Source organism: Ascaphus truei, chromosome 19 (assembly GCF_040206685.1).
Source record: "Ascaphus truei isolate aAscTru1 chromosome 19, aAscTru1.hap1, whole genome shotgun sequence".
In the NCBI taxonomy this organism is placed as follows: Eukaryota; Metazoa; Chordata; class Amphibia; order Anura; family Ascaphidae; genus Ascaphus; species Ascaphus truei.
In genome coordinates, this window is record NC_134501.1 from 7,682,558 (window position 1) to 7,754,646 (window position 72,089).

The window sequence follows — 72,089 nt, forward strand, 5'->3', positions numbered from 1 at the left end:
ATAATACACAAGCGTTTGTGTATAATAAAAATTAAAAAAAACAATACCATGAAAAACCATTAATGGGTTGTTTACATTTCTAGCAAAAACAAGCAATTCGATATGTGTTTTGGATGAAAATGTGCATTTGCTCTCATGGAAAATTGAAATACTGTGCTGTACATCCAGGGGTTCTTTGTAATACTATAGCAAAGACTAATATCCTTTTTTTTTTTCTTTTTCCTTTACTGAAATTATTATCTGACATGTGGCTGTCGTGCCTGGGTGGTTGGAACAGAGGGACTGTAATGGTAACATGTAATGTTTCCAAATAGTAACATCATGAATTCCGTATTGAAATGCCTGTAATAACCAAAGTCACTGAATAAGCAGATATGACAAGCATAACACTGAACCCTTTCTAAGATGTTGCAATGCTTCACTAAGGCACATTGTTTAATGAATTCAATGCAGCTTTGTGTAAGCACTATTCACTAGAGAGGTTAAGAAGGATGAGCCAGAAGAGTCATCTGCTCAGACAGACTGGCCAGTTAAATTATTGGTCCACAAAAAAGGGCAACCTCAAGCAGGGTAAAAACACAGGAGTTTTATACTTCCAAAGCAATAATTGTACACGTGCAAAAATATGCCGCTTAGACAGATGATAAAGTGAAAAATAAAATAGTCCGTTATCTGGCACTTTCCTCCTTATACTTCCTCCCAAACCTGGCCTTACTACCTCCTTCCACATTACTGTTGGAAATACGATCATTCACCCAGTAGCCCAAGCACGCTGCCTAGGGGTCACACTCGATTCCTCTCTCACATTCAAAACGTTTCTAAAACTTGTCGCTTTTTCCTCCGCAATATCACAAAGATACGCCCTTTCCTCTGTTACTCGACTGCTAAAACTCTGACTCAGGCCCTCATTCTCTCCCGTCTTGATTACTGCAACCTCCTGCTGTCCGCCCTTCCTCCCTCTCACCTGTCTCCCCTACAATCTATCCTAAACGCTGCTGCCAGAATCACTCTGCTCTTTCCTAGATCTGTCTCAGCATCTCCCCTCCTGAAATCCCTCTCCTGGCTTCCGATCAAATCCCGCATCTCACACTCCATTCTCCTCCTCACTTTTAAAGATTTACACTCTTCTGCCCCTCCTTACATCTCAGCCCTAATTTCTCGCTATGCACCACCCCGACTCTTGCGTTCTTCTCAAGGATGTCTTCTTTCTACCCCCTTTGTATCTAAAGCCCTCTCCCGCCTTAAACCTTTCTCACTGACTGCCCCACACCTCTGGAATGCCCTTCCCCTCAATACCCGACTAGCATCCGATCTATCCACCTTTAACACCCACCTTAAGACACATTTGCTTAAAGAAGCGTATGAATAGCACTATGGATAATCCTCGACACGATACATAAAGCTTGGCCTCCTGCAGACGCACTTACTCGAATTTCCACCCAATGTCTCTGTACGTTCTCCCTACCTACCAATTAGATTGTAAGCTCTTCGGAGCAGGGACTCCTCTTCCTTAATGTTACTTTTATGTCTGGAGCACTTATTCCCATGACCTGTTATTTATATATTATTTGTTATTTATATGATTACATGTAGTACTAATGTGGAGCGCTATGTACATTTATGGCGCTATATAAATAAAGACATACAATAAGTCAGTGGAGTCTCACTGATAATACTCCGCGATTTTCCATTAATATGCCAGCTGGAGGGGCCCCACACCACTAAAGGCTCCGGTTTTTGTCCTCAGAAGTTGACATCTCTGCATTTATCTGGTGCCGCGTTTTATAATCACATTCTACAAGTATCTAAGAGAGCAAGAATATCATTAGAGATCAGTGTGTATCCTGTCAGCACATTGAAATGAAGCACCTGTGGTCACAGGCCCGTCCCAAGGTGGTAAGCAGGTAAGGCACCACTAAGGCCGAGTCCATAGAAGTACAGGCCGTGCTGAGCCGTGCGGACGCTCAGCGCTGAGCCCCTGCATCCTCAATGAGGATGCCTTGAGAGGGGGCTCACGCGAGCGTCCGCAGGCGTGCTGACAAGTTGGAGTTTTCAGCCGAGCGCCAAGCTGTTTTTCAGCGCGCTGTTGGCTGAAAACCTCCAATCACAGCACAGCAGTGTCAACATCACGGCACCGTGACGTCGGCGCTGTGACGTCGACGTCAGTGCGTAGCGGGTGATTGGCCCAGCGACGTCACTGCCCCGCCTCCAACCACCACACCCCGGCTCCGATCGCGCCTGCTGGCTCGCCTGTATGGGCATGAAATCGCCCAGATTTCAGCAGGCGAGCCTCAGCGTCAGCGCGGCTCGGATCTCCTCACCCTTCTATGGCCCGGGCCTTAGGGGCAGTAAGAGGGACTTAGTAGCAGCACTGCTGCTTTCCACTTGTTTTTTTTTTTTTAAATAGGATTGAAGCAGGGGGTCTCTGAGCCCTAAGGTTTATTGCTCCCGTTCACTTGGGCCAATAGGAATCTGCATATGTCATGGCTTCCTATTGGCCCAGGTGAGAGGCCAGTCACAACTGGGTAGCAATGCTGTTTTAAGTATTTATTTTCATTTCCTGCAGTCCCTAAACTGGAAAATTCGCCCAGTACAGCAGAACTAGAAACATCCGCAGCGGGTTTAGAAAAATGATTCAGACATTCTTCAGTAATTGTTTTCTGAAATATTAAGCTACCAGAAGAATTGGCCAATTTCAACACTACACAGGTGAGCATCCATCCAACAAAAACAGATTCCCCCCCAACCCCCTCTAGATCATAGCATTTTAATTTGGCAACAAACCTAAGATTATAGAAAGCAGAAAAATACTGCCTGTCAGTAGGATCTTTGGCTAACGCCCCTGGGGTGTGATTATTTCATTTTTAAACCATTTCTTGTGCATAACCAATCCAAGATTAGCTCAAGATAAGATTTGACTGGATTACATTTCCAAACTTCCACCAAGACGTACATCCTTTGGTTGCTTTGGGATTTTTTGACGACAGCCCAGTTCTTGTTGTGCATTATTGCTTTTAAAATTCCCCTAGATTAGAGAACAGCTGATGACTAATAAAATACAGATTTTATCCTAATGCTTCTGGAAAGGACAGCAACACACCTGCACCATCAACAAAAAAAGTGCAATATTTTGCAAGCTGTTTTTAGGTCAGGCTTTTTGGTCTCAGATAAAATAACCATGGCTTAGAACAGTGGTTCCCAATGGGGTGTTCAGCTCAAAAATATGTAATGGCGGTTCCCAAGCAGTATAGTGGGATCCTTAGACCATGTCTGGACTGTGCCCCTAGTAAAGCCACAAACTGCACCTTAGCGTGGGAGGTTTTGCTGACAATTACAGCGGGAGGTTCCACAGTGGCAAGGCATTGTGGGGCGGGACTTCGGAAGCTCCCACTGCAAGTGACAGCTATATCCCTCATTCTGTCTGAACACACTGAAGTGCAGTTTAGGGTACTAGCTCAGGACACTATACAGTTTGTTAGCATTGGTTTGTTGAGTAGGCAATAAGTAATATGGGGTTTGTGGAATAAATATTTTCTAGCAGGGAAAACAATGTAAAAAAAGATTGGGAACCATTGCCTTAATATCAATAGTAGACCAAATATGTAACTACTAAAATATTTCAATTTAAAATGTTAATTACAATATTTGTTATTGCTATGTAGGAATATGGGAGATTATTTTTATGGATCACTACAGCAGCTACTGGCAGAGAACTTATTTAGAACAAGATGTTCTTAAGGACTGGATTTAAGAATCAAACAGGTCAGGTTTTAAGGATATGCCTGCTTCAGCACAGGAGGTTCAGTCAAAATGAGTCACTGATTGAGTCACCTGTGCTGAAGCAGGAATATCCTTAATTCCCAGCATTGTTGGGATTCTTGAGGACTGGAGTTGGAAACCATTGCTTTAGAAAAACGGGTGGTCCAGATAGGTGCACTTTTCAGTCTGTGAGCACTGTGTGCTTATTAAGATGCTGTGATTGCTGGTTATATAAGATATAGGAATACAAAAGGGCCGACTATGGGAACGAGTTCCTGAATAATAAATGCTGAAGAGAAAAAGTGACTGCGTTGCAATAATTCACCCAATGCAGGCTCGTGCAGCAGCCAAAAGGGTTAGGCCAAGTTTCTAGTACTTGCTACGGCAACTGCGACATTGCGCAGCGCCGTAGCAAGTACATGTCTGTTGCGGGTGCCCAATGAGCGTGACGTCAGTCGTCGTATTTTGAAATATCCAGAGATCGTGGGGTGACATCACGGGCACGTGAGTGGATCAGCCAATGAGGGCAAAACGCTCACGGCCACGCACCCTAGTCGCGATCTCTGGTCTCCTGCACCGGAGTGCAGTAATCGCTGTAGGACGGCGATGGCTGATGTCAAGTGGTCACGTCAACCCCTGCTATAAACTCAGCTCTCCTCTACACATACACATGCCGCTATGGAGAATGTGCCGATACAGCTGATACTCTCGTACATTTTTGGAACTCATAAAGTCCTGGTAAACACGAATCCATTGTGTTCAACCCCCTGATCAGGAACCACTCCCTCAAGATGTCTTTTGGGATAACCAAGTAGTACTCCATTCATATGTATTCTCATGTTTAAAGCAAAACAGGGTATCTTGGGGTATTTTGTTTTTTAAATAGATCAGTTCTGTAGTATTAAATAGTAACCTTTATTTTGTTTTTATTCAAATCTTATTGCCATTTTGAATGCATTTTAATATATGGAGCATCCTTTGATTTCTATAGCAGGTTTTACAACACCTCCCCAGCAGTGCAAGATCTTTACAATACTTTCCTGTTAGCGATAATTTGTTGCCAATATTCCCAGCAGTTTGATCTGCAAACTGTAACAATAGATAGTGTTACCTTAGGAATACAATGAAGCATTGTAGCTGCTGAGTAAGGCTGCGTCCATAGAGGGGAGCCGCGCGGATGCTCCGCGATGAGCCCCATCATCCTCAATGAGGATGTCTTGAGAGGGGGCTCCCGCGAGCGTCCGCAGGCGTGCTGAGGCGCTGGAATTTTCACCCGACAGCAGAACCTGTTTCTCAGCGCGATGTCGGCTGAAAACACCCAATCAGCGCGAAGCAGCGTCATGACGTCGACGCTTCGCGGGCTATTGGCTCACCATCGCGCACGCTGGCTCACCTGCCAGTCAGTCCATGGAATCACTCCTGACGAGCCTCAGCGCGGAAGAACGCGGATTCCCCCTTTATGGACTCAGCATTACACTGACTGAAGCAGCCATTATGTTAAATTATGTTAGGCACACAATCAGGATTTTGACCAATTTATAACATGAGCCCCAAACAATTGCCAGATTAGGTAAAAACATAGAATTACACATTGTTGCATGCTTTTCATATACAAAAAGAAAAAAAGAAAAAGTTGGAAAGTAGTATTGCTGCTTTAATCAATTGGTTATTCCTAACATTTCTTGCGGCTGAAGGTCTCTCAGTGAGGGTTGATAATCACAGAGTATGCTGATATTTTTATTCACATAGAAATACTTCAAAATAGCAGCGATATTTACAGACCGAAATGTAAACAAAAAAAAGAAATAATGCTCACTAAATTAATGATGTAGGTGTAATATGGTTGTGCCTTAAACATCTAGTATGACGGTGGGTGCAACTGATGATAATTTTTAATTGTTAATTAATGTTTACAGACCACCTCTAGTGTACCAGAAACCCTTATATGCCTCAAAACAATGCGAAAGACTTTTCTAGACCAAGCATGTTTACTATAGACAGTCACATATAACACAGGAAGTAAGCCACAGAGTAAGTGACACCTTGTAACAGAAGCACTGGTGTACAATTTTTTTTTTTTTAAATAAGACCAAGAACAGCAATCTGAATACACAATTTGACCCATCTGGATCAGCTGGGTAATTAAATTAAGAGATAGATATAACATTATGTCCATTACATGCTCACGCACTTACAATAGCTGTGTCGTTCTTGCTGAAAACAGGATTATGTGCCTATAAATTACAGAACTTCAACTGTGAAGCCACAAGTAGGAGCAAAATGAACTAATAACTGCATTAGGCTTAATTATTTTAAAGCCGATTAAACATATATTAGACAAGTATAGGAAACTAAATTATCCTGAATGTAGTAGATCATGACAATGTTTGTAAACATGGCAAATTGGCATTAAGGGACGTTAACTTCTCATCTCAGACCTGTCTTTTTCTACACCGCTCTAGTTAATTATTTGTATGTAGAGGATGTAAACAAAAATAACAATTATTTTTAAATCAAAAGATATTCTAACATTAGACAAGAAAAAGGCATTGCCTACTCTTCTGCAGTGTAAACACAAGCAATTAAGGAATGCTAAAAACATCTAAATAAATATTTCCCAACAGTAATAGATGCTTTATTAAACAATATTGCAGCCCATGCCAAAATATATATTTTCATCCTGATAAAGGGCAATCCACTTCAGATGGTAAAATCCTTGGATCAGGGACTGCCTCTCGATCGTCTCACTTTGTTCTATATGTACTCTTTGTTATACACGGTTATTGTCCTTCCAACCACATTGTACTGCACAATGTCACCATACAAATATTGTTTTTACAAGTTTTTTTTAACCCCTTTGCGGTCAGCGGGACCGGCAATGCATTTGCTTTCATGTTTTTTGGTTTGGTACATGATGTATATTTGGAATTTTTAAGAAAACAATGTGTTGCACAAATAGGATCATTATTGCTGGTGTAATGTTTTGACTTGAAACAATGAGAAATCTGACAGTTCCTGGGGCTGCAGCATTAGGCCGCGCGCATAGTGCCCATGACGTCACCGCCAGCGAAAGTTGTAGTTCACTTTGCGGTGGCGGCACGGGCGACCAGGGCATTGATTGGTTCGGGGCAGTCACATGAGACGACAGCCCCGGAAAAATCCAATATTCCCGGCTGCAAAAACTCACGTCGCGCTTACTATAAGCGCACGCAGCGGCGACAATGCATTTGTTTTCGGCCGACGTCGCCAGCACTATAAGCGCAGTCTTATACATCACCAGCATTGCAGATAAAGTTCTGAGATATATAGATTTATACACACACCTACGTGTGTGTGTGTGTGTGTGTGTGTGTGTGTGTGTGTGTGTATGTATATATATATATATATATATATATATATATATATATATGTACACACACACATATATACATATATATATGCAAATACAACTGTATGCTCATCTGCATGTCTTAGGCAGGTCTGCAACCCCACCTTTCCCCATTATCATCCAGCATACAGCACTTCCACTGCAGCAAGGGATTCTGGGAAATGACATGCAAATGAGCATATATATATATATATATATATATATATATATATATATATATATATATATATATACACACATATCACACACACACACACACACACACACACACACACACACAGTAAGTGCAGGCTGCGGCTCCCCGGTCTCCCTCCTCGGCTTCCCCGCCTGCACTGTCCCGGCGAGCTCCCCCACCTCGGCCTCCCCTAGCCTGGCTCCCCGCCTCCCCTGTCCCAGCGGGCCGGCTCCCCCTCCTCGGCCTCCCCGTCTGCACTGTCCCGGCTACCCCGCCTCGGCCTCCCCGTCTGCACTGTCCCGACGGGCCGACTACCCCGCCTCGGCCTCCCCTGGGCCGGCGGGTGTGTACACGGGGTGCCCGCCCCGCAGGACTCGGCGCTGAGCTCCCTCACTCCAAACCGCGCGTTTTCAGTTACCGTCTCGGGGTGAGTTCTCGTGGTGTTTTGTTGGGGCGATAATGGCGTCCTTCCTCGCGAGAGCACGCGCGCACATCGGCCTGTTCCTCCGCGATGCCGTCGCCTGGCTGCTGCTCCTGGATACTGCAGCGTCTTCTGCGGCTGCTCGCGCATGCGCAGGCCCCGCTGGCAGGCGCGGCGGCCTGGCAGAGCACGCCCCCTACAGGCAGCGCTGCGCACCTCACACAGGGGGAGAGGAGGAACAAAATGGCGCGCGCGAGACTCTCACACAGCTGCACCTGAGGGGCACAGCATCTCCCAGGGCGGCCATTTTATTTCAAACCGTTATTGATCCGGACATTTCCAGTGCTTTTTTGTGTGTGTGTGTGTGTGTGTGTGTGTGTGTGTGTGTGTGTGTGTGTGTGTGTGTGTGTGTGTGTGTGTGTGTGTGTGTGTGTGTATTTGCGTGTGTGTATTTGCAAGATATATATTATTTTTTTTGCTATATATATACACACACACACACATTTGCATGTAATTTCCCAGAATCCCTTGCTGCAGTGGAAGCACTGTGTGCTGGGTGATAATGGTGAAAGGCAGGCTTGCAGACCTGTCAGACTGAGTCCCCGCTGGCGCTGAGCGCGCTTACTTTAGTCAATGTGGATCGTCACATCCACGCTCACTCTGTGTGCGCGCGCGCTCATGCAAGGGCACACACGCTTGGCGCTTGGGTAAACACATTTTTTTTAACTTTCGAGCGCGCTCAATTTGCCTGCAATGCCCCCCCGCAGGCTGTTAATCAGGAGACAATTCATAATTTATTTTACCAGACAGTGACAAGCTTGCACAACATTTGGGGGGCGGTCCCTTCGTCAGGTTCGCCCCCGAAATGCTTGTCACTGATTGCTAAAATAAATGATGAATTCTTACATTGATTGCTGATGAACAAGTCGGTGCGCAGAGGAGAAATCGTTAATATTGCGACAGCGTTCTCTGCCAGGGAAAAAATCAATTTGCAAAGATGGAAGCAGGCACGGCAGGACTTTGACAAATAAAGTTTATTGCAAAACTATCAATGTTTCGTCTCTACAGCAGGGGTATGCAAACTTTTTTTCTTTGCACCCCCCTGCCTGCTCTCCCCCACTGCTTGCCCCCCCCCCTCTCTTACCTTATCTCCCGCATTGTTGACGTCACAACGTCATGTGACTTCGCGTTGCCATTTGACCCGGTGGCAGCCAGCCGGCTGCGAGCAGGTGAGAGGGAGTTACAGAGACCTCGCGCACTCCCCCGGCATTTAATTTCAAACCATTTAAATGTGGTGGGGAAGAGCGCGGGGCCTCTGTAAGAGCCGCATTCCCCCCCCCCCCCTCCTTACCCCAGAAAATCTCGGGCCCCCCAGTTTGCGTAGCCCCGCTCTACAGGATATGCCGGGGTATTGAGAAATGCTCCTGTAGAGAGCCAAAACTTTGATAGTTCTGCAATAAACTGTATCTTTCTAAGCCAGTGTTTTTCAACCAGGGTTCCTATTAACCCTTGGGTTCCCCGGGCATCCCTAAAGGGTTCCCTGCAATTTTAAGATCATTTTAAAATTGTACCAAATACAGAAGAATTTACAATGCATCTGATCTCAGACACGCTGTAATAGAGAGTTGAGGTTCCTCAGAATTTGACATAGGGTTCCTTAACCCCCAAAAATGTTGTGTGTGTGTGGCCATGTCTCCATCTGCCCCCTCCCCCTCACTATGTTGCTCCGCAGGGGAACTTCACTCCCCAGAATGCCCCAGGAGCTTAGGTCATGTGACACAGTACAGGCAATAGGGCTGCTAGAATCTCCTGAAGGGAGATTGGAACGTTGGGAGCGCTTGAAGTGCAAGCTGACAGTTCAGTTGGAGCCTGGGCCGAGACAGGGAAGATAAGATCTGGGTGGCAATGGCAGTCTCAGTGTGTGAGGCCAGACATCCCCCGTTTATTGTGCCAAATGCGTGCGGTGAGGAGTCCTTGGATACAGCCTGCTTTCTGGCAACCTTCCAATGGTGTTCTGGAGTGGCTCCACAATGCCTGGGACATTTGCAGCGTGAGGACTATTTATCACCATCCAGCAATCTCTGAGTGGGGACTTCCTGTGACCTGGTTACCTGACCCGCTGTATACTCGGTCCCCATGGGCTCGGTCCCCATGTATACTAGTCCCCATGGGCTAGCAAGCGTGAGGCAGACAAAGCAGCACAGTACAGACCAGCTGCAGGAGTCCCAGCACAGAGAAAATAACATCAGTGTAGTCCAAACGTTCCACACGGGTCTGGGAGTCTAGGGGTAGTGAGAGGGTTGTCTCTGCTCCGCTGCTGTACTGTGCTGCTTTGTCTGCCTCACGCTTGCAGTTCTTACTGATGCTGGGCTGCTAGCCCATGGGGGCTGCTAGCCCATGGGGACTTGCTGCTTTACCTGCCTTACTTGTCCTACATTTCAGTGCTCACTGCTACTGGGCTGTCAGCTTAAGGGGACTTCCTCACTGCCTTATTTGCCCTATGCTTTAGTGTCCACTGTTGCTGGGCTGTCAGTTCACATCTCACTACTGTCTGCTACTTACCATCAGCATTAGGCTGTTCCAGCATCTTTCACAGGGTCTTTTGTAAATTTACCCTTGTGGCTTTACCCTCATTATTTATTATTATTATTATTTTTTAAGCCATTTGGGTATTTTCTGCTGCATGTTACACATCTCCCCCAGCAATTATTATTATGTGACTGTTATGTTATTGTGTTATTCTATGCTATATTTGTAATGTCTTTGATATCTGATGCACAGTTTTTTGACTATTTTTTTCTGCGCTCTGGTTTGTCCATTTATATTATCTTTTGAGTTCTCACTTTGATCTGCCGATCTTTGTTACACTACTAGGGGAATTTTCTTTCCCCTGGTTCTGTTATGTTCTGTTGGAACTCTTACTATTTGGTCTTTCCAGGTTAGGGGTTGATTTGTGTTAAGTTATAATTAATTATATTTTGCAGCAGTTTTTCATGTGGTATGTGTTTGAGTTTGTCTCTTGTGTTTTTATGATGCATTGCTAATAAAGTCCATTTTTCAATTTTTCTATTACATACTATTTGAGTGCTCCCTAATTTTGACCCTTCTTTTTTCTTTTTGTGTTTATTAATTTATTTGGGTCGGTAGCACCGCCAGAAGGTTACTTTTACCGTGATATCTGATTTTGTGTATTATTAGGTCTCTCAGAGTTGATTTGACTGCGGCACCATTTCTGTGTTATATATATATATATATATATATATATATATATATATATATATATATATATATATATATATATATATACAGTGTTCGACAAACCTATACATTTGCTCGCCCCGGGCGAGTGGATTTAACCCCCGGGCGAGTAAATATTGGCCCAAGCAGCACACGTTTGGTACTAGGTGGCGAGTAGATTTTTTTGTGTGGCGAGTAGATTTTTTGGTGATTTGTCAACCACTGTGTATATATATATATATATATATATATATATATAATATATATATATATTAAACATTTAACTCTTTGTTTTAGAAAAGCTGTATGAATATTTATTTTTCCTTACAAAGCGCAGCATGATGGCAGATTCTGTGACTGTTGATTGAGTAAATAAATAAACACTTGCATTGGCATCTTCAAAGAACCCAAATCATTTCCATTAGGAGGTTTTTCTGTACCAAAATAACAAATTCCATTAGGAATATCGTTTGAGTCACTCTCTAAATCCTGAATAACACTGGGAATTATTTCCTTTAATATATGTTAAAAAAAAAAGAGGGGGGGGGGGAAATAGGTAGTATGATACCTTTTTTATTAAACCAGGAAAAGTTAGCTATGGACAAGCTATCCAACATCTCAAACAGTGGCAGAACTACCATAGGTGAAGCCAAATCGCCCATCCTCCACGCGGGTTGCGGCAATTATTTTAGCATCTCGAACAGCATTCCTCCATTTCTAAAGACCTCCCTGTCTCCCCACCCTCTATGCGGGCCCTACATGAGGTGCGGTTGCTTTTCCAAGGGGCGACGGAGGGAGCCCATCCAGATGGTCCTACCACAGAAGTTAGGCCCCCCCGCTGGAAGTCAGGCCTAACTCCCGTGATCACTGCCTGTGTGGGCTTCCTGCATTGGCGCTGCGTAAGGCCCCACTCCACAGGTAGAGCCCCAGGGGGAAGTGGGGGGGAGGGGAGGGGGTTAAGGCCTCTCTTTTTAACTTGCACTGGGCCCACGTGAGGAGTTTTGCCGCTGCTCACAGGGTTTCTTTAGGTATGGCAGTTGTACAGCGAGTCAGAGATTCTATACAATTTGTACTGTAATGATTTCCAGTGGGAATAGAGAAAGGATATGCAATATAGGAACATGTTGTTTGTAGTTATGTGTGGGAATTGTCACAGGAGGGATAAGTGACTACTGCCTGTTGTAGTGTAATTAAACTACATCCATTCCTTTAATATATCATGTATCAAAAGACAGAGGTAGCCCAAATCAGATTGGTAAGGCATATACTAGCGAGTGCACACGGAGAATAAAATATAGATATACTTCACACAGAGCCGAGCCACGGAGAAGAAGAGTCGACACAACCAGGTAAGTGATCGATCAAAAAGTGTATTGTACACAACTCGACTCCGAAACCTTCTCCTCCACCTCAACCCTGAGGAAGGTTCCATAGTTGAATCGAAACATTGGAGTTGTAGTTCTGTACAATATACAGTACACCTTTTGATTGATCACTTAGCTGGATGTGCCATCTCTTCTCCATGGTCTGGCTCTTCCGGAAGTATATCTACATTCTTTTAATATATGTTATGGCCACTAGATGTCAGGCTTATGAAATTAAACTAAGCTTTATGAGAACATGGTTATGAGTTTTTTCTTTTATTTACTTTATTGGCAATCTGATTTTAACTGGATGTCCAGTTATAAAACAAAATAACAGAGCTACTGCCAATTTAATTAATAAATGTATTTATTTATATACTTTGCTGCTCATCTGTAAAACTTAGTTACTGCAAAAACACACTTTAGTTTAAATGTTGTGCTTGTTGTTTATTTGGTTCCTGAGTTTCAGGTCATTGCAATGGGTTTTCTCAGCTATCTGTCTCATCCCACAATGAGCAGCCACCTTACCTTTTGGTTCCAGCATTTCCCCGTATTCCCTGTAGATGAGGGGTGGGAAACTCGCTGTCTCCCTGTCTCAGTCCTCCGTTCCAGCCGCAGCATCACGGTCTGTCACTCTCACCTTTATCCAACGCATCTGCACTCCCTAAGGGCTGGACCCGCTGCACCTGGCGCCGCACGAGCGTTCCCCACCAGCAGGGGAATCCTCCCGAGCCGGTCCCAGTCCCCCCTCGCTGCACAGCTCACTACACGCTGTGACGCGTCAGCCACCAGGGGATTCAAGAGAATTGTAATCCCAAGCGGCGACGCGTCACGTGGTGTGGCTGTGAGCCAATGAGGAGGGGAGGCTTCGGGGAGCGGGGAGGAGAGGGAAAGCGGCTGCAGCACCAAGGGAGCCCCCCTGCTCCCTCCCACAGACTCTCTTGGGGGTGTCCCCCTTCCGATTCCCCCCCTGCTCCGATCTCCCGGGCTCCGATTCACCCCTCCCCCCACCCCGTGTGTATTTGTGAGTGCCTGTCTGTATGTGTGTGCCTGAGTGCCTGTCTGTGTGTGAGGAGTTGAGGGGCTGAGGATTTGAGGGGCTGACCGGCTGACGGGTGGTCCCGCCCTCTCACGTCATGGCCGTGCCCCCCCACCTGTTTTGGCCACCCCCTCCCCCCCCCCCCCCCACCCCGCAAAAATGGTCCCTTTGGACTGGAAAAAGCCCCAAGTGCCTCTCCACGCACTGCCTGTCGGCAGTGCGGGCGCGTGGTCTGAGGCAGCGGGGCCTTAGCCTTATACAGGGCTGGCCAACCCCAGTCCTCAAGGGCCATCAACAGGTTTAGGTAGGGTTGCCAGGTTTCCAGTATTGAACCGGACTGTCCTGTATTTGTACACTGTCCAGTGAAAAATGAGAGGTAATACTGGACATGTATGTGTATACCGGTATTACCCCTCTGGACATAGTGACCTGTCCGGCTTGGGAGGCCGCAGGATTTCCCTGAGCAGGAAGAGAACAGGGCTGCTGCTAGGGGGCTGTGCAGCTTCCTCCACCTGATTGGCTGCATTACCCAGCAGCAGCCAATCAGTAGGAGGTATCAAGAGCCTGGGGGTGGGGCCAAAGAGAGGAGGAAACAGCATGGAACGGGGATAGGTGAGAGGAGTGTGTGTGTGTCGAGTGTGTTGTAGCTTTCACCATTGAGTCCAGTGTTTTTGGAGAAAACACCTGGCAACCCTAGTTTCATGATATCACAGCTTCAGGATAGGTGGCTCAGTCAACGACTGAGCAACCTTTGCTGAAGCAGGGATATCCTTAAGACCTAATCCGCTGGGGGCACTTGAGGACTGCAGTTGGCCACCCCGACTCTAGTGTAAGTGTTACGCTCTCAGGAGCAGGACCTCATTACCTTCCGTATCTGTTTGCGCTTGTCTGTCCTTACTTGGTAAGTCCTTCTGTTTATGTAATATTCATCACCCTGTACCCCCGCTGTACCGCGCTGCGGAATATGTTGGCGCTTTACAATAAAAACAGCTCCCGTGAAATGTTCAGAGCAGAGAGCCGCATTATCTGTCATCTGTTGTAAGTTTAGTATTTTCAGCTAATTAGAACAATGACATAAAACACACACACACACACACACACAAACCTCCGCTGCCAGTGGAGGTCTGAAATCCATTATGTTGTGTTTGTACACATTATGTTTCTATCCCTTCTGGCAGAGAAGCAGTTAAAGTAGTTTTGAAAAATTCCATCGCTTATAATTTAGTCTGCATTTTTCCCCCATGAACTCCATGTGATAATCCATTTATTCAATATGTAGTATAACAATATGGTGACATGACACGGAGCCATTATACACACACCCGACAGACTCTAAATAAGAAACTCACATCTGCAGAGCTTTAATATACAAAGCAAAGAAGTCACCATATAAAGGATGAACAGGACTGACTCGGGCTCGTCAAGTCCCCCCCAAGCAGGTCAGGTTTTCAGGATATCCCAGCTTCAGCACAGGCTACACTTCGACTAAGCCTCTGATTGAGCAACCTGGGCAGAAGCAGGGACTGATTGAGCCACCTGTGCTGAAGCTGAGATATCTTGAAAACCTGACCTGTTTGGAGGGTCTTGAGGACTGGAGCTGAGCACCCCTGCTGTACAGTTAACACGGCATTAACATTGACCAAAGTGAATGGAAGTTATTGCAGCTTATACTGCCTAACCACCACATCACATAGGGAGGTGAAAGGATGAAAACGAATACGATAACTGAAAATAGATATATTTAGTACATATCAAAAAGGTTCCAACCTGAGGTCTGGGGTGAGCACAGTGTGCCAACTCAATAGGCATATTAGGGAGGGAAAGTCCTGACATTACCCCTCATATCAGATTGTTTCCTTGGGGACCTGCCACACGCACAACGCAGTCCTGCCGTGCTTCAGTGTTCCAGGTAACTCACAGGACCAGTGATAATACGGGAGATACAAATTAACCATCTGTCCATGCAGCGGTTGCAAGAGCAATGGGCAGATAAGGACTGTCCAGCCCGGTGCGGGGGTGTTTGTTTAAACCTCTTGGCACCGGGTGAGCAGCCTGCACTTTGGTTTGAAGGGTTGGCTTACAGTCCGGTATGAGGGTTCATGCAGCACCCGCATATAAGGGTTGCAACAAAATCACAGGATGAAACAGAGATGGGTCAAACTAAACGGATAAGACAGTAACAAATGTGTATCCAAATATACCCCAAAAAGCCAGATGTACAGTTTTAAGCATAAATGCTTTGTTTCTATTTGACATGTACCTGTGAGACATAGAATATAATAGCTTATATCGCTGGCAGAACATAGGCATTTCAGTTTAATACAGAAATACACCATTTAAACATACTGTAGAATATACTACGTTATCTGTAGAGGGCTTCATGTTTCCCACGGGTGGCCAACTGCAGTCCTCAGGGGCCAGGTATTAAGGATATCCCTGCTTCCGCAAAGATGGCTCAGTCAACAACTGAGCCACCTGTGCTGAAGCAGGGATTTCCTTAAAACGTGACTTGTTGGTGGCCCTTGAGGACAGGAGTTGGCCACCCCTGCTATACTGCTGAATTTAGATATCTCTTTATCCCATGTGCTGAAGATGCAGCAATTAGATTGTAAGCTCTTCGGGGCAGCGACTCCTTTTTCTAAATGTTATTTTTATGTCTGAAGCGCTTCTTCCCATTATGTGTTATTTGTTATTTATATTATTATGCCACATGTATTACTGTTGTGAAGCGCTATGTACATTAATGGCGCTATATAAATAAAGATATACCTACATACTGTGCAAGTGATTGGCAATAACATGGCAATAGCATGCTTACACAGAACAAACTCTGCGTCAACTGAGTAAAGATAATGGATTTGTACATCAGAAATATGGAACCCGCATCATACACAGATTGATAAAGAATAGGGAGGTTGGAAGATTCGCTCTTGCATATTTTATTTCAACATTACAACTTTGTAATCACTACACCACAATTTATTTGGGAGGATCAAAACACAAATAGCTTAAACCATAAAACACAGCTCCTATGTAACACCAGAAAATAAAAAGATTTGTGCATTCATAAATCATTATCTGTTCATCTCTGTCAGGACGTGCTCACCACAAACGAGACGGGACCGCGGTGCTGAGGTGGGATAGGATATAACGCCACCCACAGCCACGAGGGCACGTCTTGAGAGTAGAGTGGTCTGGGAGTCCGGATCGGGGCAGGAGAGATACGGATGGTAGAGGGTGCTGTTTGCTAAATCCGGGGTTAGAGAGAGGGACGTAATCGTTTACCGTTTGCCGAGATCGGGATGCCAGAGGTGCGGAGAGTCGTGTTGCCGTATGCCGAGTTCGGGATGCCAGAGGTGCGGGTAGACGTAGCGGAAGCCGGTTCGGTACACGAGGAAGACTGCAAAACAAGACAGGACAAGACAGGACTAGGGAGGCAGAGAGTGATGAGAACAACTGGTTCTATGCTCAGCCGATGAGTTAATGAAGCTGCAGGGTATATATAGGCAAGAGGGTCCAATGGCCGAGTAGCAAGGTGGGGGGGTGTGAATGGGCCAGACTGAGTCAGGGATAGGTCCAGAGTAACTCCTGGGGGAGGGAGTAGACGAACGGATGTATTTGATTGCAGCATTACAAATGGGCGATATGCCTTTAAGAGGCTGACGCTCCTCTATGTGGGCGCGCCCCCGTGTGGCCGTTCCTGCGAGCGCGTGACCGGACACACGCCCAGACCCGACAGTAGAAGGGGAGTGCTGGCGTGCGCGCGCGCGTCTAGGCAAGATAGCGACCGGCGTCCTGGAGGAAGGATCGCTGCGAGGCGCGGGAGAGTCCGGTGGAGCCGCGGGTAAGTGAGGAGCACGCCGAGGGCGGCGTGACTCCCAGGTCGTGACAATCTCCCACCAACTATTTCAGCAGTTTCTATATTATTTATTTATTTGTAAAAAATGTTTTACCAGGAAGTAATACATTGAGAGTTACCTCTCGTTTTCACGTATGTCCCGGGCATAGAATTATGATGACAAATAATACATGGTTACAAATACATAGTTTCATTAAGTGAGCAAGGTTATACATTGCATGCACAGTAAGAGATATATGTTATGGTCATATGTAACACCGATGGCGGCTGTGAGAGTCTCCAGTAGCTTGTTCCAGTTGCGAGGTGCACGGTAAGAGGAGGAGCGGCTGGATACTTTGTTGAACCTTGGGACCATGAACAGTCTTTTTGGAGTCAGACCTCAGATGATAGGTATTGCATGTGGTAGGGGTGAGGAGCTTATTCAGGTAGGCGGGTAGCTTGCCCAGAAAGTATTTGAAGGCAAGACAGGAGAGATGAACTTTGCGCCTAGACTCTAGTGATGACCAATCTAGTCATGATGGGCCATGATGTCTTTATAGGTGAAGTGGAGAAGCACAGAGGTTCATTATCACCTGGAAGGCGACTTCGATACAGAACTTTGCAGAGTTTACTGTGATGACTAATCTAGTTCTTTGAGCATTTCGCAGTGATGTGTGTTGTAGTTGTATTGGAGGACAAAGCGGCATATTGTGTGTGTGTGTGTGTGTATGTGTGTGTGTATAGATATATAATATATTTATTTTTTTATCTGTCTTCATTTTGAAATGCGCCTGACTCCCTGGCCCCTTTTATGCCATTCTTAGTTTTGTGTCTCCATGTTCATTTTACTCATTTTCATAACTTCTAGACACCTTAAATAATTATAATCTGTGTTCTGATTTCCCCATATGAAACTAGACAGTGTTTCAACCTACAAACAAATACACATTTTTGATACACATTTTGTGAAAGAAAAGAATTAGTGCGCTACCAAGCTGTGGTGTATAAGCTAGGGATGTGTATATAGCGGATAATAGTTATTCAATTGGTGTAATGAACAGTGACTGACAAATCACCAAAAAATCTACTCGCCACACAAAAAAATCTACTCGCCACCTAGTACCAAACGTGTACTGCTTGGGCCAATATTTACTCGCCCGGGGGTTAAATCCACTCGCCCGGGGCGAGCAAATGTATAGGTTTGTCGAACACTGGTAATGAACATATAATATATTTTTAAAGTGGCAATATTAAAACCGTGTTAGTGTGCTATTAACAAATCCTAAAAAACATAAAAAATATTCCATAGGTGAACGAAAGTTCAATCAAAGATTTAGAACGTCCTATCTGTGATGAAAAGAGTATTCCAATTATTTTTGTGAGGATAGAGACCCCAGGCGTGTGCTGCTCCCCTTCCAAGGTTTTCCACTCCGCCGTCAATACCTGGAAAGAGCTTTTCTCCCTCTTTACATATTTTTGATACAGTTTAACACTTTAAAAATCCTTTTTAGTTGACATTCAAGAACACAATCTTTATTCCTCTGAGCACCTCAAAACTGTAGCTTAGCTTTGGAGATAACAAGACATTTCTTGTGCACCTGTGAATGACCTGTCTATTAAGACAGCTCTCCCTCTATTACAGAGGTTAGGAGAACTTTTTTGCAGGTACAGCAGTGTTAAGACTTGCAAAGAGGGGGGGAAACCTTGGCGTGGTTTGCAAGCTTAAAATGCTTTGGCCAAAGAGTTTAACTAAGTGACCCCCACTTATCTGTTTTTCTTTTCATAAGTATTTAACTATATAATTAAACTATATAATTAGTTATATTGGATGCAGCACCGAGGCTTTGTGTCTCTTGTTATACTGGATACACGAGGTCACACGAGGGCTTGTGTTCTGAGCTTTCGGAGGTTGTGTGTTAGCTTTGGAGATCTGTTTTTACCAGCAGGACTGATTTTGTGACTGATAACATGAGAAGTCCCGGTTCCCTGGCACACATCAGACTTAAAATAACAATTGCACAATCGCTCATTTTACTTTTAAATGTTGCAACTCTTCTGAACTGAGATCCAGTCCGATATAAAATAATTTACATTCGTAAAATGAATATTCATATTTTTTTTAACCTGCTCAATTTTATTGAATAATATAGGTCAAAAATGAGCGTACAGAAATAAAAAAGAAAAAGGGGGAGAAGTTAGGGAGACACAATAGGTATTACAAATGTAATAGAAAAAATGCGCACAGTCTCAATAGATCCCCTTGATTCAGAATAGGTAGTCTCCCGCTGCAGCTTTCACTCTCCCGGGATCAGCGGGGTGGATACGAAACATGCAAATAAAAAGAAAGCGCAAAAAAGGAAAAAACACAATCAATAAAGATAATAACCTTTATATCAAAAAATGCATAGTAAAATTCACTTCATTAAAATAAGGATTCCCATGAACCCACAATACCACATTAACTAAGCACTAACGGGGGTCCCTATTACAAATGTACAGGAAGGTACAAAGACAGTGTCTCGACAAATAATGATTATTAAATCACCAAATTAGCAAAAAAAAATGCAAAGTGTAATTATGACAGTGACACCATCTCCAAAATGTTACTGTAACCCTCTCTGTCTGGTTCCTAGGGAGTTTACATCAAATGTCTCTTAACTTGGTTTGCTCAGTCGATCCCCGTGTCGGGGTGCATGCGGAAGCATGACATCAGTGGCACGTGAGCGGTTCAGCCAATGAGGGATATATTTATATCTATATAGCCCAATCCAAGACAGAAAATGCATAAGTCTGGGCTATTTATTATAAAACAGGGCGATACAAGGATCAAGATAAGGTGTAGCAAACAAATAACATGTGAATAGCAAAATACAGAATCAGAGAGAATATTAATACCAATTAAGTGTTCGAAAAACAAGCTGATGGAGGAGATATTGAAGTAGAGATAATAATAATAGCCACTATAGCCTGAAGCCACATTGAGGTGTCAATCTGATAGAAGCTGATACAGTGTAATGCAACAAATACTGTTATTATTTCTTGATTGAAGATAGATCAGTAACACATATGTTGCAATGTATAGCCAACATAAGCCTGCATGACCAATTTGCAGGTCCTAACACTACCTGATTTACCGCTGCTGGAGGGAGAATTACCACATTGGGTTTGTCATATACAGGAACATGAAAAAAAAACTGGCTAGTTGGAAAGTGGGGCTTTAAAGCGAGCTTAAACCCAGGGAGGAGGGGCCCCCAACCTCCAAACAACTGATACCAGTGAAACAGATATTACACACACAATGGTTTTATTTGACAGCAAACCAATTCATTCAAAAGCTTTGTGGAAACGCATCAAGTGAGTGTGAGAAGACATAGAAAAGCACTAAACACACTGGAGAAGCTGCTACATGGTTTGAGCTCTTCACTCTATTGCAACTCCATTACTTATTATTTGTTTCCAATAATTTTATTGTATTTTTATAATGATAAGGGTACAGACGTAGGTGGGCATAGGGTTTTCAAGGATATGCATATCCATGACATAGAATCGTGCTATCGACGGAAACAGGAATTAAATCTAAACAGAGTCTTAAAAACACATTGCCCAAAACTATTCAACGTCTTATCAAAAACATAAATATATTGTCATATGCCAGATTGACCTTCGGGCGTAATCATGAAGAGGGTACAACTATTTCAAACTACTAAGAATAATCTTCCCCACCTTCTCTTGTAATAACTTTTATTAAGGGAGTAAGGGTTCTACAGCTGTGGATTTGGATATTGTACATGTGAATATCCATGGTTGTCAAACAAATTCTCGTAGGGCGGCGATTAAGCACAGCCATCAGTGTCTCCATCTCTGCAACGTAATTTAACCGAGAGAGGAACAGATTTGATCAAATGTGAGCGGGCGGCTTCTCAATGCTATTGGGCACCTGGCTGCCGTGAGAATATGTGTAATAAGCTTATTTAGTGCCATTCACATATTTGGGACTGGACCCACAAAGAGCAAGTGCAAAGGATCCACTGGTATTATTATACCCAGAACTCTTCCAATTAGTTTTTTGGACAGAGGTCCAAAAACTTGATGTCACCCAGAATGTCCACCACATCTGGAAGAGTGTGCCCCTTTGTCCACATCCCCTCCCACATTGATCTCCAGCACCCATGTAAACGTGAGCCAGTTGAGTGGGAGTCAGATAATATTGCTACTCTATTACATATAGTTAAGTGAGAGTCCGAGTGTATAGTTCCTTTATGGTTTGCAGTCACACAGCATCCACGAGCAGGGTGGGAAGCAGGCAGGGGGTGCCGCAGGGAAAGACTGGGCACCCCTGGTTGAGTGTACATATGTTGAACTTGTGTTTCCCTTTGAGGTACGGCCTCCTGAACTTACCACAGTGCCTCCGCTCGCCAGAAAAGTGGGGCGGCCACTCCCTGGGAGAGGTTTCGGAGTCTTCTTAGCTTGGTGCAGTAAGACAAAGTGAGCGTAGATATGTGACAAAAATGTGTAGGGTCAAGTATGGTGCTCACGGGTGCGTGTGTGCGTGCGTGTAAAACAGGTTGCACTGGCCAGACAGGGGAAAGACAGAAAAGTCTACAGCATATACATGCTAGAAATAGATATTGAAAGGTTAAAATGATCAATTTTCATCCATTTATTTTAACCAGTGTGCAGGAAATGATCTGCATTCATCCCTGCACTGCCCTGCTTTGTAGCTGAATAGCAATTGTTTCATTGCCAAAGAGGCAGCCTGTCATTGTCTTAAAGTGGCAATCCAAGGCCGCAATTTTTTGTGTGAATTGTTTTCATTTTTAACATCGGATTGAAGCAGGGGGTCTTCGGAGCTAAATCGCATTCATTTGAATCACATTAAGCTCCCGTGCCCTGCGGGCCAATCAGAAGCCGTGATGTCATCCGGTTCCGCTTCCTAATGGCCCGCGTTATGCGGGAGCTTTAAACTTTGCCGAGACACCCGTACGCCATACAGAGATAAGTATCTTGGGAAGCAGGGGGTCCCCAGAGCTGAAGTTAATGGGGTTCAGCACCCAGGGACCCCCTGCGCCAATCTAATGTTAAAAAATAATATACAAAGTGTAGGAATTGCTCCTTTAAGAAAACGTCTGCTTGGTCTGTGTTTAGAATTCTGAATGAATTGAAATTTGCCAGCTTGATGATATTGTTGTATTTTCACTATCTGCCTGCCAGCATTGTCAGCACAGAGCACAGCATGCTAAGGAACACATCCTACGTTGGCAATAAAAGGAGAAATCGAATATTTTGAAGGGGGTGTTCATCCTGAAAGTGCTGTCCCCCCCCCCCACCTTCTCCCCCCCGCCCTAAGGTTTTTGGATAAAGAGACAGGAAAGTATACTGTATATTCACTAGCCAGTTCTTTTCTGTTAAAAAACGATAATCTACTGTAAAAATGTTACAACAAAAATGTAGTTATCAAATGAGTTTATTTCAGGTTCACACAGCGGAGACAGCTTCAAAACAAAAGCTCTCTCGCAGATAATACGGTATGAGATACATTTATTCCCTACAAACTAAAGCTCCACCCTTTTATGGGGGGCTTGCGCGTCACTAAATATTACGTCATTTTGTAATACATAACAATACTAAAACTGATGTAAGTTTGTAATACATAACAAATGATGGAAGTGTGCGTCAACTAAAATGACATAATCTTGTAATACATAACAAAAATGAAATGATACATACATTCTTTAAGGGGTTGAATGTGAGAAATGATTTCTATCTCTGAGTCCACCAGATACTCGAATGCTGAGAAGTCGGTTCTAATTCTGATCTCACTTCTCAAGACTTCACCTGGCACTTAAATGTGAGAACTCTTCTCTAATTCTAATCTCACTCCTCGAGGCTGTATGCCCCCCTTTCCTTCTGCAGCTGGGCTGGCCAGGGCTGGTATCAGTAAACATTGAGAGAGAAACATCTTTTAGCCCACTATAACTTTCATGCAGCTTTCATACAGACAGAAGACAAAATGGATGACACAAACACAGCACATTACAACATAAATGACTGACAAGGATTAGAACAATAACGAGATGGCAGACAAAAATAGTCAGACAAAATGGCTGCTTAGACACTAATGCTGTTTACGTCAGACCCCCTAATGTCTCAACTTCGTCACTACATATTGACAAAAAATATATATTCGTATCTGTTTAGAAAAGTGTTTTTCAACAGGGGTTCCCCAAGCTTTCCTAAAGGGTTCCCTGCAATTTTCAGGTTATTTGGAAATTGTTAGAAATAAAAAAGAATTTACAATGCATCTGATCTCAGACACGCTATTAGAGAGGGTTGGGGTTCCTTACAATGCATCTGATCTCAGACGCGCTATTAGAGAGGGTCGGGGTTCCTTACAATGCAACTGATCTCAGACGCGCTATTAGAGAGGGTTGGGGTTCCGCAGAATCACAATATAATTATAGGGTTTCTTTACCAAAAAACATTACTGCCTACAAATATCTCTGGAGTACTACTAAAAAAAAGAAATGCTGAAAGTCACTTTAATTGACTTTTTGAAATATGACAGCAACAACATTTTGTTCCAAAATAGTCAGGGATTGTATCATTGATCCTTTCCGTATACAATAAAATGCAAAGTGCTGATCTCAAGGCAGGTACAGTACTGTACATCATGTCATTTCACAGATAAAGTACTGGCTATGGATGTCAAAGGCTTAAGTTAAGTAGCATTTCAACCCAATGAAGGCTGGTCCTGCCCCATGAAACTTGCAGCCAATCAGGAGACCTGGGAGGAATATTAACTATTCTGTGCAAGAGGAGACAAACAGACATGCACTTAGCATCCAGGTCTATGCAAGAGAGAAGCCCTTAGCCCTGCAGAGCCTCAGCATTGCAGGCACCTGCATCCTTCCCAGGTGTCAGGCTGCAGGTAGCTTGCAGAAAGGACTCTGCAGTACCCATATCTCATAGCAGCAGAGGCTGTCTCCACATATTGATTAGACTGCTGACTGTCTAAAGTAATGAAGGTGATGTCTCTTCTGCTCTTCAGCAGGCAGCTGGGAAGAAGTATCCTCAATAAGCAGAGGCTCCAAGTCAGACACTGTAACCTGGCTGCCTGTTCTCTCCAGAATAAGAAAGCAACATGTGAGTAGCACTTTATTCCCCCTATTCATTATATCTCCAGTGATTAGATCTATGAACAAGAGTAGTGGTACTGTGCTTCATTGCAGGAAAGCACAACCCTTAAAAAAAAACTCCATGGTAACAAAAGCTCGTTAGATGATTAAAAAAAGATATATTTTAACAACAGAAAGGGAAGGAGTTTTGTGAAAATAGTTGATACAAATAAATACAAAAGCAGTGGTACTCTGTGTCTCTTTGTACTATCAAATTTCAACCACCAATCATGCCTCCTGTATGCCCTACAAGGCTATAAACAGTAGTAACAAAAGCAATAGTGTGGAGCAGGGGGGCTTAACTTCAGTCCTAAAGACCCCCCCCCCCCCAACAAGTCAGGTTTCCAGGATATCCCAGCTTCAGCACAGGTGGCTCAATCAGTGTCTCAGTCTTTGACTCAGCCACTGATTGAGCCACCTGTGCTGAAGCAGGGATATCCTGAAAACCTGACCTGTTGGGGAGGAGGCTTGAGGACTGGAGTTTACCACCCCTGGCTGAGAGTACTGGGTATTGTCTGGATAGATATGCTTATGGTAGAATTTTGTGCCTACTTATTATATTCAACTTAGAATTGGCAGCCCCTTTAAAGACAGATGCACAGCCATGCATGCAGAGGGCTCTCATTAAATGGAGATGAAGATACTGTTTAGCAATTTACCAGTGGGTTTTCCTAACCTGTATTCTCTCAGGGTGTATTCTGCAATAAAACCCCAATTTTGTCCGTTTCGGCGTCTAGGGTCTCATTCTCAGAGGTTGAGTAATACAACATTAGTTTCAATCCCCATTTATCCATTTTTTTTTAATGCGCATCAGACTGTGACATTTTTATTATATTATATCTACACCGTACGGTACGCGAAGTTGTGACTATTTCGGCTGCGGAGGTTAATTGAAACGAAATGAAGACGCTGAAATTTGCAGAGTAGCTGGGTTTTCTATAACCCCTTCAATTCCATTGGTCTGCAATGTGTTGCTAGTCCATGTAGCACCAAGGGGTTAAAAATAATCACCGTCTAAAAGGGGCAATCACATATAGCAGATAAAAAATTATTTCAACAATCTTATCAGTAATTAGCTTCTTTAGAAGGATTTGAGCACCCTTAAGGTAATCATTTTACTTCTTTGTTTTGCTTTTCCTGGGGGCACTAAATTCAAGCAGATCAGCTGTTACTACAGGGAGAAGGAGCAGCTGAGTTTGAGTCAGGGAGCCTGGTTAAATTCCTGGTTTCGGCTCCTTGTGGCCATGGGAAAGTCACTTTAACTCCCAGTGCCTCCAGCACCAAAATCATAGATTGTAAGCTTTGCGGGGCAGGGACTGTCAAAAATTCATATGTGCTGCAGACTATACTGTAACTGTGACGCGCTTCGGGTCCCACTGGGAGAAAAGTGCTATATGAAATAAAGTTATTATTATCTTTATGTGAATAATGACAACTTTATCAATTTTTGGGCAAAACAACCAAAACCGCATTCGTGCTTCCAAGTTGATAACAGAATAAAAGCGACTTGAACTCCTTGCAGCCAATGCGTGGGAGCCCTCCCAGCTCCTCGGGGTTCCCCCGAAGTCAGTCTCCGAAGACAAGAAAGACACAGAGCGCGCCGGAGGCAAGTATAAAAGTTGTATTAAAAAAAAAGATAGTAAAAAGTAAGATTCACTGTTCGTCTACCCGACTTGACAGTCTGTGCAACTTCATGTCCCGCGCGCTGGGACAGATTCTCTGTAGTCAGTGCAGTTACAATGGCGATTCCCGGCATGATACGTACTGATGTGCCTCAGAAGGCTACGTCGGACGCCGAGCAGGATCAGCTGTGGTATGCCGTGACCGCTGCGCGTTTCGCACAGCTTTCCGCTTCATCATTAAATAGTACCTTAACATTGGTAAATAACTCCTACAATATTCTTTTCTCATCCCTGAATTTATACGATGACTGTATAAGATGTGTGAACGGACTGTAGAGGATAAATAGGAACGTTGTTTTCATGTTAAATAGAATGTTATACACACTGTGACTCATGTCTGAATTCCATGACTCACTCACCGTTTTGCCTTTTGCTTAAAAATACCACCTCTTCCGCTGTCAGATGTTTTCCTTTACTTTATGAGCTGGGAAACATTTCCTTTTTCTGCAATAACACATTTTGTTCCCTTTGTTCAAGAATTACCTTATGCAAAAATAAACTTTTCGAAAGTACATAACAAGCAGGGGGTTGGGGTTAGTGTATATACTGGGGAATAAGGGCAGGGAGCGAATCCTATGTTGGGTGAACAAATGGGATACTTTTACAAGTGCTTTTTGTATGAGTTTTATTAATTCCCATACACTTCATAATTATACTAGGAGGCATCCATGCAACCACCTCTAGTGGGGAACCTTGGTAGCACATTTATGCTGCTCTTCTATGTATAGCAGAAGTGAAGAAGAGAAAGCTACCATGTTAATAATATCACCCTATTACATGTGGGTATATAGGAATACAGAGATAAAGGGATTAGTGCACGATGGCATAAGTGTCGGTGCCTTGTGGCAATTGTACCCACAAAGTATCGAAGTAGGGGACAACTTTGCTCAAGCAAATAGTAAAAGGTATGGAGGGTGCTGCCTAGGATGGGTACTGTATAACCAAAAAATTGTGCCAGCACGAAGGGGAGAAATCCTTATAGGGGCACACACCTCAATAATGATAAACAAAATGCTGTATAAAAAAAAATAACCTTTATTGTGGCATTTTAGAATAAAGACAGATACAACAAATTGCTAGTTCCTTATTGGAGGTACAAAATAAATAGCAGTACTGACACACAAAAAAACCCTATAAATATCCGACACGCAGGTAAAACAAATCAAAAGCCACTGGCTGCTATCAGATGAATTTGCTTATAGGTATAACATCTCACATAGTCCCTGTTAGTAAAATGTAACAACCCCGGGACTGAGTGATACTTGTAACTATGCCACCTCTCAGTATGCGGTTATAATGTGGCGGGTATAGAAAATAGCATGATGGTACGACTGTATTTCTCCTCTGGTGTCTATAACCGATCGTTTCACCTGGGTGCCGGCGATTCATATCGGACCTCCGATAAGGAACTAGCAATTTGTTGTTTCTGTCTTTATTTTAAAATGACACAATAAAGGTTATTTTTTTTATACGTTTCATTTATCATTATTGAGGTGTGCGCCCCTATAATTGTACCTCATTATTTACGGCCAACACCTTAACCATGAATCCTCCTATAGAGCAGGGGGCTCACCTCCAGTCCTCAAGATCCGCCCCCCAGGTCAGGTTTTAAGAATATCCCAGCTTCAGAACAGGTGGCTCAGTCGTAGACTGAGCCATCTGTGCTGAAGCAGCGACTGATTGAGCCACCTGTGCTGAAGCTGGGATATCCTGATCTGTTGGGGGGGAGTTGAGAACCCCTGCTCTAGAGAGATTTTCGATCTGCATTTTGCAGTTGAGAGCTACAAGTTCTAACTAATCTTGAAATAATTCCAAAGCTCATTAACATTTCAGGAGCGTCCCCCTATATCCCCACCAGCGGTCGCAAGTACGTATCCAACCTCCCAAGAGGGTATGTTGTGACAAAGAACATTTTGGTGAATAACCTCTTCACTGCCAGAGGGGCCTGCAGAACATTGCATTGTAGGTCGGTTCTGTATACAGGCAATGTGCTGCCATGCCTCTCTGGCAGCAAAACGGTTAACTACAATTACGTCAGACAGAGACCCTCACATGACAATTTACTGGGTTTGCAAATGACTGGTCAGCGTGCAAGATAATGCTTTTAATCTTGCGCCAAGCTCCCTTCCATGTCCTGCGGCCTCACTCATTACCCCTATATGCACAGGCTGACTAACGCTCCCCAAATAATTGGGAGATTTCCGTAGCCATGAAATATTCATTCAGGATGACTCTTCCAGTAAATGTTTGCAGTGCAGAGTCCGCTAGGGATCCACACACTGTGCAGGTAGGAGAGTCACGAGGATAGAATACTGTACTATGGTTTTAAGTCGGAGAATCAGGTTCGTGACCCTTTGCAACTGCAATTCTAATCATGGGCGACACTTTTATTCAGGTCAAGAACTATGTGTTCTGTTGTATTGTGTCAACTCCAGGCCCCTCTCCCCACCAAAGGTCAGTTTGTCAGGATATCCCAGCTTTAGCACCAGGGGCACAATCTGTCCCGGTTTCAGCAAAGGTGGTGCAATCAGAGGCTCATGACTGAGCCTCTGAGCCACCTGTGCTGAAGCAGGGATATCTTGAAAACCTGACATTTTGGGGGTGGGGCGTGAGGACTGGAGTGGAGCCCCGTGGTGTACAGTACAATGGCAGCCCTGTATACTAATTATAATAGGTTTTGCAGGTTGTCAGTCATGTTTAGGGCAGCGGGGTGTTAGATCTGCGGGTTGCAGGCCATCAGTGGTCGCGCGCTATATTACACGCCGAAGGCAGCACAGCCAAGAGACTGGCTAGCAGGTCATTGCTGAAGATCTGAGACGGTTTGCCTTTTTGACCCAGACCCAGCATCACGCATACATTACACATAGGACATATTGAACATAATGAAATAATTGTGGTGGTTCTACTTAGTAATGTTAATATTAAAGTGGCCCACAACTAACCAAGGCCCGGGAACCCCTAGTGTGGAACAAAACACAAAGAGGCCAAGTGCTACATCTCCAGCTACATATTATATAGTTCAATACTTATCTGTTTATCTTCTCATAAGTAAGGGTCATTTAGTTCAATTTCGTGGCCAAAGTATTTTAAGCCTGCGGCCACGTCACAGAGTGGCCCATCTGTGGGTCCTAACACTACTGCACCCGAAAAAGCTCTCATAACCTCTCTAATGGGGGGAGAGCCGTCTTTAATAGACAGGTACTTAGTAAGAACTGCAATTAAATAGGTGGGATGAGTGACAGGCAGGAGGGGGTCACTAACCTGCATGTTTTACCAACTGAAATGAACACACGCACACAGCCCCTGTAAGCTCAGAACTCAAATCCACCACATTATATATATATTGTGTCAAAAAGAGAGATTGTGACCTCATATAGAGAACAAAAGAGAAAAACTGCTGCGTCTAGCTTGACATATTATATAGTTAAATACTGGTGTGCTCTGCAATGCGTTCCAGGCCCCTCTGACAGAGATGGGGTTATCATGTCTTTCAGCAGGAGTGTCCTTTGCCAGGAATAGAACATTCAGCACTGTGCAATTAAAACAAAAATGTATTACAGGATTAAAGTAGGGGGTCTCTGGGGCTGAACTGCGCACTTACCTTCCTACTGTCTCTGTATGTTCTTTCTACTTACCACTTAGATTGTCAGCTTTTCAGGGCAGGGACTCCTTTTCCTAATGTTACTGTTATGGCTGAAGCACTTATTCCCATTATGTGTATTTTTTGTTATTTATATTATTATGTCGTGTATTACTGCTGTGAAGTACTATGTACATTAATTGCGCTATAGAATTATAATTCTTTATTCTTGTATAGTGCGTCTAGTTTTATGTAGCTCTTTACAGAGACAGGTCCCATGGAGCTAACAATCTATAATTTTGGTGCCTGAGGCACAGGGAGATAAAGTGACTTGCCCAAGGTCACAAGGAGCCAACACCGGGAATTAAACCAGATTCCCTGCTTCAAACTCAGTGCCAGTCAGTCTTTACTCACTGAGCCGCACCTCATTATAAATAAAGAAATATATACATACAAATAAGGAATATAAAACACTATGCCAATAGCCTCAAAACACCAGGAAGACAAACTGCAGCAGTGTTTTGTACACCAGACATGGTGATTTTGCATAGTTTCTGAGAAAGAAAAACCAGAGGAAAGTTCACTCAAGTTTGTGATCGGATTAAAGCAGATTACAGTGCCATATAACTTGTTTTCATGCTATAAAACTGCACCGTATGCTTACATAAACTCTCTAAATGCCCTCTTAATTTCTGCGCTCCTTTTTTTTTGTTTCTCATTTTAAAGCACCAATTAATTTTTGGGAGCTTTCTGCTAAAAGTTATCATGTAATAATCATATACAGTATTGTGGATGTCCACGTGTGTGTGTGTGTGTGTGTGTGTGTGTGTGTGTGTGTGTGTGTGTGTGTGTGTGTGTGTGTGTATATAATATTGTGAATGACTAGATGTTTGTACTGTTAAGCATGTATAGTATTATGTAAGACTAGAGGTTTACAGTAATATATACAGTATGATGTACAACTACACATTTGGCACTCTTTAAATCTTCCTTTTCAGAGACTAAAGCTATTTGTTGACAGATGCTGACCTGAAATACTCCCCACACTTCTCAATACCAAAGCAAAAAAATATTTCCTTAGACGTGGTTAAAAAAGAAAAAGTGATCTAGCAGCAGGCATGCCTCCCCAAGGTGCTTATTCTATATCAGCCTAGCAGCCGAACAGGGCGTTTTGGTCAAATATACTCCAATTGGAATAGAATAAACCCCTAAATCAGAAATTCGGACCCGGCAAAGATTAAGTTCAAGTTTTACTGTGAAGAAGTGTGTATGTGTATGTGTGTGTATATATATGTATTTATGTATGTATGTGTGTGTGTGTATGTATATACATACATACATACATACATACATACAGCGGAAATAGCCATGTTAGTCCAGTTGTGATAGTGCAGAATAAATGAGTTCTTCAGTATTAGATGATACCTTTTTTATTTGGACTAACAATTTATGTCATAGGACAAGTTTTTCGAGAGTTCTATCTTCCTCGTATTGCCGACCTGAGAACTCGTATATATATATATAGACACTGTTGTTTAGTATACCTTTTGCTTGCTTCATTCATTGTAACATCGCCGGAAGAAGAGATCAGTGTATCTCGAAAGCTCGCACAAATAAAAGCATTTCATTAGCCACAGAACGGTATCATCTATTTATTTTTTGATTATTGAAGCTCGGCTAACACGGTACTGAAACCTCTACACACATATATATATATATATATATATATATATATATATATATATATATATATATATATATATAGAAAAAGAAGAACAAAAAGCACTCCGTAATAATAGTCACTGGTGTGGGTGCAGATCCTATAATGAAGAATAAGCAATACGATACCGTTTGGAAACGAAATCAGCAGGCAGCACTCCAGAATTGAACAAACAAGTGTATTGAAAAAATAAACACAAAACCAACGTTTCGGTCCAAACGGTATCGTATTGCTTATTCTTCATTATAGAATCTGCACACACACCAGTGACTATTATTACGCAGTGCTTTTTCTTCTTTTTCTATGATGCACTCACGTTTGTTAGAAGGCAGATGCTTGTCCCATATGAAGCATATAGACGTGGTAACCAGGGGGATCCTGATGACAAAAGACAGCACACCGCAGTAATAAACCTTGACAAAGGTCCCATTCGTGGACCGAAACGTTGGTTTTGTGTTTATTTTTTCAATACACTTGTTTGTTCAATTCTGGAGTGCTGCCTGCTGATTTCGTTTCCAAACGGTATCGTATTGCTTATATATATATATAGTGTTTGACAAACCTATACATTTGCTCGCCCCGGGCGAGTGGATTTATCCCCCGGGCGAGTAAATATTGGCCCAAGCAGCACACGTTTGGTACTAGGTGGTGAGTAGATTTTTTTGTGTGGCGAGTAGATTTTTTGGTGATTTGTCAACCACTGTATATATATATATATATAATTTATTTATTTATTTATTTATTACAGGCATACCCCGGTTTAAGGACACTCACTTTAAGTACACTCGCGAGTGAGGACATATTTCCCAATAGGCAAATGGCAGTTCGTGCATGCGCCTGTCACGTCCTGAACAGCAATACCGGCTCCCTACCTGTACCGAAGCTGTGCGCAAGCGGGAAGACTATAGAGCCTGTTACACATGCGTTATTTACATCAGTTATGCACGTACAGGACAATTGCAGTACAGTACATGCATCGATAAGTGGAAAAAAAGGCAGTGCTTCACTTTAAGTACATTTTCGCTTTACATACATGCTCCGGTCCCATTGCGTACGTTAATGCGGGGTATGCCTGTATGTATGTATACTATAATATATATATATATATATATATATATATCTCTCATACACACGTGAGGAGCACTGGTCATATGACTGTTCCGTTTTGCACCTGAACATTTTACTTAACCCCCGCGCATTACTGTGCAACACAGGATTCATTTATTTGGGGGGGGGGGGGGGGGGGGGCGGGGGTTCTGCACAGAACTAATTAATTTTAAAAAGGTTCTATTTTAATGGGTGTGTGTTTTTTTTATAGACATAATTTTTTCAACGGATTGGAGCAAATAGTAGGGCTGTACACCGTGTTCCGGATGGAAAGGGAGAGGGTGGGGGGAGGAGAGGGGGAGGGGGGAGAAGAGAAGGGGGAGAAGAGAAGGGGGAGAAGAGGAGTGGCGAAGGGGGGGAGAGGTGGGGAGGAGGAGGGGGGGGGGAATGGGGAACAGACAAAATGTAACTTTGCAATATTATGAAGCAGATGAAAATGGAGAAAGATATTGTCTGTATCCTGTACCCCCACCCAACCCATGAAAAATAAGTAACTTAGTTTATATTAAGTTTTAAAAAAAAAGAAGAATATAGAAGAAGCTTAAAAACTTTTTTTTCTTTTAATATATGCCACCTTGGATTACCTTTAATGAAAACGATTGACCTAATCTGCTGATCGATTTGCTCTCCCATGATCGATCAGCAAAATCCTTCCCAGGGTTCACTAAACGGCTGCCTTTCAGTTTCAGTGTAACTCAGCAGCAATGTATTCTTATTAAGGTACAGCAGGGCCCTGGGCATACGGCGGGTTCCGTTCTAAGGGCCCGTCGTATAGTGAAAATCGCCGGAAATCAGAACCGACGATTTTCAGTTGTGCGCATGCGCGACCTATGTTCTGCGCATGCATGCCGGCGGCAACAGCCCGTTCTGCGCATGCGCGACCTCTGGGCAGACATGGCCCCCTTCTCGATGCCGCAGTATCAGCGGATCGCCGAATAGCGGGGTGCCGAGAAGCGGGGCCTTGCTGTAATATCTATTGTTACAGTTTGCAGCTCAAACTGCTGGAAATTGTGGCAACAAATTATCACAACCAGAAAAGTGCTACAAAGATCTTGCACTGCTTGAGAAGTGGGCTACAACCTGCTATAGAAATCAAAGGATACTCGGTGTATTAAAACTCATTCAAATGGAATTAAGAGTTGAATTTTTTTTTTAAAGGAAGGAATTAGTATCTAATACCACAGAATTCATTTATTTTAAAAAAAAACATTCAGTATGTAGGATTTTGCTTGGATTGCTCCTTTTACACAGTATGTCGCATTATCTCCACTTTACTGCTGAAATGAATATGGAGACTCTTTGTGGTATGAACATTGCCTTTGGAGTGCGTGAATGTGGGTTGAATCCCAGTGTCACTTATATTTGTGACCGTGCCAAAGTCCCTTTATCTCCCTCTGATACCCCAGGCACCAAACTGAGAATGCAATCCTTCAGGGCAGGGACATTCAATTTAGAGTGCTGCATCCATTGTGAGTACTACATAAGGCCGCGCTTATAGTGCCGGTGACGTCGCGTCAGGCTGTGGTCGCTGGAAAAATCAAATTGACTTGACTTCCAGCGATCCCGACCACGCCGTCACTCCATTTGTTGTCACCGGCACTATAAGCGCAGCCTAAGAAACAATTATTATTACTACGATCATTAAAAGCCTACTGGTGATTAGGATCAATGGTGTTCAACTACCATTTATGGGTTATACAGTTTAAAGAATACATTTATATATTGTAACTATATCTTTATTTATATAGCACCATTAATGTACATAGCGCGTCACAGCAGTAATACACGGGGCATAATATAAATAACAAATAACCCATAATGGGAAGAAGCGCTTCAGGAAAAGGAGCCCCTGCCCTGAAGAGCTTACAATCTAATTTGGATGCTGCAAATACATATCATTATTAACCCCAACATAGCGCATAGGTTTTAAAGTTGCAGCACATTATTTGTCTGCGCTGCTGCTGCTGCAATACAAGGATAAAGACTTCTTTATCCCATAATAAATAGTTGTATCAGGGGGGGGGGGGGTGTAGAAAGGCAGCCGCTGATTGGCTGACGTTGTGGCTTCATGGCAGCAGTCTATACACACCCGGAACTGTTTGAGTTCCAAGCCTCGAGTCCATCCACTTCCGCACCTGAGCGCAGGTGATTGGCTAAGACATTCCTTGGTTAAGTGACTTGATAGTTGCTGGGTTGTTTGAGGCTGACAGCGGTGGAGGGCGTAGCTCCGGCGGGGGCGTGGCTTAGGGGAGCTCGCGGCGGCGGCTGTTGTTGTTTCGGTCAGGCGTTGGTCCTGCGGGCGCGAAGACGGTTGCAAGTGCCTGGGAGGTGGCGGGCGAGTTTGCCATGGTGACTCACGGGTGCAGACGGTTGCTGCTGCTGCCCGTGCTGGGGACCAGGTGGCCGGGCAGATCCCCCAGCCTGCGGCAGCTCAGCCTGGTGCCCGCCCGGCGCTGCAATATAGGCGCCTGCTCCTACAAGCTCAGGAATGTGGACTGTGAGTGAGGGCTGGGGCTGTGAGGGCTGGGGCAGTGAGTGAGGGCTGGGGCAGTGAGTGAGGGCTGGGGCTGTGAGTGAGGGCTGGGGCTGCAGGAGCTGTGAGAGAGGGGGCGCACATCCATAATACCCTCATCTTGCCCCAGGCATGAAAGTGCGCTGCATTTAATGCATGCTGCAAACAGGATCTTGTGGGTCTTACAGTGGGTGAAATAAATAACCCATGTTCTTGCTTGACTGCATACAAGGGGGCAAGTGAGGGGGGCAAATCTACGTTGCAAAAAATGATTTCCCGCAGTAAGCAATGGGTTAGCTGAGCCCCGTTGCATGCAATTTACAGCAAAGTCATTAATAAATAATAATAACTTTCTCCCAATGGGACTCAGCGCTTCACAATTACACTTCAGTGTGTAGTGCACAGCACCTAGGAGTTTTACAGTCCCTGCCCAGGTGAGCCTGAGGCACAGGGAAATTAAGGAATTTACCCAAGAGTTGACACTGGGATTTGAACCAGGTTCCCCTACTTCACACCCAGTGTCATTGTTTACATAGTCAGTGTCTTTACTCACTCAGCCCTAATTGAAGGTAGGTAGCTACTTTCAAGGAAGGGTGGAAATATAAGGTGTAACAAAGAACATGTTCATGGGAAAACAATGCAAGTGTTGTGTTGCAACTAAGGAGCGATCCTGAGGGGTCACAATGTAAAGTGAAAATAAAGTACCTGCCCCAGAGCCCAGTTTGCAGAATGTGTGATTGCTAAGGAGGTTTACCTTTGGTATTTAGCAGATCCACAAGCTATGCGCTTTACTTCAGAGCTGAACTAGATAAACATATGTGAGTTAACGTACGCCGAGCCCTTTCACCTACATCCCTGGCTGTCAAAAACACGTCAACAGTGTTTTTAGGCCAATAAAAATAATGACCCAGTAGTTGGACACGATTTCCTACCTGTATCCTTGAAACCTTGAACATGAAAACAGCCGCTAGTCTTCCTGATAGTTGCATAACTTCTTAAGTCGTACATTTTGTTTCACTACAGTAGGAACTTGTGTTGCGAAGTGATTTAGGCTGGAGGTTTTTGCACCCGATAGCTAAGAGTAACGTTTTCTGTAGCATTTTGGTAACTGGAGCGTTTGACAGTTCGATCGCTTGTTTTTTACATTCAACAACATTCTCTTAAATACCAAGAAATACAACTGTTGCCCAACCTTTGCACCTGGAAGTCCAATGAGAGGAGGCTACAAGAATTTTGGGAGCAAGTTTCATGTGGTTTACAGGAAAATGAATGTTTTCTGCTGTGTAAATATTATTTATCAGTGTCTAAAAAAAAATTGCCTTTTCCTTTTTTGTCCTTTTTGTTACCCACTTTCGTTTTCTCTGCAGTACACCCCATGTGGAAAGGCCCACTGGATATTCCCGGGGGGACACGCCAATCTCCCATTGACATTCGCGTACGTGACAGTGTTTTTGACCCCCAATTGGCACCCGTCACCACCCAGTATGACCCGAACACGTGTCTGCACATCTGGAACAATGGATACTCCTTCATCGTGGAGTTTGATGACTGCACTGACAAATCAGGTAAGGTGAAGAAACGTGAAGGTAGCTATAATAAAACTAACAGTTATGTACATTTCCTTTTAGAGAGTATTCCCACAGAAGTATTGTGAGTTACCATTAGAACAGGGGTGCACCAACTTTTGGAGCTGCGTCCCCGTGGCTGCTCCCCCCAGTGCTCGCATCCCCATTACCTTTTTTTGCCGGCGTCAAATGTCACATGACCCCGCGGTGTCAATGGCGATTGGCGTCAAATAATGTCGCGGGTTGTGTGACGTGATATTGCCATGGTGATACCTCACTCAAAGCCTCAGAATCTCGTTGAGTTGCAGAGGCCTTGTGCCGTCCCCCGGCATTTAAATTAAATGCCTTTGGGAAGAGCGCGGGACCTCTGCAACCACCATGCCCCCCCCCCCCCCCCGCACCCTGAAAAATCATGCGCCCCCCTGTTTGCGCACCCCTGCATTAGAAAATAGTAGAAGAGACCTTACCTTTTACAATATGGTGTTACTGACAGTGGTGGATTTCCCATAAGGCTGAGTAGAATATAGCCTAGAGCAGCAATTTTTTTGGGGGGGAAATGTGTGAGAGCCTTACCTTTTCTGGAGCGGCTCCCTCCTTTAGTGAATTGAGGAATATGCATATGGACGTCAAAACTGGAACTTGGGCGTTTCATGCTGGTATCTTGGAATGGAAACGCAAGGCAAGGTTTCTGCGGTTGCCCCCATTTCATATTTTTGCAGTGTGCGGCTGAACACATGTTGTGACTCCTTTTACTGGAGGCGAAATAGATTCCTTAGCAGCCTGAATGGCCTGAGACTAGCTGGAGATTCAGCCAAGACAAACTGTAACTACAGGACGTGCAGGACACCATTTGGGCTTGCAGAAACACCTGAGCTCTAGTTACAGCGTGTTTAGAAGTGCAGTTAGATACAGGAGTGGGCAACTCCAGTCCTCAAGAGCCACCAACAGGTCAGGTTGGCAGGATATCCCTGCTTCAGCACAGGTGGCTCAATCAGTGGCTCAGTTGACTGAGCCACCTGTGCTGAAGCAGGGATATCATGATAACCTGACCTGTTGTTGGTGACCCTTGAGGACTGGAGTTGCCCATCTGTGAGTTAGAACATACACACAAATACGTGATCAGCCTTCTACTGTTCTGTTACCGCACCCTATGGCCCCGATTCACTAACGGGGTGCCAAGGTTTAGCACGGCTTAACTCTCATGCAATTGAATGGGAGTTATGGTGTGCTAAGGTTTAGCCTCCAGTAACGTGATTCAGGGCCTGTAAAAATGTATGGGAAATGTCACATGTTTGTACAGGCTTTACCTTCTCATTGGAGGAGTGGTTACTGGCTTATGATTTAACTCTGTCACTTCTGGGTGGCTGCTGCCCTGGATTGCAATAAGTAGTACTAAATAGAGTGCATCAAAGTTCCACCCGGCAGTGAATGGGTTTACAAGAAGCTCTACAACAGGGCAGCCAACTCCAGTCCTTAGTGCCACCAACAGGCCAGGTATTAGGTGATCTCCTTGCTTCAGCACAGGTGGCACAGCACTGATTGAACCACTTGTGCTGAAGCAGGGATATCCGTAATGCCTGGCCTGTTGGTGGCCCTTGAGGACTGGAGTTGGCCACGCCTGTTCTACAGATTAAGCTTGTGACTTGGTTTGCCAATATTTGCTTCACGTGGACAAATGACAATGTTCCGTTATGTAACACTGCAGCGCACCGCCTCAGCTGTATGCTACATGCGTGTACTTTAAGTGACAGAAGTGTTGCTGATAACTTATCTGCTTGTGCCGCAAATAATGAAGCGGTTATTACAAGCACTAAGTAATCCGCTGAAAGCATTCCATCGTCCAGTAGGGCTTCCGTTCACGCTACGGTACTTATTCTTGATCAGGCACAAGATACCGTCAGTGCTGCTGCTCCAATACACAGTGTGTCTTTATTTCACTGCAGGATTTGCTTCCGTGCGTTGTTCTGCACCTCCACTAGTTTAAGGCAGCGCGCCCGCACTGCATGCAGGCGGCGCGTTGAGAGGCAATTGACCGCTACCTGTGGTCTGTAGGGAGTGGGAGCAGGGGGGGGGGGGGCGGTGTGTTTTGAGCGGAGGGTTGCAGTGTGGTTTGAGCGGAGGGTTGCAGTGGGGGTCTCCTGGGGTGCAGCGAACCCCCACACATGCCCTCTACTGCTCGCTCTCCGTGCTGTCCCCCCCCGTCGGTCGGTCCGTCCCTCCAGTCCCCTCCCCCCCATCCGCCCCTCCCCCCCATCCGCCCCTCCCCCCCATCCGCCCCTCCCCCCCATCCGCCCCTCCCCTGGTCCGTCCATCCGTCCCCCAACATCCCACACACACACCACACACCACACACCCCCCCATACATCCCCCCCCCATACACACCCCCCCCACACACACTCCCCCCCACACACACACCCCCCCACACACACACCCCTCCCCCCCACACACTCCCCCCCCCACACACTCCCCCCCCCCACACACTCCCCCCCCCTCCACACACTCCCCCCCCCTCCACACACTCCCCCCCCCTCCACACACTCCCCCCCCCTCCACACACTCCCCCCCCCTCCACACACTCCCCCCCACACACACACCCCCCCCCACACACACACACACACTCCCCCCCACACCCCACACACACACATACACACACACTTTCCCCCCCCTACCTTTTGGAGGTGGGGGAAGCTGTGACACTCCAGCTCCCGGCGCTGAAAGGCTCACCAGCGCATCACGTGACGCGTCACCGCTTGGGATCGCAATTCTCTTGCATCCCCTTGACGGCTGACGCGTCACAGTGCGTAGTGAGCCTCGCCGGAAGGAGGCAGCGGGGACAGACAGGCAGGAGGTAAGGGGCTGGTGGCCCCAGCGCGGCGTCCACAGCAGGTCCTCAGCCTAAGGGACAATCCCTCCTAGGAGCAAAGTGAACTAATTCCAATTACATGATTAATGTGTCTCATCTGAGTAATTAACATCTCGTTACCCAAATCTGACACCTACAAGTATTTGATAAAGTTAGACTTGGGAGGGGTGTGATTTCCTCTGGCTGCTCGCTTGTGTGGGATGTCATTGTGCTGGTACAGCCCCCTCTCCCCACCTCCCCTTATCTTTATTGGCTCTGATAAGGACAGGGGGGGGGGGGATAAGGGGGAAGAAAACACTTGTCTGACAAACGCTTCCCCATTCAGAGGCTCCTAAGAAACTCAAATGTCTGACTGTGGCATTGCATCTTTTAAGGGGTCCGTGGTATGTAAATAATTAGCCTCACTACACAGTACCGGAGGTATATTGAAGGTGCAGTTCCAATTAGAACAGGGCTAATGGCTGTGATGTTACGTAATTGGAGATTTGAAGATTTATTTGCCTTGAAGAAAAACAGAAAAGTAATATAAATATATGTATATATTTGTTAATTCAAGTACACAGAATATTTCAGTATAAATATTTCTAGTAAGGAAAAACATTTTTGTTTTTTTTAAGATCTATAGGATTGAAGCAGGGCCCCCCAGAGCTGAACTGCATTCATTCACAGCTCCGGGGACCCTGCTTCCCGAGAATGTTGCCTCCGTAGGGGGTGCCGATAGCAGCTCGTGTTGAGCAATCTAAATGACGGCTTTAAAGCTCCCGCGTCACGCGGGCCAATAGGAAGCCGTGATGTCATTCCTTGCGGCTTCCTATTGGCCTGCTTCATCGGAGCATTTAAACCTGTGCAGCTGCTATTGGCGTCCCCCAGGTTAAGTAAACGTGCAGTGTTAGGCCGGGATTATAGTGGTGGTGTGTGCCGCCAAAACAAATGAACGTTTTCCATTGAGCGAGGACACAGTGCGCGCAATTTTTTTTAAAGACTTTTCAAATTGTTCTTGCTGCGCGACGGCCGCGTCACGTGAGTGGTTCGCCCTCATTGGCTGAACCAATCACGTGATGTCAGGGCCACGCCTCCCGATGCCTGCAGTGCAGGTTTCACACACGCACTGACGCCACAACTATAAACGAGGCCTTATAAGAATTTTCCCAAACCTCAAACCGTATACCCACAGTCTTCTCTTGTACTGATTTCATTATGTAACTGCTATTCTCCTCCCCGCCCCCCCCCCCCCTCCTTCTCCTTCCTGCCCCCCCCCCCCTCTCCTTCTCCTTCCCGCCCCCCCCCCCCCCTCTCCTTCTCCTTCCCGCCCCCCCCCCCCCCCTCTCCTTCTCCTTCCCTTTGCCTGCCATTCTTAATTGTTTGGTCGTCAGAATACGTTTTATGCTCCTAACAAGTTGACTTTGGTACTTTAGAACCAGGATTTGTATCCTTCTTTCAGCAAAATGATGCACGGGGGAAAGTTCTTGTTTTGCAGATAATTATCCTGCCAACAGCACATATTTCAATGCAGATTTATAGGATCGCCAGAAACTTCACAATCATTTGTCATTCTCTGTGCACCATTCACCATTTTAACCGCTGACTTATTTGTATACCTATTTGTACCCAATGCATGCAGTGGTGACTGGGGGACCCTTGACAAACCAGTTCAGATTGAAGCAGTTCCATTTTCACTGGGGAGTGAACAATGACTGGGGCTCAGAACACACGGTGGATAAGAAAGTGTTTCCCGCAGAGGTCAGTAACACACAAAATCATTTACTGTATGGTTTTGTGTAAATGTAATTAAAGCCACACGAGGTCTGCTTGATGCCAAAATGGCATCGTCTGAAAAGATTTCTGTTAGTTTTATTGTCTATATCTTTACACTATTGAAAACATACGGAGGACAATTTAGCATTTATATTGGTAGTTTAAAGCTTCTCATAATATTCCTCTTGTATTTTTTCCTTTTAAAGGGGCAGTTCAAGCTGCCGTTTTTTTCCCTAGTTTTTTTTTTTCCACATTTTTTTTCGTCCTTTAATATGCGCATCAATAGAATCCACACAATAATAAGTAATTAGCTAAGTTGCCGTTCAATCAACGAAGATTCGGCTCGGGGGTTCACTAAATGGCTGTCAGTGCAGCAGAAGAGGACCAAAGATGCAAAGTTCTGTGGGGAAGATCATGTGACCAGGCAGTTACTAGATACAATCGGTGCACTGCTAGAGAGAGGGCAGGGCTCAAAAAGGGGTGTGCCAGAACCTGTTTCAGAAGAGGAAGGGGATGTGACTTTGTAAATGGTTGCGATAGAAACAAAAATGCTTGTTGCATTATAATACATTAAAAATGTATTTCAGTGGTTTAAAAAAAAAATGCTACAAGTATTTTCTCATAGTACAGAACTGATTTATTAAAAAAAAAACGTATGATATTGCTTGGTCTGCAGCTTTAATCTGTACCGTGGAGGGTTTTTGACACTTTTTTTTTTTATTTCATTTTTTATAACCCACTATAACCAGCCTTACACTGATGAGCCCCAAAAAGTCGAAACTCCTGTCTGTGAGTAGGGTTACTGGCTCTGCACTTCTTTAACCCAGGCTGTGCTGAAACGCGGTGTAATGCGGCAGGCATTAGATTATAGAGAAGATTATAGGAAAGTGACGCAGAGTGCTCTTTTGCATGTAATTACCCAGAATCCCTGGCTGCAGTGGAAGCACTATACGCTAAGAAATAATGGGGCAGGGCAGGGTTGCAGACCTGTCTGAGACATGTGACTGTGCTCACACGGGCTATTTTTATTTGCTGATCCCTTTAATCTATATTTCTTTAAGTCCATGATGGAAATACTGGTGGCTCAAATCTCTGTATTGGAGGTTAATGTTAGACACCTGAATGTTGGACAAACTGCAGTGCAAGTAGAACATTGTAACTTTTGATGCATCAGAAACGATAATGGAAAGCAGCTTACAAGGTGTACCCGTTATCACAATTACCTGACCTGATGAGTAAGACCCGGCCATGTGTGCCAAGATGTAAGGCAGTGCTCAACTCCAGTCCTCAAGCTCCCCCCCCCCCCCCAAACAGGTCAGGTTTTCAGGATATCCCAGCTTCAGCACAGGTGGCTATTGAAGGTTGAGCCACCTGCACTGAAGCAGGGACTGATTGAGCCACCTGTGCTGAAAGGGATATCCTGAAAACCTGACCTGTTGGCTGCTTGGGGACTGGAGTTGAGCCCTCTGATGTAAGGCACCCTCTGATCGCTTGGTACTTATTTAATATGGCGCTGTCTTTTTCACCGTTATTTTTCTATAATAATTTATTTTAACATTGCGCCATCATTTAGCCTATCTCTTCTAACACAATTTTATCTGGTCTGTAACTATTACATAAGCCCATAATCATATATTATCTCTGTCTGCAACCATGTGCCATCATAACTCTGTGCCCAGGAAGTACTTGAAAACGAGAGGTAACTCTCAATGTATTACTTCCTGGTAACACATTTTACGTCAAACAGAATAATACAGGCATAGTAAATCTCCATGAAGAAACCAGCCTAATGTTTTAGGTGTAGTAACTGCAGTGGCTATTTCTGCTTCTTTGTACTGCAGCAGGGATTTTAAATAAGCGTCAATGCTCCTTTTCGTGTCTTATGTTTCAGCTCCACCTGGTGCATTGGAACTCCTGCAAATATAAAAGCTTTGAGGAAGCTATTATGGAGGACAATGGTCTGGCAGTTATAGGAGTATTTTTAAAGGTAAAAGTTGTAGCCGTGTTGAATTTTGACAAATATGTAATTGCTCTGGGAACCAGGTATACCTTTAAACCTTTTTGTATGATGCAACATTAATGTGAAATACGGTAATTGCCTTTCACTTGATTTATTATCCGTTTTAATGCGACATTTTGTTCACTGTACAGTTGGGAAAACACCATCAGCAGCTGCAGAAGGTGGTAGACATATTGCCATCTGTGAGATACAAGGTAAACTTTTTTTATATTTGAAATCCTGTAATGTAGAGTTCTAGTAACTGGTAATCACAGATAAAACTACATTGCAAACACCTGTTGCTGAACTGACGTGATCTATAAACGATGATGCACATGGCTTTCCATGTCACGGGTGTCTTGGTGCTCGATTTTGAGTTTGTGTAATCGCAAAAATAGCGTCCGCGGTAAAAATGTTGCGCGATTGCTGGTATTAGCATCCTATTTGGTGGTGGGTTCGGCAGAGTCATTGGCACATGATCTTAACCCTTTGAGTGTCCTGAGTGTACTGCGTCATGGGGACTGGCACCCTAGGTGCCCAGTGTCGTAGTAGCTAAGTCCCCCCCCCCCAAAAAAAAGTCTGTTGCTTTCGGTGCAGAGATGGGAGATCGCGTCCTGCGCTCCGATGGAGAGCAGGACGCGATCTGAAGTCATGGCGGACGGAAGGGGGGGGGTGACTCCTCCCCCTTCTGTTTTTGTCATCCGTAACAGTGGTCACTGGGCCCCCATCGGAGCCCGGGGTCACAGGACCGTAACCCTCCGGCACTCGAAGGGTTAAAATTATGCACAGCCAATCTCCCTATCATACTTTAACATCTTTTGCAACCATGTGTCCCTGTACCCCGCATTGCACCCCGAAATGCCGTGCAGCCAGGATACAAAGTTTCAATGCCGATGTGGGGCAGGACCCCGTTAGCCGGCACGCCAAACCCAGTCTTTCTAGCTCGATAAATGATTACTTTGCTCTCCGGGCTCTTGGTCTTTTCTTAGGAACAAGACAAATCTCCCGACACTTAGTCACAAATTCCCAAAAAGAAGTACATTTGTGGAGCACACCTGGGCTGGTAATAGTGTGCGTTTTAATTCAGCATTAAAATAGATGCTCACTGTAACCGCCACAATTAATGGTAATACTGGTGAAAATATATGAAATATATTTACAATTAAAATACAGGAGGCTATGGCTAGCAAATGTACTGTAGTGTGTATTTACTGTTTGGGGAATTAATCATTTGAACTTTTTGCGCTGAGGGACACTAATATGCAGCATATTGTGATTGATAGAAATGCAATACCAGTAGTGTTGGTAAACCGGCTATCGATATGAATATATAGACACGGGAGGGAGGGAGCCCTGTGGCTATTGATATCGGTATTGAAATAATCACTGCTAAGGCACAATTACAGAGTCTGTAAGTAGTAGCATTGACTGTTTGTTAGCCGTGGGGGGGCTCTAATCCAGTTGTCAAGCCCTCCCAACAGGTCAGGTTTTCAGGATATCCCAGCTTCAGCGCAGGTGGCTCAATCAGCCCGATAGTTTGATGTAAAATAGTACATCTTCACATCGGAGAAATTCCTTCTGGCCACCAAGGGAGCAGTGGTTTGAACTATTGCTTTTGCTGCGCTTGGAGCTCAGTTTTTAAATGTGTTGGTTTTCAGGGCGTGCGTTAATGCACAAACATCATCTGCTATCAGTTCCGCAAGCAAAAGGAGACATTTCTCATTGCAATTACCCACGGCAGAGTTTTAAACATACCACAAGAGGGCGCTGCACTGCTTCCATCCGCTTTGAATTTAGATTGTAACAGAGCGTTTTTTTGAGAAGCTGTCAGTTTTTATCAGCTGTGAGCACTTCAAAAAACAGATTTTTACTGTCTCTGTGCAGCGGGAGATAGACTTCATGTTCATAAATCCTTCTATTTTATTCTGTTGTTTACTAGGGATGTTTTTTCTACGTGTGTGTGTGTGTGTGTGCTATCTCTATCTCTATATCTATCTCTATATCTATCTCTATATCTATCTCTATATCTATCTCTATATCTATCCATCTGAAATAGCCGTGTTAGTCCATTTGCAGAATAAATGAGTTCTTCAGTATTAGGTGATACCTTTTTTTTTTGGACTAACAATTTATGTCATAGGACAAGTTTTCGAGAGTTCTCCTCTCTTCCTCATGTCGGCAATACAGTACAGTACAGTACAGCCGGCCTGAGGAAGAGAGAACTCTCGAAAGCTTGTCCTATTACATAAATTGTTAAGTCTCTACATGGCAATGAATGGATGTGTTACTTTGTGTCGTTTGTTATCACAAGCCTATATTTGTAACCAGGAGCAGTGCCGCTTGGAAAGATGGCATATCTTGCATTCAGCATGTTAATATTTCTGCATTATAACTTGATTAGTGTTAAAAAAGTTTAACTTATTCCTTGTTCATAAAGATTCCAATACGTCAGAAGATTGTTGTTCCGCAGACAACGTTATGGTTTATTCTTATTGCGTTACTTGCAGATGAAAGTTCAATCAATGATAACGTGCTCAGGTGGTGATAAGACAAAGAACCCCTTGTCTCTCACATGCTGCTGATGTTACTATACTTGCAGAAAGAGTCATGGAGAGGGAGGGAGCTGATCAGAGTACAAGTGTACTGTATTTATTGATCACTAATTCCGCCACCTTTTCTCCTCGTGGGTTCCTAACAAAGAACTGTAGCCACTTCAGACTAGGCCTTGAAATATGATGGCTAAGCCAACCTTCAGCATCTGTTCTGCAACTCATCTTTTTTGGCTACATATGAATTCTAAATCTTATAAGTTCTCATTCATACATTTTTATGTAATAAACGGATTTCTAGCAATTGGTGCAGACGTATGAACTTTAAAATCCATTGTGTATTTTTAGGATGCTCTTACGGAATGTAATTACTTTGACCCGTCCAGCCTTCTGCCATCCTGCAGTGATTACTGGACATACTCAGGGTCCCTGACTACTCCACCGCTCACCGAGTCTGTGACCTGGATTATTAAGAAGAAACCTATCGAAGTTGATCATAATCAGGTGATTTGCTCTAGAAATTATTACTACTTTCAAAACGAGAATTACGAGAGACCCTCTTACCCCCAGAAATGTGACCATGTTGTATTGGTACATTAATGTATTAATCTGCACTTGGGACCAGTAATGGTTATACCCTCCACGATCGGTGTAAATGAAAAATAGATAACTATTTCATAATTACTAGAGAGCTTCAAAGCAAATATATATATATATATATATATATATATATATATTATTATTATTATTATTATTATTATTATTATTATTATTATTATTATTTTAAAAAAATAAGTAAATAATTATATACACACACACACACATACCTACCTTCCCCTCAAGGGGAAAACAAATGTCCGTTTCAATCTCCCGCGAGATGTTGACCGATAGGAAGCTGGTTTCAGTTGGCCCGTGTGACGAAGGGGATTTGAATAACCAGGAAGCGCCAGTGCTAGCGTTCCCGGTGTGTAACTCGGAAACCAGGGGTCCCGGAGCTGTAATGTATGTGGTTTATCTCTGGCCACACCCTTCTTCCCACATTTGGGAACAAAACAAGGGGGGATGGTTTGGGGTAGGAACTATTTCTTGAATCAATTTTGAGAGTAAATGTGGGTGGGGATCCGTCTCTCTGGCAGTACACTTGAAGAAAAGGGGTTTAAAAGTTCTGTACATTATGATTTGAGCTATAAAAAACCCTAATGTTAATCCCCTAAAAAGTATCGCAGCCTAGAACAATTCTGCATTTCTCCAGGACCAATACTACAACTGCATCATGTGAAATAAAAAGTATGCTGCAGTTGTCTGTATCAGAGATTGCCGTTTAGGAGGAATTACAAGCGTTAAATTATTACCTCCATGAAAACGTACTGTGGGAATTTATCAAAATGTAGCACATTAATGACATTATTTAATTACATGTATTGTTAAGTGCAGCATGCCAGGAAATAATTGGACTACTTTCTAAGAGTACATAAAATAATTAGCAAAAAACGCAATAATCACTGATCTCAATATAGGATAACACACATAGCGGATATAAAACTATATTTGTAACTGTTTAGATAAAATGATCTCCACCATTGTAGTGGAGTGTGTGCTCTTCTAATCCCCCACAGTATACTTTCTTAAAGTGCACATATTCTCTACAGTTACATAGCAAGCATGCAGCAAGTTACATAGCAAGCATGCAGCAAGTTACATAGCAAGCATGCAGCAAGTTACATAGCAAGCATGCAGCAAGTTACATAGCAAGCATGCAGCATCTGTACTTACACACAGGATTATTGGAAGATCAGCTGAGCCAGGGGTGCTCAACTCCAGTCCCCATGAACCCCCCCCCAACAGGTCCGGTTTTCAGGATATGCCTGCTTCAGCACAGGTGGCTCCACTCATTGAGCCACCTGTGCGGAAGCAGGGATATCTTGAAAACCTGACCTGTTGGTGACCCTTGAGGACTGGAGTTGGCCGTCCCATCACTAGGTTTATGGGGCCCTCTGGTGGGCAAGACCCCACGATGCGGTGAGTACGTCATGGGCACGCAAGGGGGTTCAAGTAAGAACGTCTCGATTCTTTTTCTGCCGCGGCATAAACCTTAAGGTGTGAGCAACTAAAACAAGACAGAAAGGCTTCCTTCATAGCCTAGTCAAATATTGCATCCCTGCCATGATAAAGTGTCCCAAGAATTTCTGAAAAACGTGAGAAAAGAGGAAAAATAAGCCGGCTTCATCTGCAGGGGGTTACGGCCATTTAATGCTACTCTCGCTTCCTTGCAGCTGGCCGTGTTCCGCAGTCTGCTCTTCACTGCCGTAGGAGAGGAAGAAAAGTACATGGTGGACAATTTCCGTCCTCTGCAGCCACTGATGAACCGCACCGTCCATTCCTCATTTAAGCCGGCGCTACAGATGTCCGACTTCAAAAAGAAGGCTGAGGAGCAGGAACACAGACAACAAGCAGGTTAAACCTCGGGACCACTCCAAGAGGCAGAGCCCATTACAGGAGCCCGAACGTTACCGATACTGTTCTCTGATCCGCTCCAGCATTCCGGGGGTAGGAACCTTGGCTTCAGAACACATTTGAAAGCAGCGGTGTCGGATCATGGGGAAAGTTCCCATCTCCAGCCATGAAACTGATCGCGCTGCATTTTAAGAGCGATAGTGGTCGCCTGTACACTTCCACCCTCACAACGTAACAAAAACAATTGCTGATGATACACTTCATTTTTCCAGGAATCCATTTACTAATAAGTAGCAGCTAAGCACTGGGAGAGTGTATTCCTTCTATCAGTTTACACAGACATTAAAGAAAGTTATGGTGGGTGGAAAAAGTGACAAAACCCCTCCCCCGTACAGGAAATACAAATCCCACTTGTGGGGCATTCGCACGTCTCAGACAGGAGTGCGGCCCTGCCTTTCCCCATTATCTCTTAGCATACTGTGCTTCCGCTGCAGCCAGGGATTCTGGGTAATGACATGCAAATGAGCACACACTTTGTACTTCTTATCCATGTTAACATGGGACCCCTACAAGCGTATGCCTGCCGCATTACACAGCTTTCCAGCACAGCCTGAGTTAAAGAAGTGCAGAGCCAGTAACCCTGCTCACAGACAGTTGTTTTGACCTTTTGGGTCTCATCAGTGCGAGGTGGGTTGCTGGTTCTGCAACATGAAGCTGGTACGTGGGGATAATCAGACATTAAAAAAGTACGGTGGGTAAATAAAACTCCGTTTGTAATGCAGCAGATTTAACACCCTAATAGATTCCTGATTGTCTAACAGTCAAAATGATTTAATAATAGCACAGTGTCTTTCTAAAGTTTTATTCCTGTATTTCTCATTTTGAACAGGGGGGGCTATTTTTTAAAGGTTTTTTTAATTAAAAATTACAACTTTGCTTTGAAGTGACCTTCACTAATGAGGTTTCTCCTTCATTAGGCGTCTTTAACACAGAAAACATTGGAGTCCATGTCAACTAAACAGGGCTAAGTCATAAGTCGGCTTCCGGCCCCTTCACTTGAATGGGTCATTACGTGTGTCTTGGTGTCTTAGCAGTCTGCATGGCCATACATGTCTGTTTTCATGTGTTCACATGTATGTTGTATGTTGTGGTCGCATGTTTAGATCAGGGAGTTGCCAAGGGAGAGGTTCTTGAATTCCCTTAGTGCCTCTGATATAACCGTGTGTGGCTTCTCCCAAAACACCACTTAACCTTTACTTGGCAAGGCTGTTCCCATTATGAGCACAAACATTTGTTTAATGGATATAGAGAGCATGACAAGCAACCCCTCCAGCAGTAAAGGGATAACTCCAGCCCTCAATGGGTGGCTCATTATGACTGAGCCACCTGTGCGGAAGCAGGAATATCCTGAAAAACCTGGCCTGTTGGTGGCACTTGCGGACTGGAGTTGCCAACCCCTAGGTTAAACGGGTTACACATTTGTTGCATAGCATCCTAAAGGGATCGTCTGTCTTAAATACCCGATGCAGAATAGTTGGTGTTAGTGGGGAAGGGTAGAAAAAGTCTAATTTAAGCCATGGCAGTCTCCGATGTTTTCTGTTTAACATGGTAACGCATTGTGGCGCAAATCAAACTTTTAAGTTGTCTACAAAGTAACAGCCTACAAACAGATCCGATGTTAAACCAATTGTGCTTAAACCAACATTAACTAAAATTAACTAACGCCTTCTGCGGTCTTTCAGGAACGTTTTGGAAAACGAGTGGCTCAGAGAGAAGGACAGGAATATAAGTAATACTGAAACTAGAAATCAGTGTAGACACCTGCACAGTTCTGTTTGCCAGTTACAGTAAACAGAGAAGCACAGTCGGGTGGTTATTTGAGCTTTGTAGTGAGGACTAGTTTATGTAATCCAAATATATTTAGCTTCTTAGATTTGCGGTTGGTGTCACTTGATGCACCATACTGCATACTTTATTAAGTAGATGAACACTTTGCAATGGATGGTGAGAGGACATTGAAAGTGGCATAGTTCTGACATTTAAAAGGAGTGTGAGATGTAGTTTTTCTTTACACTGCGCAGTCAACTCTCCCAGTTAATGCGCTAATTGTCTGAGTAGAAAAGCTATCAATTACTTATCCCTATGTTACAAAGGGACTATTGTTAGGTTGGCTTGTGAATAAAAAGGCATTCCCTTTTTAAGGGTTTGTCCCCGCATGCTACTGCAGCGCCCGCTGTGGCGGACGCTGCAGGGACGAGAGCCCTCCCCTCAATGGCCACAGGCCCGCTGCGAGGGGTGCTGCAGCGCTGTGGCGAGAGTTTCTCCTGGACCAGGACTCGCGACGGAGCGCTAGGCCACGCCCCCCGGCGGTTCAGCCAATGAGGGCGAACCTGCCGGGTGACGTCATGGCCCCGCCCCGTCACTCCCCTGCCACGCCCCCCCCCCCCCCCCCCCCCCGGTCTTTCCTGCAGCTCAGTGCAGACCGGGAAAACGGCTGCACGCACCGCCGGCCTCGTGGGCGCACGTGCAGCGGAGGCACTGGGACCTTAGCCTTATGCTACACATCTAAGGCTTTAACCTATAGATAACTGTTGTGAGTATGTCTGTTTTTCTGTTTCAATTTTTTTTATTGTTTTTTTGAGAGAATGACATCATATAACAAGATTTAACATACATCTGTTACAACTTCACATTGTACAAAGAAGAAATATTAAACATTATATTACAATACAAATAATACTCTGTCTTCTTTTCTTATATATTAACTTTCGTCTGTTGTATTCTACAAAACTTTTGTTATTTTTTAAATTTTTACAACATATTGGGGAAGCAGCCGCTTCCGGCCACCTCTCTCAGAGAAAATCAAGGGTAGTGGAGAGGAAAGCAAGAAAGAAGAGGGAGGGGAGGGGGGGGTTGAGGAGAAATGAGAGGAGGGGGGAAGGAGGGGGCTTGGGGGGGGAGTGGGGGGTTTGGGGAGGGAGGGGAAAGGGGGCTTAGGGGAGGAGGGGGGAGCTTGTTAACTCTAGTCTTGTGTGGCCCATTTATTCATTTGTTAGTTGTCTGGCCATACTGACCAAACCTTATGGAATTTATCCACCTTTTGACCCAGCTGTGCCGAGAGGAGTTCCATTAGTCTTATTTCCCTGACACATCTTAGTACTGTCTGGAGGGGGCGTTTATTTTTTTTCCCATGTTGCGGCTACCGAGCAGCGAGCTGCTGTGAGGACGTGGCTTATCATTTTGTTCTCTTGGGGTTGTAGTCCCTCTATTGGTTTAGCCAGCACCTGGATCAGCAGGTCCACCTCTATCTCTACCCCCAGGAGCTCTCGTATCATTGTTTGTATCATGATCCAGAACCCCTGAATCTTTGGGCAATTCCACCAGATATGAGCCATGTCTCCTTTTTGCCCGCATCCTCTCCAACACAAATCTGAGGACCCGGGGAAAATCTGGCTCAGCCTATTTGGGGTTAGGTACCAATGAAATAGAATTTTGTATATGTTTTCTTTTATAGTTGTGCAAATTGATGTTTTAGAGGCCGCTTCCCAGATATCCTCCCAGTCGTCTCTGTCTAGGTTTAAGTCTTCTGCCCATTTTAGCATGTAGCTATGTTTAGATTGTGCCGCATTTGACGCCAGGCCCAGATATACCTCAGAAGTGCAGTATGTCTGTTTTTCTAAGCAAAAAGAAAAAACTGGCGCCAAATGTTCAAATGGAAAGTCCTGTGATCCTCAAAGAATCTGCACGAGTGCTTGACAGGCCATGAAACGAGAGAAGAAAAAACAAACACAAATCATAGCGTATAACTGCTAGGTAACTCGGTATACCACTATATAACATATAACAGTGAGATTCCTAGTGACAAACTAAAAATTAATTTATTACAAAATTAACTCTGTCATAAAAACAGCATTTAGAGCAATGGAGGGCAGCTGGTCATCCGGAGATGGTAAAATCAAAACCCTACTTACGACAAGCAGACACACTAGGAGTAAAAGTTTCTGATCTGTTCATACTTGTGTAACCAAAATATAAAGCAAGCACAAGGCTTTGGTCCCACAGCGGCCGGCGGTGCGTGTGGCCGCGGACCACCAGCTGCTTGCCTCTGTTCTTGAGGTCCCCGCTGGCTCCTTCCGGCGTGGCTGACTGCGTGCTGTGACGCGTCAGCCAGCCGGAGCTACAAGGAGCTTGTGATTTCAGCGAGTGCCGTGTCACGTGGCATGCAAGGGAACCAATCACAGATTGGATCCCAGCAGCCAATCCGATTTCTTCCCCCCTCCCCCCTCCCATCTCCCGTTCCATTCACCCTCCCGTTCCGATTTCCCCTTGCTCTGATTCCCCCCCCCTTCCATTCACCCCCCTGCTCCGATTTCCCCCCTCAGCTCCGATTCCCCCCCTGCTCTAATCCCCCTCCAATTCACCCCCCCGTGTGTATTTGTGTGAGGGTGCCTGTGTGTGTGTGGTGGAGGGGCTGAGGGGCGGCTGCAGTGCTGCTCTGTGGGGTGGTCCCGCCCACTCACGTCATGGCTGCGCCCCCCACCCGTTTTGTCCACGCCACCCCGCTCCGGAAAAAAATTCACCGCAGATTACGGTGCAGTGAATTTCACGCGCCGCCGGCAAGCAAGGCGGCCGTGCGGGCGCATGCAGCAGGGCCTTAGCCTTAGCATTGCCAGACTGTTCATTTCAACATGTGTTTAGCTCATCCACTCGAGGTGACAGGGTTTATCATTTTTGCACCTTTTTTGTATAATGTTTTATTGTACCAAGTTGAGTGAGTGCTTATACGTGTTTGCTAACTGTTCATAATCTGCAGGTGGATAGTTGGTTATTCAGAGTATTTATATTTCAAGTTAGTGGTTGTATGCATACAGTAGGGATGAAGAAACCATGGTAACGCACTGTAACAAAGGCATATGCACAAGTTTGCTTTTTCACTAATTGTTTTCTTTGCCTTTCACTGTAGGAAGCACGTGGCAGTTAACTCCTTTATTCTTGTATCTGCCAAGAATACACAGTTCATGCAGTCTCGTACTAGCCATGCAGTTGCAGTGGACTGAGCCACTCGTGGTCCAGCATAACTTCTGGATTTTATCACGTCTAATTAGCACTTTAGAATATTCTTGGTTTTGATGCAATCGTGGACATCTTTTTAGAAAGGAAAGGTACATACAGGGATATACCAAATAAGTATTCGTGGGAAGGATGTTGATCCAGGGATTAATCCGATTGCCAATTCTTGGAGTCAGGAAGGGATTTATTTTTCCCCTTATGAGATATCATTGGATGATATGACACTGGGGTTTTTTGTTTGCCTTCCTCTGGATCAATAAGTAAGTATAGATATAGGATAAAGTATCTGTTGTCTAAATTTAGCATAGGTTGTACTTGATGGACCTACGTCTTTTTTCAACCTCATCTACTGTGTAAGTATGTAACTATGTAAGATGATGTGTTGTCTCTTTATTGTTGTCAATAACGTACATTTTTATTCCCTCCCTCTGAATATGCACCTGGGAGAACCTATTTGCTATAAAAGTAAATAAATAATTATTAACAAAGAACAATTCCTGCGCTCCTACCAATTGGGGTAACATATACTAGTGCCGTTTACATTTACACCTTTTTACCAGGATCATACATTGGGCAAAACAGGTAAATGAAATAAATTGGAAATTTATTCACAGGAAAAGGCAGACACACAATGTTACACAAACTACATAAGAAAAGACACACTTACTGGGAGTCTGGGGTGAAAACCATACATTCCTAGGTGCAGGGGCTTCTAAATCCAAAGCTTACCCTGACAGCGACTTAGCCTGAAATGTCTTGGAACTGAAATCAGCCGCACTTCCAGACGCCACCGCTCCCCTCTCTCCAGGGGGCTGGAGTTTACCCGTTTGACTTGATGCTTAGAATCGACAAATCTGATTGGCTCAGGGGTTTGTAATACTTCTGAGTTTCATTCACAAAACCCTGCAGCCAATCCGGGAGTGGGAGTTTCCTAACCAGCCAATCGGAGCGATGTTGCTCTTGTGAAGCAAGGCAAGTGGAGGTGCTGAATCTGCCAAGGGCATGTGCAAGGTTGCCACCTCAGCCACTTGCTTATTCAGAAGCCACGCGCTGGGGTTGGGCTCCTCCAAGTCTGGTGGGGCAAATGGAAATTTGGAGAATTTAATCCCAGGACGTGGGTGCTTGAGCTCCTCCCTTCTGCCCAAATGGTCGTGACACCTCAGACATCCTGTGTGGCTGTCACCTCCGATGTGCGGTCAGCCTCACTGGCACCAAGTTGGTAGCCTCAGTGGCCTGTCAGAACATTGGTTCTGATAATCCCGGCTCATTTACTGTGCACACAGCATATATACAGGCATACCCCGCATTAATGTACGCAATGGGACCGGAGCATGTATGTAAAGCGAAAATGTACTTAAAGTGAAGCACTGCATTTCCCCCACTTATCGATGCATGTACTGTACTGCAATCGTTATATACGTGCATAACTGATGTAAATAACGCATTTGTAACAGGCTCTATAGTCTCCCCGCTTGCGCACAGCTTCGGTACAGGTAGGGAGCCGGTATTGCTGTTCAGGATGTGATGACAGGCGCATGCGTGAGCTGCCGTTTGCCTATTGGGCGATATGTACTTACTCGTGAGTGTACTTAAAGCGGGGTATGCCTGTATATTATATATATATATACTTAACACACTTTGTTAATAAAATATACACTTTAAAAACCCAAGTCTTTCTGGTATGGGAAATAGAATAAAAAGCTGCACTTTATTTGTCACTAGCCATATTCCCCACACACTATGGCATAGACTTAGTAGGGATTCTAGGAATCCCCTCACAACCTTATATGTATGGTTGGAGCACCTCAGAACCCCTATACCGGTTCTGGGTGACCTGGGCATTTACTGGGTATCCCCATTACCCTAAGGACCCGTTGACTGTTTCAGGGACACCTCACATCCCTATGCCCCTTTTACCTTTCTGTTCTGTGCTGAAGCAGGGAACCCCTAGTGGTGAGCCGTGAAAGCGTTTTCAAGGGGAGATATTACTGGGACAATGTGCCTACATGTATCCAGGAATCACTCGTGATTCCCGGGTACATTTTTGGGGTATCCAGCAACTCTGGCCCCCGGCTACTGAGGCACATTCTGACAACACTTTCTCCGCAAACCCCCCCCCCCCCTTGAAACTCATACCACAGGAATCTCTGCTTGCTGGCACTCCTGGAAAGGTATAAACACATCAAATACTTTATTACCGCACAATTACAGGTTGTGCATGTTCAAACCCTGGGCTCAAGAGCTGACACTCTTGAACCCCAATACATGGATCAGAAGTACCCAAACGGGCTTAAACCTTTTATTGTGAGCCGGGTTACCCCCTCACTGTCACAAGGTACCTACACTGAATATATTTAATTTCTTATTGTCCTATGGACTAAACTTTGTGACATGTGGAAGTGCCCTGAAGGGGTTAAATAAATGAAGCACATGCTTATTTGTGATAAATCATTGATTATGGTTGCTATATAATAATTGCCATTTAATTTGTCTTATTTTCTTTAGTGCTGCAGAAACCCTTACCTAGCATGAAGGAAAAAAGGTACGGTACCTAGTAATTAATTAAGAGGTGACACTTGGCCATATTTATATTTACCATAAGAGTTTGTTTCTGTTGGCGTTGGGGCAGGCGGCCAAACAGCATCCACCGGCTGCAACCTCTAGGTACCGTATTACATTTTCTCGAACCGTTAGAAAAAAAACTAATTGAGTACGCGGGTGAGAGAACCTAGGCTTTGTGGTGGTAGAAGTGGGATTTTGTTCTTTACTTGACTTCAGTTTTCTGAGTTGGTGTCAGTGCAATGGTAATAACATGATCGGGTCCCAGATCCACAAAGCTCGGTTGTCGGTTAACCCAACTTAACCTCACGGAAAGTCTAATCGTGTATCTTCAAAAGATGATAACATAATGTTAGACAAAGTGAATAGTGGAGACTAATGTCAGTGTAAGAACAGAATGATTGGACACTAGAATAGATAAATGTCGCAATCACGTAGTGAATGATAATAGCCCGATAGGGTCACATAACTCCCTAAAAGCGACCTATAATGTCACCCAGGGTTCCCAAACCCTGTCAAAAGGTTTAGTTTTTTGCTTTAGGTAGGCTATGAGCTTTTCCATAAGCATCACTTCGTTAATTCTTTTTTTTACCATTCCCTTAGTGGGGGAGGGGGCTACCTTCTTCCAGGAGAACGCTACTTCACATCTCGCCGCTGTGAGAATAAAGGAGATTAATTTCCTAGTTGGTCGACCAATTTCCACAGTTGGTCTGGCCAGTAGGTAGGTCAGTGGTTCAATAGGTAGCTCGAGGCCTGTGACCTCTTTTATTAAATTTTGGACCATAGTCCAGTATTTCTTAATTTCTGGACATGTCCACCAAATGTGGGCCATGTCTCCCCTTTAACCACAGCCTCTCCAGCACAGGTCCGATGCTAGAGGGTAGATTTGTTTTAATCTCACTGGCGAGAGGTACCAATAAAACAATATCTTATAAATATTTTCCTTTGTGGTGGTGCATATAGATGTCCCGGAGGCCGCTTCCCAAATTTCTTCCCATTCCTCCTCCTCGATAGTTATATTCAGGTCCGTGGCCCATTTAAGCATATAATCATGTTTAGGAGGCCCTTCCCAAGTTTCCATTTCCGAGTAAATCCTGGAGATAAGTCCCCTTTGGTCTGAGTCAGACTTGCATAATCTCTCGAATCTAGTGGGAAAAGGGAACTCCGGGCCTGGAGAAATTTTTTGGGCAAAATTTCATATTTGGAGGTATTTAAACGCATCCAAATCCGGAATCTTATATTTTGCTTTTAGGTCCCGGTAGCTTAAGAGGTTTCCCAGACTCAGTATATCCATCAGTGTCTTTATCCCCTTTGACTTTAGTTCGTCGAACTGTTTGGACGCACAGCCCGGGGGGAATTTGGGATTATCAAATATTGGCGTAAGTTGTGAGCCAGTCGAGGAGAGCCTGTATTTGAGCTTAGTTTTTAGCCAGACTTCCCACGTATGTCTCACCGTACTTAACTTAAATTTTTGCGATGCCATATCTCCTCTCTCCATGCTCCATAGGCATGCTGGCAGAGAAGACATTTTGGAATAGTGTGTTTCTATTTGAAGCCAGCATCTTTGGGCTGGGTCCGCGTTCCATAGCACCGCTTGTTTTAACTGAGCCGCCTGGTAGTATTTCTGGATGTCCGGGACCCCCATGCCCCCTCTCCCCCGTGGTGACAATAGGACAGAACGGGCTACTCTGGGTCTTTTGCCTTGCCAAATGAAATGGAACATCCTGTTTTGGATGTTTTTGAGCTCTGAGCCTGGGACATGGACCGGGAGGGTTTGAAAAAAATATAATAATCGTGGAAGTATGTTCATTTTTAAGATATCATCCTTCTGATCCATGATATCTGATAGCCTTACCATTTGCTCAAATCCTTCTTGATTTTGTCAAAGAGAGCTGGGTAGTTATATTGATATAGTGACTGGTAGTCCCTTGATACATTCACTCCCAGGTATTTGATGTATGAAGGGTTCCATTTATATGCAAAATTTATTTTAATTATTTTCACTTCTGGCTTTGCGAGACTGAGATTTAGGGCCTCTGATTTATCACTGTTAATTTTGTATCCCGAAATACTCCCAAAGTCCTCAAGTTCCTTTTGTAGGTTAGGAAGGGAAGTTTGGGGCTTAGTTAGCGTCAGGATAATATCATCAGCGAATAGGGAAATTTTATCATTTGTTTTGCCGATCTCTATACCCTGGATATTTATGTTGTTTCGAATTTTAGCCACCAGAGGTTCTATGGTGAGAGCAAAGAGGAGGGGGGACAAGGGGCATCCCTGTCTTGTACCATTCCTTATTTGGAATCTCTCTGAGTTCCCTCCTGGCAATCTGACAATTGCTGATGGGTTCTGGTACAGAGCTTGGACTCCCTCTAGATATGTGTCTTTGAAGCTGAATTTCTCCAACGTTTTGGTTAGGAAAAGCCAATCAATTCTATCAAATGCCTTCTCTGCATCTAAACTTAGTAACATTGCCTTGGATTTTGTGAGATGGACATGCTCAATAATGTCAAAGATCTTTCGGGTATTGTCTGAGGCCTGACGCCCTGAGACAAACCCTACTTGGTCGATGTTTATTAATCTTGGCAAGATAGGGTTCAACCTGTTCGCCAAGATTTCGCTATATAATTTCAGGTCGTTATTTAGGAGCGAGATAGGTCTGTAGCTCCCACATTGCGTCGGGTCTTTCCCTTCTTTGTGGATAATGGCCAGGTTTGCTAAGGACATTGACGCGGGGATAGGGTTCCCTTCCAGGAACGAATTGAACAGACCCAGCAGGTGTTTGGTCAAGATTGGGAGAAACCTTTTATAATAGGCATTGGAGAAGCCGTCCGGGCCTGGTGCTTTGGATATTTTGGAGGACTTCACCGCGGATATCAGTTCTTCTTTAGTAATTTTGGAATTGAGGTGGGAATTTTCCTCCTCCTGTCAGCACCGGGAGATCACAGTCAGCCAGGTAGCTTGTGATTGCTTCAGCTCTTGCTGTCTCTGATGCCCCTTTCTGAGTCTTCAAATTATATAGTTTGGTGTAAAATTTGGTAAATTCATCCGCTATTTTCTTTTCATTGTTCAGCATCTCACCAGACCCATTCCTAATCGCCGTGATCTGGGATCTTTTTTGTATGCCTCTTAATTTAGTGGCTAAAAGTCTATCGGCCTTGTTACCCTTGTCGTAATATCTTTGGTTTGTCCATTTGAGGGCTTTTTCCACACTTTCCAATTGGATGTTTTTTAGCTCGTTTCGGGTGGCTGTCAGGGCTTTATAGATTCTTTTAGACGGATTAGTTTTATGTTGCTGTTCCAAATTGGTTATTTTCTCTGTCAGGTCTTTTGTTATTTTTATCCTAATTTTCTTCTTATGGGAGGCGATTGATATGAAGTTACCTCTAATTGCTGCCTGATGGGCTTCCCACAGTATAGCGGGTGACGAGACCGTGCCACAGTTATTAATGAAATACTCCTTAAGGGCTCGTTTGATTTTCATCTCCACTTCCGGGCAGTTTAATAATGTATCATTTAGTTTCCAATTGTAGGCAAAAGTCTTTACGAAGGGGACCGATAGGGTTAAAGTAATAGGCGCGTGGTCTGACCAGGTTGTCGGGCCTATATCTGAGCAAGTGGATGCCTCTAGTATACTCTTGGACCCCAAGAAATAGTCGATACGCGAATAGGTCTGGTGAGGCGCCGAGAAAAATGTGAAGTCTCTTTGGCCTTGGTGTTGGGTTCTCCATATGTTCATTAGGGAAAATTCCTTAAGTATTTCTCTGAATCTTTTCCCTTTACGCTGAGACTGAGGCGTGTGCCGTCGGCTTGGGGCAAGTGATTTGTCCTCTATTGGGTTTAGGACCATGTTCAAGTCTCCCCCTACTATCAAAGAGGACAGGTATTCCGGGTCTAGGTCCTCTAGCACCTTTCTCAGGAATACTGTCTGGTTTTCATTCGGGGCATATAGGTTAACCAGAGCGATCGCCGTCCCGGAGAGTGTTCCGTACACGACAAGGAATCTACCCTCTGGATCTATTGTTGTTTTTGTTAGACTGAATGGGGTTCCTTGGCGGATTAAAATTGCAACTCCCCTTTTTTTACTGCTAAATGAGGAATAAAACCCCAGGGGAAATGCGTTTTGAAATGTTTTGGGCGGGTCTTGGGATGTAAAGTGCGTCTCCTGAAGGAAGATAATATCACCACCAGATCCTTCTTGATTTTGTCAAAGAGAGCTGGGTAGTTATATTGATATAGTAACTGGTAGTCCCTTGATACATTCACTCCCAGGTATTTGATGTATGAAGGGCTCCATTTATATGCAAAATTTATTTTAATTAGTTTCACTTCTGGCTTTGCGAGACTGAGATTTAGGGCCTCTGATTTATCACTGTTAATTTTGTATCCCGATATACTCCCAAAGTCCTCAAGTTCCTTTTGGAGGTTAGGAAGGGAAGTTTGGGGCTTAGTTAGCGTCAGGATAATATCATCAGCGAATAGGGAAATTTTATCATTTGCATCCCTGTCTTGTACCATTCCTTATTTGGAATCTCTCTGAGTTCCCTCCTGGCAATCTGACTATTGCTGATGGGTTCTGGTAAAGAGCTTGGACTCCCTCTAGATATGTGTCTTTGAAGCCGAATTTCGTTTTGGTTAGGAAAAGCCAATCAATTCTATCAAATGCCTTCTCTGCATCTAAACTTAGTAACATTGCCTTGGTTTTTGTGAGATGGACATGCTCAATAATGTCAAAGATCTTTCGAGTATTGTCTGAGGCCAGGGGAAATGCGTTTTGAAATGTTTTGGGTGGGTCTTGGGATGTAAAGTGCGTCTCCTGAAGGAAGATAATATCACCACCAGATCTCTTCATTTCCTGAAGAGCTAGGCGTCTTTTTCTATTGTTCTGTAGGCCTTTTACATTAAGAGAGACCAATTTGATCGCCGATTGACTAGCCATTGGGGCTTTTATCAACAAAGTGTCCTAGGGCCTCACCTTTCCCAACAGCGAGATCCCTTTTTAGTGCGTCCCTTATATCCTTTAAGAAACGGGGGCGCATAATCTGTCGGGTGTGTCCCTCCGGATTGGGGTTACCCCCCCAGGGGAGGGGTGGAGGGAGGGAGGGAGGGAGGGCGGGGAGGGGCAGAGGTTTGGGCGGGTAGGGGGAGGGGTTCCTGCTGGGACAGCATCAGCAGGGGGTTGTGAAGAGGAAAAAGAGCGAAGCTAGGCTTCTGAGTGGCCTAGCAAAAATAGAAACCGGTAGTTTACTAGCCGGTTGTTGGGCTTAAGGCCCTTGGGAGGTGATTCCGGGTTTGTCTCCTCTCAGGCCAGGCTGGGAGATGTGGACCCTTATTTATTTTTATCAGTTACACCTTGGGTGCTTTAATGCGGGTTTATACAGCGGGTCCACGGAGCTCATTGCCTACCCGACCATTCACCGGAAGCCTCATATATAATTTTTTTTAAAGAAACCTGTCGCTTGGAGTGCTCCTTTAACAGGGGGACGTACATTCGGTCATGGCTAAAATTGCTCACCTGCAGACCCTGAGAAGGGGCTTTTACAGGTCTGGTTGGGGTTATTTCCCCCTCCTCTCTTTCTGAATTTGAACTAAAGTCATATTATAGGGTCTGGATCGGAATAACACCAACACACATTTTATTTGAAGCTAACACGGTATGTTACAATAACGTGACATTACGCCTATGCTAACGAGATATGGAACTGCCATTGTTTATGTATAAAATTAGCTTTGAGCGTACGTGTTAACCTCCGGGAACATCACGTCCGTTCCGGCTTTAGGTCTCGTGAGTAGTAAGAAGCACTGACCGTTCACAGCTCACAGGACAGCTGATGCTGTGAGTAAATACACACACGATTGTGAATGGATTTAGTTGATATTAGGCAAATCAGCAACATTGAGTGTGGGTATAGCGTGGTCCTGGCAGTATAATGAAACTGCAGTGAATGGTAATCTTAGGGAGAATGATGGACCGATTAAGCAGGGAGTAAATAAGCTCCGTGTAAACTGTTGGTAGGGACAGCAAAGGGTAAATATCATATGAAATACCTCCGTAGTCCTACTCCATGTGACAGTCTTTGAGTACTCCTTGAGAAAGCGCTACAGCAGCGTGAAACGCGTGGGAGGAGAACCCCCTTTTTTTGTTTTCTGTTTCCCCTATGTCCAACATGTTTTTTTTATGTAGCTTTAATAAACTTTTTTACTTGTCCCCCACCCGGTGAGTTGTGAGTGCTTCCAGGCACTTTTGGCTGTCCGCCAATACTCTCTGCTGTTCTTAGGTCTCGTGAGTCCTGATTTTAAGAGCTTTGTGGTTCTGGGACTTAAGCTGTGATCATTTTAGAGGTTAAAAGTGGCTGATCGTCTTGGTTACCACACAATTTGATACAATTTGTTTTTACCGGCCTGTCATTGTAAATCCACAGGCAAAACAGTCGTGTGATAAATGTGACACATTGCATTGGTGCATTCACTGAAAAGGGATAAACACGGGTATTAAAAACTGCAATTAATTACTCCATACGAAAAACAGTAATATATGCGATTTCCAATACAAGTTCATCTAAGGTGAACTCTAAAAGGTGTGTGTTGTACATTGTTCCTTATAGATCTTACCAGATCTTACCAGATTTTATTAAGTATTTGAGACCACTCCCATGATATTATTAGTATTTGTAAGGCTTCGGACATGGTGACATTCGCAGCGCTGACGCTCATGCTCTCCTTCTCAAGCAGGAGCTTTTTGTGTCCCTGCATGAGCGTCAGCGTGCGCGCTTGTGAGCCGTGTGGTAGGCGGGGCTAGCGCATCACGGCGCCGACGTCACGGACTGCCATTGGCTTTTGGCAGTCACGTGACGGGCCCTCCGCTTCCCTCAGCGGCAAAAATTAAATTGTCCTGTCTCCTGCAATTACACACGCCTCCGCACGCATGCGGAAGCGGCTCAGCAGGGTCTGTTGTACCATGTCCCAGGCCTAATGCAGGTGATTATTTGATTTTCATGTTAAAAGCTATTGTGTGAGTGCCCCTGAAATTAATTCTAGATGTTGTTTCCCCATTGCATCCAGAAAGGAATTGGAAACTATGGCATTGAGATTAGCAGGTGAAGACACCAGGCAATAAAGGGTTACACGTTGATGGCAAGCATTGTCATATTTTAATAGAGTGCAAAGTAAATGCAAAAGAAAAACAAACAAAAAACCTCAAGTGATTGAAGGGTTTAAATATTCTTAAGGATGAAAGAAAAAGCCTTCACATGACTCCCCGGTTAGAACGCAATCCGTAGGGACAAGGGCTGAATTCCCGGCCATGAAACAATCCGACCTATTTTTTTGCTTGCAACAATTCACCCATTGAGTGTTTTCTGTGTGGATTAGATGTGCTTCCAGTGGCTTTGTGTATTGAGAGATAATTAGAGGCGACTCTATTGAAAATCAGATTTGAAAGCTTGTTAAGAGTAGTTACACCTCTTTGTCTTTTTTGAGACGCATATTTAGGTCGTTGCTGCAAAGAATTTGGTTACAATGGGCTGCATTGGCTAACATTTCGTAATCCAGTTAGCGTCCTAACCGTTTCAGTGGTTTGATAACGCAGAAGTGCATTGCTGAACAAACCACTTCCCGCAATGAAAGTGTTAAATGGTTTACTTGTTAGTTTTGTGACATGGAAATTTTACAAGCAAACAATTTCTTCAAAGGACAGGTCTCCATTAAGTCGGGCATACAAAGTGAAGCTCTACTCACAAGTTCATAATGCAATTCTCCATTTAATGTCACAGCCAAGAACAGTGAAAAGACAACGTTTCAGGTCCCACATGGACCTTTCACCAGCTCACTGTGCACAAGCAGGATTCTCCTCGCCTGAAACTGTTCCCTGCACTTTGGAATTTTACTAGCAAACAATCTGCATGTGTAGCTAAAGAGCGACCCACAAAACAAGATTTGTTGCAAGGTTGCACTGGTTTACGATCCGGCATGGTTCATATGGTTATGAACAGCCTATGATGCTATTTTGATCATTATGTAGATTTATTTCAGTTACGCATTTAAAAAATAAATATATATTTTTTTATGTAGAGCGTATTTTTTTTTAAATGAGCATAATGGGAATAATTGATTGGAAATGACACATTGGTGACACAACGGCCACCAGCAGGTCATGTTTTCAGGATATCCCTGGTTCAGCACGAGCCACCTGTACTGAAGTAGGGACATCCTGATGACCTGTTGTTGGCCTTTGAGGACAGGCGTTACCCACCCCTGCTGTATATACTGTATGTTACAGTCCCCTACCATGGAGTTTGCGAAGGGGTCGAATGAATTGTGCAGGAATGGATCATCTTATAAATTACTTCGGTGGGCTAGCTACCAAACAAAACAACTTGTAAAAGTTTAGTGATGTAACTAGTAGAGTTAAGCGAACAAAGTGTAGTGTATTCGTTTTGTTTTACACCCAGGATCTTGAAGATCCAGTTGCAAAGTGTAAGCATGCAAATGTGCTCAGCACTTACTGTACTGTTGGTAACACAGGGGCTGACTGCACTTAAGTGTCCTACCAACTCTTAAGAGGTTTTATATTTAAAGACAACAAACAACAGACCTGTGCTAACAGTCCTGGACACTGATACAGTAAATAAGGGCACAACTCTATTCCTTCTATTTTGGAGAGGCCAGAGACACCATGCATCTCCAGTGTTGCAGTCCAAATGGAAATACCTGTATATGTTGGCAACACAATTTTGAATAATATCATAGTTGTTTCACTGAGCCAGTTACACCTCCTCGTAGCTCTGGAGGCGTGCAGTGACAGGGTCGACCTTTTAGGATAAAACATAGTGTACATTGAGCAGTCAGAACTATGAACGCAGTCCATGATGTGACCCATTTGAAGTCTTGTTTCCATGATAATCTGTGTGGGGGCGTACAGGAATTCTTGAAGCTCCTTCTGTAATGTTGCCAAAACATGTTGTAGTAGGAGTTGGCTTAACAAAACCAAAATTGCATTCTAATCAAAAGATCGGTATCTATCGCCCGCCCACTGGACTTGTACAAATGTAACTTGCTGGGATATATATATGTGGAACAAAACTTGGCGCACAGCCAGAAAAAACGCTGCACCCCAGAAATAATCAGCCAAAGAGGGTGAATTGAACCGATTTATTCACTGATGGCAGTCACACTGACATGTTTCGCCCTTTGCAGGCTTTATCAAAGAATATATTCGTGGGAGTCAAAAAAGGTCCAAAAAGTTAGTTGAGTTGAGGGCCTTGGGTTCGCACCCCCTACGTCGGGGAGCTCCGTGGCGCTTTGCATCCCTCGTTACCACTCTTCTTTTGTTCTGTGCCACAACAAGTATCAGAAATATAACTTCCTGTACCACCACATTTTTACAGGTATATACCCATATTTAAACCAACCTGGAAATATAGAAGAGCACTTTGTAGGCTAATCGTTAGCACGGGTTGGGAGCCTCATGTCCTGCATAGCTATGCGTTTCTGACCACTTACCCTGCTCTCTGTATAGTGGTTTAGGACACTTTCCAGAATTCCATTTGGGATTCGTATTCATTGAGTGCTGTCCGGCCATTAGGTCTAAGCCAAATTGATGCATAAATGGCCAAAAAGCAGAACTTGCTCAAACTGTCCTCTTTGTGTTTGCAGCATCCATAAACAACCCCACTTTACGTTATAGGGACACACCTATGGTTCTGGGGCCTAAATCTGATGCCTTGGTTTTTGTATTTTCATTGATTAAAGTATGGTTTTACTACCATACTTTTTTTTGTTAATTGTCTGGTTGTATTAGTAATTGTGTACAAGTAAAACTGGTAGTCTGTTTAACACAACATTGTGTGTTCATCTCTTCTCAATAATTGATGGGGGGGGGGGAATACATTTCAAAAGCAGACGACTTTTTCTGTACATTTTTATTTTTAACATGTTTTGTTGATGGGGGTTTTAAAATAGTTAGGTGGAAGATGGCATCGTGAAAATAATTACTGTGTATTGTCTTAATAATTCAGGCGAATTGTATTTCATAAAATGGTCATGTATTAAAATAAGTAAACTTCTGTAGAAATGTCTCGTTTTCATTTGTTCACCATTATAGACTACTACTGTATGTTGACAAGAATGTGCACCGAGAGTGGTACACCAAAGAATCCCCTTTAAATAGGCGCACTGCAGACCTGAAAATATAGACGGTCAGGGGTGGGATGTGGTGTATAAAAATAAAAAACAACTTTAATAAATATTCATATAATGGTGTATATAAAACCGTATATAGTGCTGTGCTATACACTGAGTAGTAATAGACTACTGTTGGTCTGTATCAAACTCCGTCATGCGTCTCAAACTATGCTCCCATTAATATGTCTCCCTTGTTGTTTAGATGAAACTTGATAGATGCTCTTCGTATCAGAAGTCTAGGTAAGGATATTAATCCTGTGGTATATTAGTACGTATAGGTTCTACCGAGACTTACAAAGTATTCACGCAGCACATTCAGGCGATATGTACACTGCGCATGCGTCATGTAAGTTAAAAAATTGGAGTCTATTATATGTACGTGTTGCGCATGCGCCGGAACGGTGCGTGAGATTTTACTGTTTGGATGGCCCGTTTTAGGTAAGTAACGGGTAAAGGGAGCACTGGGTATGGTAGAAATGTTTAGTAGTGATTGAACATAGTGACACACAAAGCGCTGTGCCTATGGATCACTATAGAACACTTTATTAAATTGAACCCAGTGTATTACGGGATGCGTATTAGTAGTACATTAGTGCGTTCATGCGTCACACATTGTGATGTACTTGCTCTAGTAATATGTCCTCTAGTATAGTATGTGTCTCAGTTTGGGCGCCGGTACAAGGGTGCTGTACACCTTTAGTTGCTGGTGTGGTGAAAGTAGTAAGCGCAGTACTGGGCTGATGTGTGATGTTTAAAACGAGTGACCGCAGTGCTGCTTATTTGTACACTGTGTATTTGACACATCTAGCCCATCCCCAGGCAGCACGCCTCCACCTATTAGGGGTCTGAGCGAGGTCCCTCTTCTATAGTTACTACTGTATGTTTGTTCAATGCATTAGGTGTACAGTATATATATAAAAAAAAACCCAGAATAAGTTGGTGCTCACAAAGCACCAGTAGGTGGCGCCTGGTGATGGTAGTTTGGGCTTCATTGATAACACTGTTCCAAAATAAAATGAATCATTATGATATGAATATTTGTAGTGCCTTGGCCGTGCCAGCTTCTTGCACTAACAACCGGTACCCGTCTTTCCAACTCATCACACACTTTATCCCATCACATATCCCAAGGGCTTGTTAACCCCTGCATGCCCGGGGAGCTGCAGAACACTGCCCAACTCATACGTGTCTGGATGCATTTAAAAGGGGAGGGGGGGGGGGAGGTCATTGGATACATTGTCTCAAAGGCTGGCTTTTTTATATACGGCTACTGAGAGATGGCATGGTTTATTCAGTGCAGTGGGCACCCAGCTGCACCTGTCACCCCCACCCACGTGCAGCAGCAGCGGAGGCATGCAGGGCTCGGTGTGTGTGTGAGGAGGGGATGCGGGCAGCAGGGGGCGCTCTGTACTTTCCTGGCAGAAGTTGCATCATTAAATATACATTTGTGTGTGTGTGAGAGTGAGTGTGTGGGGGTGTGTGTGTTGGGTGACGTATAAGAAGAGGACAGTATAAAAACTCGGCGGCGGAGAGGGAGAGAGAGAGAGATCAGAGTGAGGAGGGTACCAGCCGCACCCTGCCAGGAGGAGAGTGGGTGCTCACAGCGAGGTGCAGACATTCTTACACCCGGAGAGCAGCAGAGCAGCAGCAGCACGTGGGCAGGATACGCAGCACCCACAAAGCCGCGTGCAGATAGATTGGCATAACTCCCAGTCCCCATTCAATTACACAAAGGTACAGATCCAGCACCCATTCAATTACACACAGATCCAGCACCCATTCAATTACACACAGATCCAGCACCCATTCAATTACACACAGATCCAGCACCCATTCAATTACACACAGATCCAGCACCCATTCAATTACACACAGATCCAGCACCCATTCAATTACACACAGATCCAGCACCCATTCAATTACACACAGATCCAGCACCCATTCAATTACACACAGATCCAGCACCCATTCAATTACACACAGATCCAGCACCCATTCAATTACACACAGATCCAGCACCCATTCAATTACACACAGATCCAGCACCCATTCAATTACACACAGATCCAGCACCCATTCAATTACACACAGATCCAGCACCCATTCAATTACACATAGATCCAGCACCCATTCAATTACACATAGATCCAGCACCCATTCAATTACACACAGATCCAGCACCCATTCAATTACACATAGATCCAGCACCCATTCAATTACACATAGATCCAGCACCCATTCAATTACACACAGGACCAGCAGCCATTCAATTACACACATTAGCAGCACCCATCCAGGAATAGCACCCATTGAATTACTGACAGGAGCAGCACCCATTCAATTATACACAGATCCAGCACCCATTCAATTACACACAGGACCAGCAGCCATTCAATTATACACAGATCCAGCACCCATTCAATTATACACAGATCCATCACCCATTCAATTACACATAGATCCAGCACCCATTCAATTACACACATTAGCAGCACCCATCCAGGAATAGCACCCATTCAATTACTGACAGGAGCAACACCCATTCAATTACACACAGCAGCACCCATCAATAGCACCCATTCAATTACAGGTACAGCACCCAGTAACACAAAGGACACCCACTGCAAGCTACAGAGCGATCACCCCCGCAGCCCCACGCCCCACGCACCCACTCAGCCCCACGCACCCCACTCCCCTCACACACACACCCCCAGCCCCACGCACCCCTCCTCCCCTAGTGTGTCATGCCGGGCAGCCTGAAGAAGCGGCAGCCCGGGTCCCCGGGGGAGGATGACCACCAAGCCACCGAGAAGATGCTGCGGGAGAACGGCGGCGGGGAGACGGTGGAGCTGAAACGCACCATCACGCTGCTCAACGGCGTGGCCATCATCGTGGGCACCATCATCGGCTCGGGCATCTTCGTCACCCCCACCGGCGTACTGCGGGAAGCTGGCTCCCCCGGGCTGGCGCTGTTGGTATGGGCCGTGTGCGGCCTCTTCTCCATCGCGGGCGCGCTGTGCTACGCCGAGCTGGGCACTACCATCTCCAAGTCAGGGGGGGATTACGCCTACGTGCTGGAGGTGTACGGCCCGCTGCCCGCCTTCCTGAAGCTCTGGGTGGAGCTGCTGATTATCCGGCCCTCCTCGCAGTACATCGTGGCGCTGGTCTTCGCCACCTACCTGCTCAAGCCGCTCTTCCCCAGCTGCCCGGTGCCCGACGGGGCGGCCAAGCTGGTGGCCTGCCTGTGTGTCCGTGAGTATCCGGGGTACCCGCTCACTTACCTGGGGTAGAGAGTACCCACCTGCCTGTGCTAGAGAGTACCCACCTACCTGTGCTAGACAGTAACCACCCACCTGTGCTAGAGAGTACCCAACCACCTGTGCTAGAGAGTACCCACCCACCTATGCTAGAGAGTACCCACCTACCTGTGCTAGAGTACTCCCCTACCAGTGGTAACACGTACTTACCTGCCTGTGCTTGAGAGTACTCAACTACCCGTGGTAAAACGTACTTGCATGTCTGTGGTAGAGTACTTACCTGCCTGTGGTAGAAAGTACTTACCTGCCTGTGGTAGAAAGTACTTACCTGTCTGTGGTAGAGAGTACTCGTCTACCTGTGGTAGAAAGTACTTACCTGCCTGTGGTAGAGTACTCACCTGCTTATGGTTGAGGGTTTTTACCTACCTGTCTATCCGTTTCCTATCCATATGTGCTTGTGAATATAAAAAGTACTTATCTATCCCATCAGTTATCTACCCATGTATCTTTGTAAGTATATAGAGTACTCACTTTTTATATATCCATCTATCTATCTCTCCGGTACCTACCCCTGTGAGTATACAGAGCACCCACTTACCTACCTGTCACCCATCACTGTTGTGATACGATTATACAAAGTACCTACATACCCATTACCCAACCCTGTGTCTGGGGGGTGGGTTTAGACTCAGAATACCTACCTGTACATATAGCAAATACCTACTTAGCCGTGACCCACCCTGGCCGTGAAGCTGAGAGTACGACCAGTCCCCGGACTGCCATGGGTCACTTATTCACCTTTATTCTCTGGACATTGATGGACATATTGGTCCATTACAAGGTATCACAAAGTACCTTTTGCAGTACCCCGGTGACTCCTTGTGTGTTTGTATCACGTGCCTGCCTGTGTCTACTTCTCTGTCACCGAGTGTGTTATTATTAACTCATATTTGTGTCTCTGGGCATCACTTATGCTTCACAGCAGGGTGTTGGTCAAAGTTACCTGGCTCTCGCTGACCATCTATCCATCCTGCCTATCCTTTCCCTCATACACCTGAATGAAACGGCACATTGCTGAGGGCTGCTGGGACTTTGTGACCCTGTGAAGCCCTCTCTGATGTGCAGTTGTATTCGGGTGCTGTGTGGCACCTTTGTATAAGTGAGCGTGTCGCTGTATGCAGAGGGAAGTAATGAGTCATGATTTCCTAGGAATAAAGGAGTGGTGACAGTATAAAAGGCCCATCTCTTTACCTCCTGTGTCACCTAAACCCCCGCAGGGGCCATGCATGTGCCCCACACACTACAGCAATTCCTTTGTGTCTCCAGTCATTCTGCATTGCAGCGACCCACACTCGCTTCCTGCAGCAGGAGGGGGAAAGGCCCGGTTAACCCCTTTGGCGCCAGAATGCCCAACAACACATTACACAGAAATCTATCACTGCCCCTGCAATACTCCTTAAGCCAGGCGTTCTGAACTCCAGTCCTCAAGACCCCTCCAACAGGTCAGGTTTTAAGGATATCCCTGCTTCAGCACAGATGACTGAGCCTCTGATTGAGCCACCTGTGCTGATGCAGGAACAAATTGAGCCACCTGTGCTGAAGCAGGGATATCCTTAAAACCTGACCTGTCGGAGGGATCTTGAGGAGTGGAGTTCAGAGCCCCTAAGCTCTTCCAGCAGAGAAAGCGTCAAGACTAATACATGCAGATTAAAAAAAAGAGTCCCCCCTACTCCGAAAACCGTCTTAATTGAACTCCTTCGCTGCTGCTTGGCACTGAAGGAGTTAAAGGCAAGAGGGGGGAGGCATCAAAGTTTTGCAGGTGCCGTTCTGGTTGAAAAACACAACATCAAATGTTATCAAAGAAAAAATACATTCAAAGGAATGGGGGGTTTCTTTTGTATTGTACGTCTTTATTTATATAGCGCCAAAAATGTACTCAGCGCTTCTCAAAGAATACAGCACAGGGAATTATAATAATACAATAAGTGCAGCAAAATCAGACAATAGGACAGGAAATCCCTGCCCCGAAGAGCTTACATTGCATGAATGTGGTCATATTGTTATTCAGGGAGGCGTTAATCACCGTACTGGGGTATCCCACAAATCTGTGTGTCTTTTAAATGCCCCGGAACGGTTTGCATCATCTTTGTTTTGAGGTACGAGACTTCTAGCAGCACATGGTGTGTAACTGCCCCTGGCCAGCCTCCCATTCATTCACTCGCTCATACTGTGGCGCCTCCTGCATTTCCGCTGCTGCTGTGCGGGCCGCTTTCCGGTACTGCTGCTCTTGCACCAGTATCTATACGACACATTTTATAGGGCAGACCGGTTGCAGCCGGAAGACCGGCTCCTGCAGAGATATTCGGCCCTTCTTCTTAGTAACGCTCGCTGCAATGCACACAGACTATTGGTGCGGGGAGGGGATCTTTGTCTGAGCCCCGGGCGCTTCGCAGACGTGTCCTTTGTTGGAATCTGTGTCATGGGTGCCAGCGCCTTTTGTGAATGGAGGAAAAAACACAGTTTAAATAAGCTAATGGCAGCCTCACTTTTGTTAATGCTCAAATATTTGTCAGACCGGTCGAGCACTAGATATTTAGCAGTCAGTGATGCCTTTTATTAAACAAGCAATTGAAGTTATGTTGAAATGAAATCCTATGGGGACCGTTGAAAACCGTACAAAAACATATATGTAGAAATAGTGCGCAAATCATTTGATTTCACGGCACGTGGCTTTTCCTACTTCTCACAACTTTTATTTTTTTTCCATGTAAAGAAATACTAACAAATCATGGGAGAATGAACAGTAAAAGATTCAAAGCGTGTAGATGGGGGGTGTGGGGGG

The 72,089-nt window shown here is 44.6% G+C and overlaps 3 protein-coding genes across 6 annotated transcripts in view; 2 read left to right on the plus strand and 1 right to left on the minus strand.

The window, feature by feature from the left end:
• BANP (BTG3 associated nuclear protein) overlaps positions 1 to 7,884 on the minus strand; it is a 303,313-nt gene extending 295,429 nt beyond the window's left edge. The window contains exon 1 of one of the 2 annotated variants that reach the window (XM_075576425.1): positions 7,741 to 7,884. The gene's annotated coding sequence lies outside the window, so the exon portion shown is untranslated. The remainder of the gene's footprint in view (positions 1 to 7,740) is intronic. The other variant, XM_075576423.1, reaches the window with a different exon arrangement.
• Positions 7,885 to 24,067: 16,183 nt separating this feature from the next.
• On the plus strand, positions 24,068 to 50,919 carry CA5A (carbonic anhydrase 5A). 2 transcript variants are annotated; one of them, XM_075576427.1, is made up of 7 exons: positions 24,068 to 24,364; positions 36,365 to 36,562; positions 41,047 to 41,165; positions 43,072 to 43,167; positions 43,332 to 43,394; positions 46,077 to 46,232; positions 48,002 to 50,919. In XM_075576427.1, exons 1-7 carry the CDS (start codon positions 24,241 to 24,243, stop codon positions 48,185 to 48,187), a joined length of 942 nt encoding a protein of 313 aa, XP_075432542.1. In that variant the 5' UTR covers positions 24,068 to 24,240; the 3' UTR covers positions 48,188 to 50,919. The 2 variants fall into 2 exon arrangements, with proteins under 2 accessions (XP_075432542.1, XP_075432541.1); XM_075576426.1 differs by lacking the exon at positions 24,068 to 24,364 and adding an exon at positions 34,713 to 34,982.
• A 16,551-nt stretch (positions 50,920 to 67,470) lies between these two features.
• SLC7A5 (solute carrier family 7 member 5) overlaps positions 67,471 to 72,089 on the plus strand; it is a 33,336-nt gene continuing 28,717 nt past the window's right edge. The window contains exons 1-2 of one of the 2 annotated variants that reach the window (XM_075576429.1): positions 67,471 to 67,724; positions 68,315 to 69,242. In XM_075576429.1, coding sequence (XP_075432544.1) covers positions 68,735 to 69,242 — 508 coding nt within the window. In that variant the 5' untranslated portion in view covers positions 67,471 to 67,724; positions 68,315 to 68,734. Of the gene's footprint in view, positions 69,243 to 72,089 lie in introns of both variants that reach the window. The other variant, XM_075576428.1, reaches the window with a different exon arrangement.

Bases quoted from the DNA above. Each gene is read 5' to 3' on its own strand.
- CA5A (XM_075576426.1), top strand. From the start codon at position 34,832: ATGGTGACTCACGGGTGCAGACGGTTGCTGCTGCTGCCCGTGCTGGGG. The intron at 43,168-43,331 runs GTAAAAGTTGTA...TTCACTGTACAG, and splicing joins TTATAGGAGTATTTTTAAAG to TTGGGAAAACACCATCAGCA. The intron at 43,395-46,076 runs GTAAACTTTTTT...GTGTATTTTTAG, and splicing joins TGCCATCTGTGAGATACAAG to GATGCTCTTACGGAATGTAA.